This window comes from Arachis ipaensis, chromosome B7 (assembly GCF_059453495.1).
Source record: "Arachis ipaensis isolate K30076 ecotype BB chromosome B7, ASM5945349v1, whole genome shotgun sequence".
In the NCBI taxonomy this organism is placed as follows: Eukaryota; Viridiplantae; Streptophyta; class Magnoliopsida; order Fabales; family Fabaceae; genus Arachis; species Arachis ipaensis.
The window spans coordinates 41,587,344-41,659,432 of NC_142442.1; the positions used below are offsets into that span (position 1 = coordinate 41,587,344).

At 33.6% G+C, this 72,089-nt stretch overlaps 2 protein-coding genes across 2 annotated transcripts; both read left to right on the forward strand.

Annotated features, from left to right (window-relative positions):
• The first annotated feature begins 23,257 nt into the window (after nt 1-23,257).
• On the forward strand, nt 23,258-24,950 carry LOC107609984 (receptor-like cytosolic serine/threonine-protein kinase RBK2). The gene is made up of 6 exons (XM_021107778.2): nt 23,258-23,338; nt 23,472-23,551; nt 23,641-23,776; nt 23,888-23,962; nt 24,128-24,236; nt 24,892-24,950. Exons 1-6 carry the CDS (start codon nt 23,258-23,260, stop codon nt 24,948-24,950), a joined length of 540 nt encoding a protein of 179 aa, XP_020963437.2.
• Nucleotides 24,951-38,380: 13,430 nt separating this feature from the next.
• LOC107608124 (aspartyl protease AED3) lies at nt 38,381-42,262 on the forward strand. The gene is made up of 2 exons (XM_016310011.3): nt 38,381-39,532; nt 41,752-42,262. Exons 1-2 carry the CDS (start codon nt 38,381-38,383, stop codon nt 42,043-42,045), a joined length of 1,446 nt encoding a protein of 481 aa, XP_016165497.2. The 3' UTR covers nt 42,046-42,262.
• Nucleotides 42,263-72,089: the final 29,827 nt, after the last annotated feature.

The window sequence follows — 72,089 nt, forward strand, 5'->3', positions numbered from 1 at the left end:
TTGGTCGATAAGGGTCGTTTAAATAACTTAGGGGTCCTACTGAAATTTCCTTACTGTTGGGGAGAAAGGAGATCCTCACCACAATTGTTACTTGTAAATAAGTCCGGGAGCTTCTGTCTCATGTCTGCCTCTTTTTTCCATGTGTATTCTCTGGAATTGCCGCTACCCCATGCTACCTTTACCAGTCGTATCGTCTTGCTCCTTAGTTGCTTCGTACTTCTGTCTACAATCTCTATGGCTGGTAGTTCAAAAGTCAGGTCGTCCTTGGGTGTTACATCCTCTTGCTGCAACACATGGCTTGGATCGTGCTGGTATTTTCGGAGTTGGGACACATGGAACACGTCATGTAGTCTTGATAGATTTGGTGGTAGGACAAGATGGTATGCCGACTTTCCTATACGCCAGAGGATTTGGAATGGACCCAGGTACAGGGGGCTTAGTTTTTGTACCTTAAGAGCCCTCCCTACCCCGGTAGTGGGGGTGATTTTTAGGAATACGTGATCGACTTCCTGAAATTCGAGGGGTTTCCTTCGTTGATCTGCATAACTCTTTTGTCGACTTTGGGCGGTACGCATTCCTTCTCTTATCCTCTTGATATCTTCCGTGGTCTGTCTTACTAACTCCGGTCCTAAGTAGCCTTTCTCTTCTGGTCCGTACCAGCATAAAGGAGATTGGCATCTTTGCCCGTACAGTGCCTCATATGGTGCCATCCTGATGCTACCATGATAACTGTTGTTATAAGCAAACTCGATCAGTGGTAGGTGACTCTCCCACTTTCCTGGTCTGTCCAGGACACAAGCTCGTAACATGTCTTCCAACGTCTGGATGGTCCTCTTCGTTTGTCCATCTGTTTGCGGGTGGTATGATGTGCTCAGGCACAATTTTGTCCCGAATGCCTTCTGCAGTGTGTTCCAAAACCTCGAGGTAAATCTTGGGTCTCTGTCCGAGACTATGGTTGTTGTAACCTCACGATCTCTTTGATATATAGCGTGGCTAGTCTTTCCAATGAGTCGGTCACCTTGACTGGTAGAAAGTGGGCAGTCTTTGTAAGTCGGTCCACGATGACCCATATAGCGTCACGCCCTGTTTGAGTACGAGGTAGTCCCATGACGAAATCCATCAATATGTCCTCCCATTTCCACTCTGGGATGCCAAGGGGTTGCAATACCCCTGATGGTTTCTGATGTTTAATTTTTACCTTCTGACAAACCAGACATTTATTCACGACCGTAGCTAAATCCCTTTTCATCCCTGGCCACTAGAACATCATGGTACATCTTTGTCATGCCAGGATGAATGGTAAAATCTCCTTTGTGGGCTTCTTCCGCAATCTTGCTTTGAAGATCGCCTTCCTTTGGGACACATATTCGACCTTGGTATCTCCACACCTTGTCCTCTCCTTCGGTGAAGCCTTTCAATTTTCCTTCTTGACAAGGCTCAGGGTTTCTTGAAAATCGGGATCGGAATTCTGCGCCTTAGTTATTTGTTCTTTGAATTGACTTGCCACTGTTAGGTGGTTCAGACGTATGATTTTTGGAGCGAGGGTGACTTGTAGGTTCATGTCTCTGAAATTCTTTATCAACTCTGCCTCTTTTATCATTAGCCATGATGCCTTGAGTACCTTCCGACTCAGAGCGTCGGCCACCAAGTTAGCCTTTCCTGGGTGGTAATTTAGAACAAAGTCATAATCTTTAAGAAACTCCATCCACCTCCTTTGTCGCATGTTGAGTTCCTTCTGGTCGAACAGGTACTTTAAGCTCTTATGATCGGAGAATACTCAACTCCGTACAAATGATGCCTCCATGTCTTCAGCGCAAATACTATCGCGGCTAGTTCAAGGTCGTGAGTTGGATAGTTAGCTTCGTGGGTCTTCAGTTGTCTTGACACATACGCCACTACCTTTTTGCATTGCATTAGTACGCAACCCAATCCTTGTCCTGAGGCGTCGCAGTAAACTTCGAAGGCCATGTCGGGGTTAGGTAAGGCTAGTACTGGGGCGGATGTCAAGCGACACTTTAACTCTTGGAAGCTTCTTTCGCAGTCTGGCGTCCAAGCAAACGGGGTATCCTTCCTGGTTAAACGGGTTAATGGCAGGGCTAGTTGAGAAAACCCTCTTATGAACCTTCTATAGTAGCCCGTCAATCCTAAAAAAACTCCTTATTTCTGTGACTGACGTCGGCCTTTCCCAGTTTAGTACCGAGTCTATCTTACTGGGATCCACTGATATTCCGTTGCCGGAAACCATGTGTCCAAGAAATTGTACCTCCTTCATCCAAAACTCACACTTGGATAGTTTTGCGTACAACTTTTTTTTTTCTCGAAGGGTTCCCAGTATTACACGCAAGTGCTCCCGGTGTTCTTCTTCTGTCTTGGAGAAAATCAAAATATCATCTATGAATACCACCACGAAACTGTCGAGGTAAGGTCGAAAAATTCTATTCATGTAGTCCATAAAGACGGCGGGGCATTGGTCAACCCAAAAGACATTACTGTGAACTCGTAGTGTCCATATCTCGTTCGAAATGCTGTCTTTGGAATGTCTTCCTCTCTTACCCTTATTTGATGATACTCTGATCTCAGGTCGATTTTTGAGAACACTGTTGCACCTTGTAGTTGGTCCATTAAGTCATCTATTCTTGGGAGGGGATACTTATTCTTCACCGTGATTTTGTTGAGTTTGCCTATAGTCCACACAGAGACGCATGCTACCGTCCTTTTTCTTCACAAACAATACTGGAGCTCCCCAGGGAGAGACGCTTGGTCTGATGCATCCTTTTTGCAGCAGCTCCTCTAGTTGGTTCTTCAGTTCAGTGAGCTCCACTGGAGCCATCCGGTAAGGGGCTCTGGAGATTGGCCCTGTCCCAGGTATCAATTCTATGGAGAACTCAACCTCTCGTGTTGGGGGAAACGAGGGTATATCTTCGGGAAAGACATCTGAAAAGTCGTGTACTACTGGTATCTCACAGAACTCCTGATGGGAGTCTGCTTTTACCGAATTTAGCAAGGCATATTCTTGCCTCGTACTGGTGTCTTCGGAGGATCTTGGAAGGTCACGTGTGTCTCGTATGGATTGAGAAGGGAAGATGGCTTTTCTCTCAAAACAATCTAACAAGACTCGGTTTTCGTTGAGCCAGTCCATTCCTAGGATGATGTCTAATCCTACTAAAGGGAGGCACACTAGGTTAGCAAGGTATGATCTACCTGAAATGAGGATGCACACCCTCTGACAGACCTGCTGAGGGCAAAGACTCGTCCTTGACGTTGGGGGTGCATCGGCAGAGGGTGGGGGAACTGCTAGACATTCCCCTTTTTATGGATAACCATAGGAAGAGGCATCATTAGTCATATCTCCTAGGATCGACTTTGCTCTGATACCAATAATGTAACACCCTAAGTTTTATACTATCGTGGGGGGTCTTTAAAATAAGGTGCCACACTTGATTAAGCAAAGAAATGACTAAATCGTTACGCAAGGAAGGAGTAAATGCGCGTAGAGCGGAAAATGGGTAGCACTAAAACGTTGGAATTTTAATAAAAAATGAGATAGTATCTTAACCGTGAGTATGAAATACTTATAGTAAACTAAAACAAGAAAGGAAACTAATACGTCCTAAACTAATCTCGTCGAAGAGGCTCCCATACTTGCATCCTATCCCATCCTTGATCAGGACTCTTCAGTTATTTATGAATCGAGGTACCAGGGGTCTCCCTCCAACACCCTTTCGCGCAGTGAAGACCTGGTTCCGTTGCGTGGGATGAACCAAAACTCGACGGGGTTCCGAAATGGGGGAGTAGGGCACGTATTCCACCTTTGGGCCTCCACAAGGGTTCAACTTCTCCTCTGGGTCCTCCTCCATGGTGTCTTCCTTCTGGTCAGGGTTGTCGAATTTCTCTTTTTCGGTCTCGGGGTCGGACTCAAGGTGTACCACCTTGGATGACCGCTTCCTAGATGTTGAAGCGTCCCTATCTAGGAAGGTTATGACGGGCAGCTGGGGTTCTTCTTCCACGAGTTCTTGACCTAAGTAGATAGTTTGGAGCACGGTAGTAGTGGTCGCAACTACCCACGCGTGCTTCGAGGGGTCATACTCAGAAGCTACCCTCGAAGGGCACTGCGTCGTCTCTATCCGCTGTGCCATGTTCCTCTGGAGATAGTATGGGAAAAGAAAGGGAGTGAGAACCTAACGTCTCAGTAGGAGTGCTATGTAACACCTCCATATCCATCTCCAGCCCACGTGCGGGATTTTAAAAACAAGCGTATAACATGGCATGTAATATGCATCTTCTTTTTTGTAAAACATGTGTGTAAAAGAAAGGGAAAACATATAGGAAAATAGAAGGATAACATCAACATAATCATAATTAAATCTAAGGAAAACATAGAACTCAAGCTTTCATTCGTGCCTTCTTCTTTCTTAATTTATAACTTATATGGAGGGTATTGAGCTCAAACCGGTATAAGTGGGAGTCCCCTTCCCTTACCGAAGGTTCTTATCCCAAACGTTTTGGCGATCACCTTCCTTTACCGAAGGATCATCTCGATCGATCACCTTCCCTTACCGAAGGATCATATCGATATCTTGTCTTTGGGGGTCACCTTCCCTTACCGAAGGATCATTCCCTCAGTTTAATTTACAATCAAGGTTATTTAGACATACACAAGAAGGGAGTCATATAAAAAGATATATTATTATATAAAATTGATGGGATAGTCTCCTTCCCTTACCGAAGGTTCTTATCCCAAATGTTTTTCGATCACCTTCCCTTACCGAAGGATCATCTCGATCGATCACCCTCCCTTACCGAGGGATCATCTTGATATCTTGTCTTTGGGGGTCACCTTCCCTTACCGAAGGATCATTCCCTCAGTTCTTTAACAAGTACGGTTATTTAGGCATATACAAGAATGAACCATGCGAGAGGAGAGACATATATCATGATAAAATAAGCATGTTTGAATAAGATTTTATACGAAAGTAGGTACTCTCGTCCCTAGAGGGGTATAAAATAAATGTACATTATAAAAAAATAGGATATTAATTAACTGAATAAAACAATTATAAAAAAACATATACTCTTGACCCTAAGAAGATATTAATGATATAACGTAAAAAGTATAATCTAAGTGCATATAGTAAGAAGTGAGTATTTGAAATACTTGGATTAGATATTATAAAAAGTATGTACCCTTGATCTTTAAAATAAAGGAGCAATAATGATATAAGGGGTCATTTAGTTGCATATAATAAAATAGGGTTCCTTGAACAAGATATAAAAAGGAGCATGTACTCTTAATATTAAAGGAATAATAATAATGTAACGGTAGCAAAGGTCATGTAAGGGCACATAGTGAAATTAGGGAATGTTAAATAATTTAATAAAATGTTATAAAGGGGCATGTACTCTCAACATAAAAGGAATAATAATAAGGTAACGGTATCAAAGGTCATGTAAGGGCACATAGTAAAATTAGGGAATGTTAAATAATTTAATAAAACGTTATAAAGGGGCATGTACTCTCAACATAAAAGGAATAGTGATTAAAGGGTCATGTAAATGCACATAGAAAAGATATGGGATACATATTAATGGATTTCAAAAGGGTATAATTGACAAAATAGATAATCATGCTCAATGTAGATGAGAGATAAGCAAAGAATAATTCATGCCATAAAATACATGAAAGGTGATAGCCATGCATGGATGGAAGAAAACAAAATAAAGCATATTACATGCCAACATAAGTAAGAAAGGCATAATTCCCTACCTTCTCTTCTAACGCTTCTTTGAGCTTGCCTCTTGTGTTTGCCCACAGAATGTTATTTTTTTGTAGAGAGAGAAGGGAGAGGATAAGTGTTTGAGAGAAGTGATTTTCTACCTATGGGTGCTCCCCTATTTATATACATTTGGGGATGGGGTGGTTGGAATATTTTAAATTTCAAACTGAGGGTGGTTACCAGGTTCCTATCCAAAATTTCAAAATTCTAAACTTATCTCCTAACTGATTTTCAAACTTCAAATTTAATTTTGTTTCTAGAAGGGGTGGTTGTTACAAATCATCGTGAGAGAATTTGACAAGGAAGTTGATACAATTTCTATGCCAATTCCATTGCCAAATACAGGTACCTTTTGAGTAATAATAGACGTTATGAGTACTAATTTTTAATTTTTAAAAAAAATTCAAAGGACAAGTACTCTTTATCTTATTCCATTTTTACATCTAAAGTTTGTATTTTTTTTGTATAATTATAGATCGAGCACTACTACTCAAATATATTCTATAGTATTAAAATTTATCTATAAATATATTCTATATTTATTAAAATTTATCAATATTTTTTTTGCATTGTTTGATACGTATTATCAAAGTCTATGTTTATTAATTGATACGTATTATTAAAGTCTATGTTTATAATTTTCTAAACTATCTAAACTATTAATTATGTAGAGTATTAAATTTGACATTTATTTATAAAGAGTACTAAAATTGACATTTACTAATTTTTTAAATTATTGTAAAAAGATTAATTAATTTAATATTATTCATCTGTCATATGATTGGCATATAAAAGATGTAAAAAAATTTATATTTACCAATGGTAGAATGAAAAATCTCTACGTATATTTTGTTAATTTTTTTCTTTATTTTTAATATGTTCTATATTAAAAAATATTATTTTTTATTAATTATTAGATTCACATATAACACAATAAATATAATAAATATAGTGAGATACAATAAATATAGTAAGATACGAACTTTGTTAATTGATTTTTTAAATAATCTGACAACTTAAGATAAGAACTTTGTTAATTGATTTTGTTAATCTCTTTCTTATTTTTAATCTATTTTACATTGGATAATATTATTTTTTATTAATTATTAGATTGACATATAACATTTAAATGTGTTAAGATAAGAACTGTGTTATATATTTTTTGTTATTTCAACTTTCATGATTATTTCGTTCTCTTTATTTTTCTATGTCATAGACCAAGTAAGTTTTAATTTATTATTTTTCTTATATATATATATATATATATATATATATTCTATTTTAAAAATTATTTTATTTTTTTAGGTTTTCTAATATGTTTTATTGTATTTTTCTTTTACTTTAAAGATTTTTTGGTCTGAAGATCTTCTGTTAAACGATTCTAATCACATGATCAAGGAAGAAGTTCAAGATAATAAGTTTGAATTTTGGTAATTTATTGAGTCTAATTGAAATAAACACATTGAAATATAATAAACAGAATCGTTAATGCAACATTTATTAATCAATAATTACTAAAAAAAATATTATCTATACCAATGTATAATAATTGTGGTATCCAATTTTTTCTTCTTATTTTATCCATGTTTTCTTTTTATTAAAAATGGGCTTTATCATATGACAGGACTTAAAATTTAAAAATATCATCAATTCTTTTTATTTTATTTTATTTTTTTCAAAAACTGGCTTTAACCCACGACAGATTTAAAACTGATTCACTTTCAACTACGACAGAATTTAAAGTTGATTCACTTTCAATAAAAAAAACTATTAATACGTACTCAATTTAAATATCGATTCACTTTCCATAACAAAAACTTCTTCGCCTTCAATCGTACTTTATTTACTTTCGATAACAAAAACTTCTGCGCCTTCAATCGTACTTTACTCAAGAGAGTTAAATATCTGTTTCACTTTCAATCATGCTCTTGCAACCTTATGTTCTGACAAATATAATTGGAAAATTCAACGAATCAGCAATCATATTATATCAACTAATATAATTCCTATTCCAAATCCATTGTCAAGTACATAATTAACTACAATTAGACAAATGATAAGAGCCACCCATCATCATCATCATTTTGTTTCAGGTCACATAAAACTTAACATGTCTTATGATAATTTAATTTTTTTCGACTATAGATTCAATTTTTGCTTAAAATCTGTATTCTACTCTTTGAAAAATCTAGAATTGAAAGCGCATGATAATGAAATTGGTCCAAATAACAGACGTCATAGTAACATAATTGGTTGGTATTCTATAACAAAATTAATTAAATTAATATACACTATTTATATATTTCTGATGCTTATTATTTAACTTAAAAAAAATTACATATATAACAGAGCACTCCTTAATAAAAAATACAAAAAGTTACTAGAATTTGGTGTCCAATTTTTTTTAGACTTCGTATATCCTTACATAATTTATTTTATAAAATAAATTTAGTGGACAAAATAATAATTTTTTTAATATTTCATCTTTATCATATAGTATATAAATAATTAAAAAATTAAAATAAACAATATATTCATAAAACTAATAATAACAAATAGAATAAAGAGAAAAAATATTAACATATCGCTTATTTTTTTGCCATGTGTATTTTTAAATTTGAGTGATTAAATATATTTTACAGAGTAATAACTATAAAATAAAAATAAATTTTTTGCTCTAAATTATTAAAAGAAGTATTGAGTACTCTTTAACTAAAACTTTTATTATAAATTTATTACAAAAAAAATATATTTATGTTTCAAATTAATGTAGATGCTTGGGATAAAATATTAAAAATAAAAAAAAGATGCATTTGCATTCTCATATTAAAAAAATAAATAAAGTCATTTTAAATACAAAAATACTACGTTATAAGATAATTATAAAAAGTTGTCAAACATAATAATTTTATTATCAAAATAATATTTATATATTGTGTTAAATTAATGTAACATAATGATTTTTAATATACTTTAATTTAATTTTTTTAGTTTTTATTTTAATTTATATATTTTCATATTTTAAAATTTTGGTAATAATATATATTTTTTATAATTTAAAAATAAAACCAGGAGAATTCTGACTTAAATTCAAACATGATGATAGAAGAAGAATACAAGAATATTAATATTTCATCTCATGTATTTAAATACATGGCATAAATAAAAATTAATCCTTCTTATTATAAAATTATTTTTCATTTAAAAATTTAACAAATGCCAAAATTTGATCACGGTAAAATGGGTCATAATTTTATAAAAAATCTAAATACTATATTAAATATTACAAACAGTGATTGGATAAATAATTTTCAAATTCTAAAATTAAAAACATAGATAACGCTCTACATATTTATATGAGTTACTGAATCAATTTTTATTGAATAACTATCTTAAATATCAATTATAAAAAAATGCTACTATATCAGCCAATAATAATAATAATAATCATGAGACACGTAACATTATTTATTATTAAAAATATATTAATTTAATAATATTAAATATGTAATAAATTTCTAATGTGAAATATTAAAATATAAACACAAAAAATAAAGATAAATTAGAGTATAACAAATAAACTATTTTTTAAAAAATATTTCTGCAATCTTAACGGATAAAATACTCATCATATTGTTAATTTATCATAATAAATTTAAAAAATAAATTTAAAAATGTCACAAATTAATGGACGATATTCAAACTTTGAAAAAAAATCAATGAAAAAAATATAATAGAAGAATATTATTTTAAAAATATTCTCTATTTCAGAATAAAATTAAACAAATTTAAAATAATTAAAATCACCTTTATACGCGACATAAAAGTTAACTTTAATCATGATAACTAATTTTAATCTTATGAATTCAAATTATGCTTATTATCTGTATTGCTCTTTAAAAATATAGGTCTGGAATCACATTATAATAAAGTTGTTCAAGTAAAAGATGTGGTGATGTCTTAACTGGTTAGTACCCTATATATTCAAAACATGTAATAACGTCGTTTTAAGTCATTTTGCCTATACATTAAATCTTAATATAGAAGATTAACAAAATTAATTAACTTAATTTACGCGATTTGATTTGATTTTTGAGAACTAATTTTTAATTCTTTTAAGATAATCTACAACATATTAAGTTTGTATTTTTTTTGTATTAGTGTAGGTCGAGACATATACCACTGCTACTAATTCAATGCCTCAATCAATCTCTTATAATGAACCAGTTACAAATAATACTAAAAGCCATGCAAATATGAAGTTAGTACTCACTTACTCTACTTATATTTTTAATATTTTATCTTCATCGCATAATATTCATTTAAAATGTTTTTTGTATTGAATAAATTAAGAAGTTTGATATTGTGCACTATTATATAAAATGCCTAATGTTAAACAAAATTATGAAGTCTATAATAAAAAAATAAAACAAATAATTAACAAATACTATAAATTTTAAATAGGCAATACATTCGTAAGACTAATAATAACAATAACTTTGTAATAAAATTTTGGTAACAACATATATCTTTTAAAATTAAATAGTAAAATTAGAAAAGATCTACCTTAAACACAAAATAACAACTATTGTAAAATAGTACAAAAATATGTTTTTATTTTATCTCATGTATTTATTAATGTATTGTATAAATTATATAGATCCTTTTTATTATAGAATCTTTACCCAATTAAAAATTTAATAGATAGTAAAATTTGGTCATGGCAAAATGTGTTCTAATTTTTTAAAAAATATCAAAATACTATATTAAATATTATAAGTCAATAGGTAACTAAACTAAAAATCCTCAAATTAAAAATATAGATAACATTGTATATATTTTTATGAGTTATCGGACAAATTTTTATTGAATAACTAATTTAAGTACAAACTAAAAAAATGCTACTACAAATATTATTTAATGGCAATAACCGTAATACACATAACATTATTTAGTGATGAAAAATAAATCTTAATTAAATTACAGTAACTAAATAATAAGTCCTTGATGATAAAAAAATTATCAAATTAAAATTTAATAATGTATGGAATATAACATAAATACCCAAAAAAAAAACAAAATAAAGTACAATGAATAAACTAATTTTTAAAAATATTTTCGCAATTTTAGCGGACAAAAACTTCATCATATCGTTATTTTGTCATAACAAATTTAAAAAATTAAATTAAAAATATTATAAATTAATAGACGACATTCAAAACTTTTAAAGAAATACAATAGAAGCATTATCATTCTGAAAATACTTTTTGTATATTTTAGAATAGTTGAGAATAAAAATTTACTCTATCGAATATTTCACCTCATATATTACCTAGAACTTTAACTATGATGATTTTATATTATCTCTTTATTGTGTGGTTTTATAATTTAACATTTTAAAGTGTTTTATAGTAATTTTAATTTCAACAAAATATGATATAAATAAGATCACGTCAATATTAAAATAAAAAAATATTTATCTAATAAATTTGAAAAGTAAACAATATATTAACAGAAAAATAAAATTAATTTCTTAAAAACAATAGAAAAGCGGCTGAACAGGCACTAGTGCCTGTTGAGCCGCTAGTATCTATAACAATATATAACAATATATAAAGTTAATACTAGAGTTTGGTGTCCAATTTTGGTAGACATTATTTGTCCTTAAATAATTTATTTTACAAACTAAATTTATGGATAAAATAGTAAAAATACATTTTTTTTAATTAAAAAATCATTAACCCACAAAAAAGTCAAATAACTACCGCAATCGTAAGGAAATTAAATAACTGCTCCACTTACAAATATCTATCACTGTCATCGATCTTCTTTTGTGCAGATTGCTATCTTTTGGTTCTGCATTTATTAATAAAGGGAAAATTCAACATCTATACCAATATATAAAGGCAATATCAGAATTTGGTGTCCAATTTTGGTAGACATCATTTGCCCTCAAATAATTTATTTTATAAACAAAAATTATGGACAAAATAGTAAAAATACATTTTTGTTTTTAATTAAAAATCATTAACCCACAAAAAAGTCAAATAAATACCCACTAAAATGAAAACAGTTTTGTTACTTCTATTAACTTCCCACTAAAATGAAAACAGTTCTGTTACTTCTATAAATATAACAACACATCTTCCATTGCCTCCATCCACTACAGTTTGTATTTTACTTTTCTATATTTTTCTTGCTGTTTGGTTCTTCTCCTTCCTTCAACACTCTCGCCTCCATCCTCTTCCATTGCATTCATCCACTGCAGTTACAAATTTTATTCAATTACTACTTTTACGCATAACATTCACTTATATCTCTTCTTCTCTTTAGTTTACTTATCTAATCTATATTTTCAGTCATTTCTCTACTTTTTTAATTTATTCCCAACTTTTGACGTATGAAAACAGTACTGTATTTTCTTTTGTTTTTATCAATTTATTAGATTGATATATAACATTTAAATGTGGCAAGATAAGAACTATGTTATACATTTTTTATTGTTTTAATCTTTATGATTATTTTCTTCTCTTTATTTTTCTATCTCATGAGCCATGTAAGTTTTAATTTATTATTTTTCATATATATTATACGTCTAACAACAATATATAGAGTCAATATAGAGAATTGACTATGACTTTGGTGTCTAATTTTTTGGACTATATTAATCCTACAATAAACTATTTTGGAAACTAAATTATAAGGACAAAATAGACATAAAATTTATTTTGAAAAATCCAATAACTTTCTACTAAAATGACAGTTTTAAAAAATGTAAGACATCTGCAAATTGCTAATAAATAAAAAGAAAATGAACTGGTATAAATATCAATATCTTCACATTTTTTATCATCTTCATGCTTTGTTTAATTCTATGTTAGTTTTAGTTTATATCGTTTGTTCTATCAATATCTTCATGCTTTGTTTAATTCTATGTTAGTTTTAGTTTATATAGTTTGTTCTGTCAATGTCTTCGCATTCTTTATCATGTTCATATTTTGTTTAATTTTATATTAATTTTAATTTATATCCTTTTGTTTTGAGTACGTTATCCTTTCAGTAGTTTAGTTTTTACTTTTTTGTATTTTTTTTGCTGTTCTGTTATTCTCCTTTCTTCAACACTCTCGCCTTCGTCTTCTTCCATTGCTTTCATCAACTGCAGTTGTTAATTTCATTCAGTTTTACAACGGTTACTACTTTCACATATAACATCCACTTATATCTTTTCTTCTCTTTAGTTTACTTATCTCATCTATATTTTCAAGCATTCCTCTGCCTTTTTAATTTATTCTCAATTTTTGACGTATGAAAATACTACTATGTCTTTTTTTTTTAATCAATTTAATGTAGAAAGAAATATTTTTTTTTGTCTTATCAATTTGATGCAGAAAGAAAACAGTTTCTTTTTATTTGATATGTGTTTTATGTTTTTTATATGTCCTTACCTATCACTAATTGAATGAAAGAGTTCCATAAATATTTTGTTAACTTATTTTTTTAAATTACTTTGTAATAATATTTTTTAAATTTTTTAAAATATTAATTATGTAGAGTATTATGTTCAAAATTTGATTACATAAATATTTACTTTGAAAATAAATTAAATTATTAATTTTGTCTACCACAATATTATTTATTTTGCATATTGGCTAAGTTATATGATTGGCATATATATATATATATATATAGGACGCAAGAAAATTCGCACCCATCAAAGATTCGTTAAAAACATTAATATGTTAATTTCCTAAACTATCTAAGCTATTAATTATATAGAGTACTGGATTTGATATTTAATTATATAGAGTACTATGGTTGATATTTATTAATTTCCTAAATTGTATTGCAAAAAAATTAGTTAATTTTATATTATTTGTTTGTCACATAATTAACATATAACAGATATAAAAAAGCTTACACCTATCAATAAAATGAAAAATTTTCACACATATTTTGTTTACTTCTTTTTTTTTTATTTGTAATCTATTTTACATTGGATAATATTATTTTTATTAATTATTAGTTTGACATATAACACAACAAATGTAGCAATATAAAAACTTTGTTAATTGATTTTTTAAATGATCTGGTGACCTAAGATAAGAATTTTGTTAATTGATTTTGTTAATCTCTTTTTTATTTTTAATCTATTTTATATTAGATAATATTATTTTTTATTAATTATTAGATTTACATATAACATTTAAATGTGGCAAAATAAAAACTATGTTATACATTTTTTATTGTTTCAACTTTTATAATTATTTTCTTCTCTTTATGTTTCTAACTCATGAGCCATGTAAGTTTTAATTTATATATATATATATATATATATATATATATATAGTCTATTTTTTAAACCATTTTATTTTAATAGATTTTTTAATTAATTTATTTTATTGTATTTTTCTTTTACTTTAAAAACTTTAGGGGTCTAATGATCTTCCGTTTAAACAATTCCAATTATACAATCAAAAAGTAATTCAAGAGAATAGGTTTGAATTTTGGTAATTTATTAAGTCTAATTTTTATACAAAAGGTTAAAAATATTCTAAATTTAAAAAACTATTTAATAATAAAATTGAGTTTGTTCAAAATCGTAGATAGAGAAAAAAAAGTTAATTTTTTTTAACTAATTACAAAAATTCACCACCATTAAAGCCATTAAATTTGAGTATATTAAGTGAGGATTAATAAGAAGCAAACCAGAACGATAAATCTAAAAGTTTTCAAAATTATTTTATGAACAAACAAAATAACAAACAAAATAATAAAAAGATTCGCATTAGATTATGTAAGTTAATCTCATCCTTATAATACAATGGCATTATTTCAAAACATGTAAAATAAAATAATAAAGTGCACTTAAATTAATGTGCACAATAAAATAAATGTAAAACTTAGATAGTAGCAGTCAAATATGAATAGCAATGGTTGCCTTTTGTCCCAATGTACTATATTAAATTGCGACTTAAATTTATAATTATTAGTTTAAAAACTTACAATTATGTATTTTTTTATTATTTTAGTTAAAAGTAATATATGTTGATATTGTTTTTTAGGATTATTGGCATCAAATTTTGATAATTTGAAAAAAAAAATTAAATGCTTTATATCTTACTTCTTTTAACAAAAATTCAACAACTCATAAAAGTTAACAGAACAGATAGTTATAAATCAAAGTGATAGACAAGATTGAAAGTTGCGATAATAATACTTGGTGATAATTAATTACGGTCGGGTAAAGATAAGGTGGAAGGAGAAGAAAAAAATGAGAAAGGAGAACAAGGTAATATAATAATGGCGATGAGACCATGACAAGTATGTGTATAAAGAATAATAATAAGAAAAAAAAGTGTTTGATATAATAAAGGGATATAATAAAATATAAATTAATAATTTTGAAAAAATAACAAAATTAAAGATAATTTAAAAAAATTAAATATAAAATTAAAAAGAAAATTAAAATATTTTTTATCAATTAGAATTATGCATGAAGATAAATAATAGTGTTTTAAATACAAATTTTTATCTCGACTTAAAATTAAATACTATTAAAAATAAATAACTAAACTTAATAACGTTTATAAATAGTTAATTTGTAAATAATGTTTTTAAATTTTTATTTTGATTTTGTTACCTATAATAACAACATACTAAATTTGTTTAATATCTTATTTAATTTAAATTTATAAATTTTATACGTTCTAAAAGTTAATTTGATAATTTGGATAAAAATTTTAAATGCTTTATGTCTTACTTCTTTTAGCGAAACTTTAACAACTCATAAAAGTTAATATAATAGATGGTTATAAATCAAAGTGATAGACAAGATTAAAAATTACGATAATAATACTTGGTAATAATTAATTACGGTCGGGTGAAGAGAAGGTGGAAGAAGAAGGAAAAAATGAGAAAGGAAAACAAGAAAATATAATAATGGCGATCAGATAATGATAAGTATGTGTTTAGAGAAAGATAATAAGAGAAAGAATAATGTTTAATATAGTAAGGGGATATAATAAAATATAAATTAAAAATTTTAAAAATAATGAGATTAAAAAAATTTAAAAATTAAATATAAAATTTAAAAAAATAAAATATTTTTTAATAATTGGAATTATGCACGAAGATAAAGAGTCTTTTGAATATAAATTTTTATGTCGGTCTCAAATTAAATACTATTAAAAAGAAATAATTAAACTACTTAATAACGTTTATAAATATTAAATTTGTAAATAATATTTTTAAATTTATATTTTGATTTTGTTACACATAATTTTTAATTGAATAATATTGAAGTGTTTAAATAATTATTTTTATGGTCAATAAATTGACAGTTTTTCAAAACTCGAAAAGTTATTGATAAGGAGATGTATGTGAATTATGAATGATTTTTTCTAAATACATAATTTTTATACTCTCCTATTTTTTTATTAATTATTCTTACGGTTTGATATTTAAAACAAAAAAAAAAATAAGCACTCACATTTCTTCTATCTTTCACTATTTATAAAAAAATTGAAGGCCTCTTTATATTCAGATTCATATTTTGACCTACCACTTAAAATATATGAAGACAAATATGAATATTCATGACATTTAAGTAAAAATTATTTTTTGTAAATAACTAACATATATTTTGGTTTATGTATACTCTTTTTGAATTAGGATAATGTTATTATCATTTTTTAAACTATATTTTTTCTGATAATATATATACTTCTCTATTGCGAGCTTTTATAATTTAATATTTTAAAAAAAATTATAGTAATTTTAATTTTAATAAAATATGATATAAATAAGGTCACGTCAATATTAAAATAAAAAATACTTATCTAATAAATTTAAAGATGGAATAATATATTAATAAAAAAATAAAATTAATTTTTTAAAAATAATAGAAAAGCGGCTGAACAGGCACGATAGTGCCTGTTGAGCCGCTAGTATCAATAATTAAGTTGTCACTGAAGAACAAATGCAATATCATCTCGCAAGAAGACGTGCAAATCATCGCCGGATGATTTGACAAGGGAGTTGATACAACTCCAATACCAATACAGGTATCTATATTTTGCCTTTTGAAAAACACATGGATAGAAACATACAATAATGGAACTGGTCCAAATAATAGATATTATGATAATATAAGTGGTTAGTATTTTATATTCACGGTTTATTTTATTTTTGAGTACTGATTTTTAATTTTAAAAAAAATTCAAAAGAGAACTACTCTTTATTTTATTCCATCTTTACATCTAAAGTTTGTTTTTTTTATAACTGTAGATGAGTACTATTAAATATCTCAAAAAGTTTCTTATATGAACCAGCTTCAAACAATATATAAAGACAATACTATAATTTGATGTTCAACTCTTGAAGAAATTACCTGTTTTTAAACAATATATTTCACAAAATAAATTTAATGGATAAAATAGTGATAATAACTTTTTTAAATATTTTATCTTCATAATATTATATATAATATTTATTCAAAAAACTTTTGATAATGAATAAATTTAAAGATATATTTTTGCACACTGTTATATATAAAATGCCTAATAACAAATAAAATTATGAATTTCATAATAATTAATTAAAATAAATATTTAACAAATAAAAAATTTTAAAATACACAATACATTCATAATCTAAAACAATATATAAAGAGAATACAGAGAGAATGGTGTCCAATTTTCGTATAACAATCTTAACCTTATTAATAAATAGTGATTGACGTAACTGCATTTTAAAAATTGGAATAAAATGCAATTATTATTAACTTTCCTTCATTCATATTGCGGTTACTTTTTTATTTTACGCACAACTCCCACTCATTGTGTCCTCTTCTTCGTTCCACTAAACATAGTACTCTTAGGTAATCCTATTAGTCTCATATTTACAAAGTATAATTATCAAAATTAGATCTCTTACTGGAATTAATACATATTGTGTCAATAATTACATAATTTTTTTTTGTCTTTTTCTATCTCTTGGGTTATGTAAATGTTATTTTATTTTTCTAACTATGGATACAAAACCTTCTCAATATTGAAAGAGAAAGTCTACGCATATTATCCAAATCGTCATAAAATTTTAAAGTATATTCAGTTTGAATGGTATAACAATTTGAGAGAATGAATTTAAATTTAAATAACTATTCTTAATGAAGAGCATTGGGTATATATTTATTAATTTTTTTTTAAAGAAAAAAAATTGTGTATTTTATGCCATCTTTTATTTTTGTCGTGATGGACAGCAGTAGTACTCACATCATCATTTCAAAGTTCATTTTATAATTATGTCAATTCATAAAGTATTTTACAAAAATTATGTTTAACTAAATTTTTTATCTTATAATTATTTTATATTTTGGGATTTAAAATGTTATGTTTTTATTTTTATTCAAAAATATTATTTTTGTATTTTATTTTAATTCTGTTAATTTAAAAGTATCAATATTAATTTTAATTTTTTAATTTTTAGAATAAATAAAAAGATGTGATTTTTTTTATAAATTAGATTATTTAAAAATTACTCATTACAAAAGAAGTTAAGTTTAATTCTTGATATTTTCAAGATAGTTTAATTAAATAAAAAAAATTTAAAAAAATAATATGAAAATATAAGAACACATATCAGATTTTTTTTATTTCTACATTAAATTAATAAAATAAAAAAAAAGTTTTTTTTTTACATCAAATTGATAAAAAAAAAACAGAACTATTTTTTATGTGAAAAGTTAGGAATGAATTAAAAGGATAGAAGAATGATTAAAAATATAAATTAAATAAGTAAACTAAAGAGAAAAAAAAAATTGAAGTGGATGTTATGTATGAAATAATCGAATAAAATTTGCAGTCGATGAAGGTAATGAAAGACGATGGAAGCGATGCAATTGAGCGTGTTAAAGAAAGGAGAAGGGCCATAATAAGAGAAACACATAAAAGTGTGCATGAAGAACAAAATTCGTAGATTTTCCAAAAAAAAAAGACTTTAACAGAATAATTAGAGTGAAATCAAACTATTGGTGAGAGTACCAAGACGGTTTAAACAAAATATATAAACTAAAACTAAAATAAAATTAAACAAAACATAAAGATGGTGAATAATATAAAGACATTGATAAAATAAAGGATATAAACTAAAACTAACATAGAATTAAACAAAACATGAAGATGGTAAAAAATGTGAAGACATTGATGTTCGCTTAATTACAGACACTCTTTATTTTTTTTAATGGGAGATGTGTTATCATGGTTATAGGAGTAATAAAACTGTTTTTATTTTAGTGTGAAGTTGTTAGATTTTTCAAAATAAATTTTATGACTATTTTGTCTTTATAATTTACTTTATAAAATGGTTTGTTAGAGGGTAAATATAGTCCAAAAAAATTAAAAACTAAAGTCGTGACCAACTCTTTATATTGGCTTTATAGATTTTCACCTTTTGTTATATGGTATGAAGATTTTATAAAATATAATAAATGGTACATGTTCTCATATATAAGAACATGGAACTTAATATTACCCTTTCATGGAGTTTCTCTACCTTAATAAAAGAACTAATATCATTTACACTTAATATTTATTTTTGTACTTAATAAAAAAACTAATATAATTTAACTTTAATTCTTAACTTTCAAGATACATGAAAAGTTGTAACCTTTTATGCATTAGATAATTTAAAAGATACTTATTATATATAGGAAGTTAAAAATATTCTAAACTTAAAAATTAGTTTTTTAATAACAAAATTAAATTTGTTCAAAATCGTAAAGAGAGTTAAAAAGAGAAAGAGAAAGTTGAAACTTTTTAACTAATTACAAATAATTACTACCATCAAAGCTATTAAATTTGAGTATATTAAGTGAGGTTTAAGAAGCAAACTAGATAAATCTAAAAGTTTTCTGTCTCTCTTTATATAGTGTTTCACTTTAACTAACTATTTTTTATGGATAGTATTCAAATGACAAATAAAATAATAAGAAGATTCGTATTAGATTATGAAAATTAATCTCATCCTTATAATACGACGACGTTATTTCAAAACATGTAAAATGAAATAATAAAGTATAGTTTAATTGATGTGCACAATAAAATAAATATGAAAGCTATAAAGTAGCAATCAAATGTGGATAATAATGGTTGTTTTCTGTCCTAAGGTACTATAATAAACTGCAAATTAAATTTATAATTATTAGTTAAAAAATTTATAATTATGTACTATTTTTTATTATTTTGGTTGAAAATAATATATTTTGATATTGTGTTTTAGAATTACTGACATCAAATTTTGATAATTTCGAAAAATTTTAAATGCTTTATGTCTTAATTCTTTTAGCAAAACTTCAACAACTCATAAAAGTTAACACAATAGATAGTTATAAATCAAAATGATAGACAAGAGTAAAAGTTGCGATGATGATACTTGGTAATAATTAATAACGATCGGATGAAGAGGATGTGGAAGGAAAGAATAGTGTTTGATATAATAGTAACGATGAGACAATGACATGTATATGTATAAAGTAAGAGAAAGAATAGTGTTTGATATAGTGAGGCGATATAATACAAATATAAATTAATAATTTTGAAAGAATAATGCACTTAAAGATTGTTTAAAAAATTAAATATAAAATTAAAAAATATTTTTTATCAATTGAAACTATGCATGAAGATAAAGAGTGTTTTGAATATAAATTTTTATCTTTGTTTTAAATTAAATACTATTAAAAATAAAAAATAAACTTAATAACGTTTCTAAATAGTTAATTGTAAATAATGTTTCTAAATCTTTATTTTTATGCTGTTACACATAATAATAACATAATAAGTTTGTTTAATATCTTATTTACTTTAAATTTATAATGTTTATACATTCTAAAAGTTAAATAACTTATAAAATTTTTATTTTTGTTTTTAAATTTTTTTGTTCTTAATGTTTAGATTATTTTGTTAAATTTATAATTTTAAAAATAAAATTATAAAAATTAATTTATTTAAAACAATAGAAAAGCGGCTGAACAGGCACGATAGTGCTTGTTGAGCCGCTAGTACATATTAATAGTAAATATATGTTTGGGTACTAGTTAAAAATAAAGTAATGATTATTATTTATGCGAACAATAATCGGCCCAAAGAAAGTTTATTATTTGGCCAAATAATAAACATTAAACCTTATTATTTATGCATAAGATAGACTTATTGTTTGACAAAAATTTGTTGAGAATATTTGATAAGCCGTACTAAATGAATTTATGTGTAGTTTATGTGAGTACAGATCGGCCCAAAGAAAATTCTGTACTTGACCAAATTACATACGCATTTGTGGTAATAAACATGCGATACTTATTTGGTTCCATGTGAACAATAAATTTGGTCAAAGATAGACTTATTGTTTGGCAGGAATACTCTACAAGAAATAGTGTAATTATCGACGACAAAAATCGACGGCCAGAATTTTTGTCGATTTTTTTCGACGGCTTGTCATCGATAAAATAAAAAAGAAATAATTAGAAATAAAATATTAAAATCGACGACCTTGTCGTCTATTATTTTGATAACTTTTTAAGGTTCTTCCTCTTATCGTCACATTACAGACGGCGGAGAAGGCTGAAATTTTTTTTTCTTTAAAATCGACACACAGGTTGTCTATTTTAATAATTATAATATAGACAGCTTTTGTCGTCGATAATTTTAAATGATCAAGATCTCTTTACGGAATTAAATGAAGGGTATAGATTTATTAAATAAAATAGACGGCAGCGCTGTTGATTTTTATTTTAATTAAAATCGACGAATTTACCGTCAATTTTTATCAACAAAAAATTATACCCCTTTACTTTCCACGTGTCTCGTTTTACTTTTTTTCTTTAAAATCGACACATAGGTCGTCTATTTTAATAATTATAATATAGACAGCTTTGGTCGTCGATAATTTTAAACGATCGAGATCTCTTTTCGAAATTAAACGAGAGGTATAGATTTAATAAATAAAATAGACGGCAACGTTGTTGATTTTTATTTTAACTAAAATCGATTTTTATCAACAAAAAATTACTCCGTCCTTACTTCCCGTGTTCCTCGTTTCACTTTTTTTTCTTTAAAATCGACAGACAAGTCGTCTATTTAATAATTATAATATAGACATCTTTTGTCGTCGATAATTTTAAACGATCAATACCGCGTTCCTCGTTTCACTTTTTTTTCTTTAAAATCGACACACAAGTCATCTATTTTAATAATTATAAAATAGACATCTTTTGTCGTCGATAATTTTAAACGATCAATATCTCTTTTTAAAATTAAATGAAGGATATAGATTTATTAAATAAAATAGACAGCTACGGTGTTGATTTTCTATTTTAATTAAATCGACGAAGTTACCGTCGATATTTATAAACAAAAAATTACCTAAGATAAACTTTTCGCGTCTCTCGTTTCGCTCAATTCCCGCTTACATTTTACCAGAAAAAATTAACTAACCCCAATTTGGGCTTCTGCATTTCACCAACCTTCCCTCTCTGCTGCCACTGTGCCACTGTGCCATTGTGGCTCCACTACTTCCGTGCCGCCATCGCTCTGCTGCTCCTGTGCCCGTCGTCGCTCTGACACACTCGCGCCACTGTCGCTCCGTAATAAACAGCAAGGCGGTGCCGCTAACTATTAGATCTGAGATCGCGGATGAAGTGTGCTTCCTCTCTCAAAAGTACGGCAAGGTACTCAATTCCGATCCCAATCCCAGTCTAACCTACTCAAAATTGGGAATTAGAATAATGTAATGTGATGGTGTTGTTGCAAGTTCTGAGGCTGGCGGTGGTGATAGTAGGGAACAAGAAGGACTCATAGAGTTATGTGGGAATGAAGAGAAAGACATGTGCTGAATTAGGGATTAAGTCCTTCGACATTGACCTTCCGGAACAAGTTTCCGAATCCAATTTGATTAAGCAAGTTCACCAGCTCAATGTTAACCCTGATGTTCACAGTATTAGATTTATGTTACTTGTTACCATTCCAAGCTTTTATTTTTAGCTCATGTTTGAGGCAAAAAATGTATGCAATCAGGTATATTGGTTTAACTTCCATTGCCAAAGCATATCAATGAAGAGAAAATTCTCAGTGAAATCAGCCTTGATGAAGTTCTGTATCGTCAATTACTTGTTCTTTTTCTTTTCCTCTTGTTGTTACTGCTAATATTTTTTTCCAACTATAATTTGATTACTGTTTATAGAATTGAAATTGTGAGTTATGCATTATGGGGATGCTCTGGTTTAGAAAAAATTACTTAATTTTGGTTGATGCTCATTATTGAAATTTGGTGACATGAATGGTGACCCTATGATTAAGTCTTAAAATATGAAGCTTGTAATGACATTTTTGGTTTCTTACTACTTTGTTCATCGTCAGGGCCTAGAGAGAAGCTCAATTGGAGTCTCAGATTTAGGATTATTTTGGGAACTGCCGAGTGACTTTGCTATCTTCATGAAGGGATGTCAAAGAAGGATCATTCACAAGGATATCAAGGCTTCTAATATTCTTTTCTCTGAGAATTTTGAGCCTCAGGTCGAACGTCAAAAATCATCACTATGTATTTGTGTATAAATATATGTGTGTGTTTTTAACTTCAGAATTTCTTATGCTTCTAGATCACATTAGTTATATAATCTTAATTTTCTTCCTCTGATTCAATCTCCAGATATCTGATTTTGGCCTAGCAAAGTGGTTATCTGACCAATGGACTCACCATACTGTTTGCAAAGTAGAAGGCACATTCAGGTCTATACATTTATAACAAGTTTCTTAGTATATTCTTTGTAGATAGTAGTGTTCTTAATCCTTTGATTCTGATTTGTTGTCACTAACAGGTACCTTCCCCATAAATTCTTCATGCATGGAATAGTAGATGAGAAAACTAATGTATATGCTTATGGTGTGCTATTATTGGAGCTAATCACTGGAAGACAAGCTTTGGATAGCTCACAAAAAAGTCTTATCATGTGGGTATGTAATTGTCCAAATAAGTGATTATAACATTGAAAACTAGCATAGTCTTGTGCTAAGTGAAAACTCGTGCAGTTAAATGATTTGACTAAATTGTGCAGTTATTTTTAGGCAATGATAAATGATATATTGGCTCACCGCAAGCCTGCAAGGGTTTTTGGAAGTGTTTTCTATTGCATGTTACTGGCAAGTTCAAATCTATTCTTTGTTTTAATTAATCGATTGTTGGCTAATTGATTTGGTAGGCATTAATGTTCTGGTTGAATTGAAAAAGTTGTTTGAGTTGTTATGCATATCTTGTGTTTGTTCAAATTATTGAGTGAGTTGGCTTGTTGTTTCTTTACATTTTAGGCAGGTTATGCTACCTTGGCCATAGGAACTGAGTGGATTTTTTGCCCCAAGCAAGAACTGATCTCTCTGGTGCTTTGTAGTTGCGATGTTCTTCTTTTGCTGTTAACAGGTTTTTTCCTTGCAATGCTCTTGTTTCATTCTCGAAATGAAATTTTTCTGTTGGGGAAAAAATGTAGCAAAATCTCAAAATTCTTTTACATAAGAATAAATTTTTAAAAAAGTAGCATTATATGACAACCAGGGTAGAGGAGTGGGTAGTGGCCCTTTCTCTTTGAATAACTCTACCACATCTGTACCAATTAACAGTAGATGTTTAATTGAAAGAAAGAATAAATAAATCTTAAATTAATGATGGTTAATTGAACCTCAAACAGACGATGTCACAGTTAATCCTAATTCTCTAGCTGGGTTCTTTGTTCTTATTTGATATGCAACTACTAAATGTGTTTTGACTAATTACAACATATAATACAGTAGTTTTTTATAATTTGAGTGAAGCCATTAAGTGGAATACAATGAAGTTTCACACTAAGACCTTAAGGGATTGAATAATATATAGCAAAATTCCAGAACTATGCAGGGCATGAAGTATATACGAGGACATGTATTGCAGCACCATCACATATAAAATGAGGGGAAGAAAATATATAAGACTATAAGAGGTCCCATTTATGTCCACCAATATAATTTCTATATGTTGTTCCATTTCTCCATTCTACTCTTCATGTTAATTAATTAGCTTCTTCTTTCTTTCTCCATTGTAGGCACCTCCTCAAGTCTAATGTTGATTCTTCTTCGCTCCACTCTTTACATATTCTCTTAGCTTAATTCCTAGCAAGTATAGGACTAGATTTTTTACATGCTTTCCTATCAAATATTTATTTTTTTAGTTGTTCAATTATTATTCGATACATACACTACTTTGGATAATGGTACGACACTAAAGTTTCATTGAACAAGTTTTAATTTAATGTCCGTTTATTATATAATATTGAACAAATTTTTTTATGCTAGAGGATTATCTATTATTTTGATAACTTTGTAAATTTATTATCTAATATTTAGTATAAATTTTATTTTTATATTTAAAAGTTTATTTATCTTGTTTTCTAATATTCTGTGTAAATTTTATTTGCTTTACTTGTTTATTATTTTTTAAATAGAAAAAATAATAAAAAATATAGCTATTAAAATCGACGACAGCGTTGTCGCTTTTTAAATTTAAATAAACAATTAAATCGACGGCCATTGTGTCACTTTTATTGAATCAAATATTGACAAAGACGCTGTCGATTTTATATAATAATATCGACGGTAATGTTGTCGATTTTATTAAGAAGGCAAAATTCACAAACTCATATTATAGACAAAATTATTGTCGATTTTATATAATAATATCGACGGCAACGTTGTCAATTTTAGTAAAAAGGTAAAATTCTCAAACTCATATTATAGACGGAAATGTTGTCAATTTTATTAAATTATTATCGACGGCTAGGCAAGCCGTCGATTTTATTAGAATTTTATAAAATCGACAAGCTTAATAGCGACCAAGGCTGCCGTCTATTTTCCCGTCGATTTTTAATATTATCAACGGCCTAGCCGTCAATTTGGCCGTCGATTTTAACAATGTTTCTTGTAGTATATTATCAATGTTTGATTATTGTGTTAAAAACCGATTACAAATTAATATTTTTGTCCAAAGACTAAATATTAATATTGTGCTGGTATTTGTGATGGACCCATCATTATATGAATTTTATTCGTATGATATGTAACTTGTGTGAAAATATTATTTTGCTTTAAAATGATATCTACTGATGTTAGTTTATTTTTGAATATTTTTTTTTGGAAATTAAAAAAAAAGAGAGAGAGACTTTTTGTCATTTGCAACTTATATTTCATCAAATTATTATCTCATATGACCTTTCACTACAAGAAAAACGATGAATACCATCGAATTTATAGTCAAGTTTAGTATTGCAGAATAGCGGCAAATTTATTGTCAAATTTACCGGCAGTAACGACGTCAAATTCGTAAGGTTAAGTAATAATCGGTGGATTTTGGTTTTCGATTGTAAATCCGCCGGTAATATTTGGGAGAAAAAATTAAATTGGCGAATCCTTTACCGCTAGAAAAATCTAACTGTAATCCCAATTAGTGAAACGTTACATTTTAGTGACCCACAATGATTTATCGTCGAAAAAATATGACAGTAACATGGCATAAATTCAAATTGCGAACCTTTTTCTCTCTCGTTCGAGATTCACTCTCTCTCTCTCACTCAACCATCGTTTTCTCTCGTCTTCAATCCCCAACACCACCCTCTCTGTCGCCATCAACCCACCCACCGGCGACACCCCTCCCTTCTTCTTCTTCTCCTCCCTCTTCTCTTCTTGTCACTTCACCGTTCACCTTCTCCATTCTTGAAACCGCTGCACCGCACCACAGATCCACCACCACCATTGCCCAGCTTCGTCTTTCTCCCTCCTCTCGTGTCGCCGTGCCTCCCTCCACCTCTCCTCTGTCTCTGTTGGTGGTTGTTGCTGCTCATCCTTCGTCGTCCGTTCCTCTTGGTTGTGCTGCCTGCATGCTGTCGTGCGTCGTCCACCTTTTGGAATCGTCTCTACTTCTGCAACAATAGGTAACCATTTTAATTTATTTCCCAGTTATTCTAATAATTTTATATGCTATATTAATTTTAAGTAGTTGATTCATTGATGTTATTGCTGTTATTTTTATTATTAATTAGTTTACGATGCTGATTAGAATATGACAATGATTAAAATATTGAATTAGTTTATGAATTTGTTTATGAATATGCAGTGATTTTGTTGATTATGAATATGCTAAGATTTTGTTGATTGTTGAATTGGTTTTATATGAATTCATAATGTAAAGAAAAAATTGAATGGGTTCCAATTATCCAATGAAATTTTTCTTATTTTGAAAATGTGACATTTTAGGAAGAAATATTATTTTGAGTATATGTATTATTTATATTATTATAAGTGTTATGTACTATGATACACGAATACTGTCACGTACATGGGACACGACACGACATGGGACATGCTGACACACTAATTTTAAAAATTTTTTATATGTAAAATATAAAGTATTATTTACATAGATCATAATGATATTTTGATATTTTATTGATATTAAAACATAAATTAATTTTTTAATTATTTTTAATATCTCATTTTAATTATATAAAGTATTTAAAATATTTTTTGTGTTAATAAATAATAATATATACTATTTCTAAATTTATTTCAAGAATACATGTTAAGAATAAGACTGGACACACTGACACATGATGGTATTTAGGAGTATCTAAGCGTGTTTGGAGAAGAATTTTTTCTTTTTATTAAGATACATTTGGACACAACAGACACGCTTGTCAGACGAGTGTCGATGAATGTCGTGTCCAAAATGTATCCGACACACGAACACGACAACTCAGCGAAGTGTCCTTGCTTCATAGGTTATGTACATTATTGAGCTTCTTGTTGATTGTTTTCTTATTTCTAACTCACAAATGTTTTCAAATCATCTTAGGCGTACTAATTGAGTTGAGTTTGAACTTTGACAAGTGTTTCGATTATTGAACTGAATTGTTGAATATCGTTGCTTAAGTTGTTTGAAATTATCTAAATTATGGTAATTCACTGTGTTACAGCTGGTTTTGCTCTTTTCATACATGACGACAGGTAGAGTTTTGGCAGATCAGGCTGCTGGTCATGGTTGTCGTCGTGATCGGGGAAGAGGGAGGGTTTTTTCTGGTACCCCTGGAAATTTTGGATCCTCACCCTCTACTCCAACTACCCCGGTGACGTCACAGGTTGTGGGTTTAGTGGACCAGCCATTCATCATGATCGCTAACCCCAACTACGTCCCTCCATTTACAGTGACAACGCCGCCTCCAATGACTTATCAGCCTGCTGCCATAGTAATGTCGCCTCCAGCGACGAAAGCTGCGGCCCCAGAGTCCTCTCACAGAAGTGAGGTAGCTGATACGCCTCCACCACTTCCCATTGTACGGTTGACGATTTGGCTTGATGGTGGTTCAGGATAAGTATCACTTTAAGTCTTCTATATTTCCTAATTATTGAATTGCTGAAAGTATCTGATTGTTGATTTTAGTTTAGTGGATTTAGGGCTATAGGTTTGAGTGGCTGAAAATTCTTCTATATTTTCTGATTATTGAATTGGTGAAAATGTCTGATTATTGATTCTGGTTTCGTGGATTTAGGGATGTAGGTTTGAATGGCTGAAAATTCTTCTATATTTTTTAATTATTGAGTTGTTGAAAGTATCTGATTGTTAATTCTAGTTTAGTGGATTTAAGGCTGTAGGTTTGAATGGCTAAAAGTGTTGCTATATTTCCTAATTATCGAATTGCTAAAAGTGTTTGATTGTTGATTCTTGTTTAGTGGATTTAGGGCTATAGGTTTGAATGGCTGAAAATTCTTCTATATTTTCTAATTATTGAATTGTTGAAAGTATCTAATTGTTGATTATAGTTTAGTAGATTTAGGGTTGTGGGTTTAAATGGCTAAAAGTTCTTCTATATTTCCTGATTATTGAATTGCTGAAAGTGTCTGATTGTTGATTCTAGTTTAGTGGATTTAGGGCTGTAGGTTTGAATGGCTGAAAATTGTTGCTATATTTTCTAATTATTGAATTGCTGAAAATGTCTGATTGTTGATTCTAGTTTAGTGGATTTAGGACTGTAGGTTTGAATGGCTGAAAAATGTTGCTATATTTTCTTATTATTGAATTGCTAAAAGTGTCTGATTGTTGATTTTTGTTTAGTAGATTTAGGGCTGTAGGTTTGAATGGCTGAAAAGTGTTGCTATATTTCTTGATTATTGAATTGCTAAAAGTTTCTAATTGTTGATTCTAGTTTAGCGAATTTAGGGCTATAGGTTTGAATGGCTGAAAGTGTTGCTATATTTCCTGATTATTGAATTGTTGAAAGTGTTTGATTGTTGATTCTTGTTTAGTGGATTTAGGGCTGTAGATTTGAATGGCTGAAAATTCTTCCATATTTTCTGATTATTGAATTGTTAAAAGTATCTGATTGTTGATTCTAATTTAGAATTTAGGGCTGTAGGTTTGAATGTATAAAAATTCTTATATATTTTTTATTGTTGAATTGCTGAAAGTATCTGATTATTGATTCTAGTTTAGTAATTTTATGGCTATAGGTATGATTGGCCGAAAAGTGTTGCTATATTTCCTAATTATTGAATTGCGGACAGTGTTTGATTGTTGATTCTAGTTTAGTGGATTTAGGGCCGCAGGTTTAAATGGCTGAAAGTGTTGCTATATTTCCTGATTATTGAATTGCTGAAAGTGTTTGATTGTTGATTCTTGTTTAGTAGATTTTGGGCTGAATGGCTGGAAATTCTTCTATATTTCTTGATTATTGAATTGCTGAAAGTATCTAATTGTTGATTATAGTTTAGTGAATTTAGAGCTGTAGGTTTGAATGGCTGAAAATTCTCCTATGTTTTCTGATTATTGAATTGCTGAAAGTGTATGATTATTGATTCTAGTTTAGTAGATTTAGGACTATAGGTTTGATTGGCTAAAAAGTATTGCTATATTTTCTGATTCTTGAATTGTTGAAAGTGTCAAATTGTTGATTCTTGTTTAGTATATTTAGGGATGTAGATTTGAGTGGCTGAAAATTCTTCTATATTTTCTTATGATGGAATTGCTGAAAGTGTTTGATTTTTTATTCTAGTTTAGTGGATTTAGGCATGCTAGTTTGAATGGCTGAAAGTATTGCTATATTTTCTGATTATTGAATTGCTGAAAGTGTCTGATTGTTGATTCTAGTTTATTGAATTTATGGTTGTATGTTTGAATAGATAAAAATTCTTCTATATTTCATGTTTATTAAATTGTTGAAAGTATCTTATTGTTTATTCTAGTTTGGTGGATTTAGGGCTATAGGTTTGAATGGTAAAAGTGTCTGTTGTTCATTGATTGTGGCACATTCTAGTTATCGATGAAACTCTATCAAAATTTTTATAAAAATCCTTGTATATTATGGTTTTTCTGTAGATTGTTGATGGGATTGCACTGAACAACAATGCATATACTCAAGAGATGACCAACGTCTTCAAGCTGATGTACAACCCCCTGGCCCGGCTATAAGAAGATCTTCGCTGAGACCAAACATCGATAGTTTCAGAAATAGACGGTAATTAATTTGTTTTTAGTTTCAAACTTTTTTAGCTAATTTATTTCTATTTTGATTAACTAATTTTAAAGTTTTTTGTGCAACTGCATTTTATATGGGACACCTATTACGACGCCCTCATTAAGAAGATATAAGACCATCGAATGGGTCGGCGACTGCAGTTGATGTTGGAAGATGTTCGTGAGGAGCAGGACCACCTGATGACCTGGCTCCGACTGAAAATAAAAAGGGCTCTGTTAGTTCACTAGGAGATAGATGAGGGGTTCAGGCATCGGCATCTCACCAAAAGAGCTAACAGGCAATCAGCCAAGTCGTCCAAGTATACTGGCGGATCAACGACTTTCATGAAGACTAAGGTCAGACTGGTATGTAGTGTCTTTAATTTCTATATTAATTTAGTTATATTATTTTATATATTAGTAATAGGCATTCTAATCATATTGTTTCAATGCAACATGTGTAGTCGAAGACGTTGGATTGTGAAGCGACATTGGCAGAGACATTCAAGTACACCTACACGTTGAAGGAGAACAAAGCGAGATATGTTGATCAGTGGTCTCAAGATCATTATATGATTAAACATACATCTGATCTTCTGATATAAAATTAGAGATTAACTGTATAGCTATCGTACTAATCACAATAACATGTGTTACACCGGAGTTCTATACCCAGAGACTAGAGGTCGCGACTCAGTAATCTCAACAAGGGGAGGACGTCGTCGATGGATTTGCTACTTCAGTCATCAATCCTGATGCAGTTTGGCGCGAGACAGCCTCAGCGTTGTACAAGAACCGCATATACGGGCTGAGATCGTTCTTCGTAAGCAGTCTCAGCACCTCCACGTTGAGGCCATTGTCCGCTTCTACCACCAGTCTAGCTGTCGAGCCCAAGAATGGCGTGGATTTGAGGCTCAGGAGTTGAACGATTATCGGAATAGGTATCAAGAACTGCACTTCGGCATTGGTAACACATTCAACGTAAACCGTTACTGCCTCCAGCAGTTTACGCTCAACATCCAACACATATAAACCGCTACTGCCTGTAGCGGTTTTTTCCCAAACAACGTTCTACAGAAACCACTGCTGCACGTAAACTGCGGCTGCTAGTAGCGGTTTATGTTCTCCCTTAATCCGCTACTGCCAGTAGCGATTTTTATAGATTCATTAAAAAATGCATTTGCGTCTTCGTTTTCAAAAATGTATAATCAGGTAAAATTGATGTTCATTTTATTTATTTAAGAAAATTGCCCATTATATAACCCAATTTACTCATAATCCAATAACCCAATTATATAACCAAATCAATTATCAGTTCAATTTTGATAATTATGGTAAAAACTACCAAGAACATGTTCCCTTTTAGTTTGAATGGAGGACTTGAAACCTGCGCAACAAATTGAGAACCATTTTTTTTAAAGAAAGAGCTCAACACACAAGTGGAGCAGTATAGACAAACAAACCATAATAGTCGTACAACTCCTATGTCGTCTCCGGCATTGCCATCAACAATATGAGTTATTTATAACACCATTCTATGGCATATGAAAAGGATTGCTCCATGCAGTCTCTAATCCCTGTTATCTTGTTGCGAAAAATGACATCATTTCTGCGAAACCATATAGTCCATATCACTGAGAAGAAACCAACTAGCCAATACTTGCGTACCTCTTTCCTCATTGACACAGATCTCCAACTCTCAAATTGCTCTTTCACAGTACCAGGGATAATCAACTCCTGTCCAAACGCCGAGATCCAAGGACACCACACCTGCCAAGAGTACTCACAGGTAATAAACAGATATTGTATATTTTTAGCATCTTTCTTACATAACATGCACATAGTATCATTTTGTTGTAGGATTCCCAATCTACTAAGACGATCCTTTATATTGACTCGGCTTACCAATACAAACAAGGAGAACAATTCCACCCGTGGTGGAACTAGGCCTTTCCAAATTTCTTGTGTGAATCTGTAGCTCAGAAGCTCCTCATCCATAGTCTCTTCTGCAAAACCTGCACAAGTGAATTAGTTGAATAAATGCCTTCCTTGTTAGATTTCCACACCGCTCTATCTTGCACATCTGCTATCAATCTAACAGATTGCAGGACATGCAGCAACTGATTCAGTACATTTGTCTCCCATTGTCGTAGTTCCCTTCTCCATTGGAAGTGCCACACCCACTCTATCCCATCCCAGAACCCATAATCCCCAATAACTGATCATTTTTTGTTTGAAATCAAGAAGAGTCTCAAAAAATTGTCTTTCAGCTTTTCCACTTGGAGCCATGTATCCTCTCAAAATCTGGTGGATCTACCATCTCCTACTTCCATAGCAAACCCATCAATCATCTTCTGCCTGACATGTTGCTTCTTTATTTACACTTGACATATGTCTTTCTACGGTCCTCTCCACCATTAGACGAAGAATTTTTTTATAATTATCTCTAATGCTTTTTTTTCTATCTTTAATATATAACATATCCAAAATTAAATTATATTTGCAAAAATTATATATATTAATTATAATTTAATTGATTCAATTGGTTAAACTATTAATTTAATAACTTAATATTTTGATTGAATCGATATAAATTTAAGTTTAATAATTATGAGGTGTCTCTATCTGATTCTCATATTTAAAATTAAAAAAAATAATTATTAAATGACTAGGACAATAGATTTAAATTATTATGATAATTTTTTTTCAAAAATATATATTATTAACAAAAAATAAAAATTCACCATCAAAATTAATAATGTACAATAAAATATAATTATATACACTCCACTATATATCACTCCTTCTGAACAGGGTTGATTATTGCCGAACTGCTAACCAATCAGCTGCAATGCATATCATTAGGACCATTACTTCAATGCCTTTATCAGTTCCACCCTCTTATCTACACTAATATATACAAGACAAAGTTATGCAGTAACCAACGCCATTATTCCTAGAAAATACTAATAAGTGCCAACCACAAAGTCCTCAAGATTATCATATGCAGCGCAGCACCACAATTATACCATCACCATCATTATATATTTATTTTCTATTTTATAAAATTAAATCTATATATACTGCATGCTCAAAATGGATTAATTTTTTTCCTTATTTATAATATCTCCTAACTCAATAAATCTTTAATCAATAAATTATTAGATGTACAAAATAAAATTTAAACTTTAGATATTTATTTAAAGATAAATAATATGATCATTCGATTAATCAAAGTTAGATAAAAAATTATCAAAATAATAAACAATATCAATAAATAAATTAATCATTCAACCAATCCAAATTAATTAAAAATAAATTTTATTTATTAGTTTTATTCAAGATATGCATATTTTATTCGAGATATGCATATGCCTATATATTTTTATATAAAAAAAGTTTAGTAAACCAATTTTACACGCAGTTAAGTAGTTACTTTTAAAAAAAATTCTTATTTTAAAATTTTTAAAATTAAACATGCGCCATTCTATTTCCTTCACCTCTTTTTCTTACTTCTTTATTTTTATCTTTTTCTTCTTTTATTCACGCCTCTCTCCGTACTGCCTTTTCTTCCACATTTCTTTTTTTTTTTGGGATTATCTCTAAAAATTTTTGTACAATAATTTTAGATTTTATTTATTATTTTTTGAAATTTTTTGTTAAATTTTAAATATTATTTTTTTTACAATGGCTAGTTTAGGATGTTTGTTTTTTTCTTAGTTTTGAATGTTTTATTTTTTAAATAAAAAAATATCCAAAAAAATCAAAAAAGAAGGAGAGGTTGATCAAGTTGGATATTTCTTTTTTTTTTGTTTTGAATGTTTCTTTTCTTTTTGTTTTGAATGTTTCTTTTTAAGAAGCGTGACAAAGAGGCTAACCAAGTTGGAGAGAGATACATGTAAGAACAATGGTGCGACTATGGAAAGCAAGGATGCGGCTGAGGGAATCGAATGCACAACGGAAAGAAGCAAGAGCGCGATGGAAGAAAAAACGTACACAATGAAAGGAAACACATGTACGGTGGAGGAAAGCACTTCAGAAGGAGACTTAGCATTTTATTTAGAAAGAAAGATGAAAAAAATGGAAACGAAGTGATTAGGGTTTTAGATGAATTTTTGTTTTTTATTATGGTAATAAATTAAAATTGACTTTTTAGAGTGAATTATATGTTATTTTTTATATTATCAAAATTTTTTTTGCTATTCAACTAATAATTAATTGTAATTAATTGATATCCTAATTGATTATCTAACAGAATTGTTATATATTATATATTCTACATTATTCATAATATAGTAATATAAATATTAAATAATTAATATTAAAGGTAGCTATTGATTAGTTATTGTAATTTGAAATTCTACTCAAGTTTAACTTGTTTAATTAGTAGTGTGAGGTTAATTTCACACGTCCTATACGCTATAGAAAATTATAGGATTTTTTTGAAATAATAAAATAAATATATTAATTACGGAAATATGTATTTATGAGTATTTTTATCGAAAAGTATAATATCACTTATCTTGTTTACAGTATAAACGAAATAAGTAAATACTATCTCGTTTATACTGTAAACAAGATAAGACTGAAAAAGACGTGGTCGTATCACGTTTATATGTTGTGTAACAACCTTATCTCGTTTACCATATAAAAAAAATACGTGTTTACTTATTTCGTTTACACTTTAAACGAGATAAGAGGAACAGTGGCCTATATATATGTCTCGTCCACAGTGAGGATTTTAACCCTTTGACTTTCTTTTTTTGGCTATTTCTCCCTCTTTTAACCCTTTCTAATCATATTTCTGAGTTATTCGAAGAATATGGTGTGCGTTGATAACTACGATGGAGACATTAATAGACTCAACGCGACTTAACACATTGCAGGGTAGACAACTTTGAGGTTGGTATTGTTTTCTGCTTTATTTTTATGTTAAAGCATAGATGTAATTCCCTAATTAGGGTAATTTTACTTAGGTAGTATGCAGTACATGTTAGGATAAGCTTAAATATTAGGATATGTTGTTATTGATTTAGTTATTAATTAAGGTTATTAACTAAGGATAGGATTTGTTTAAATGCTAGGATATGTTAAGTTTAAATGCTAGTATGCTAAGTTATTGTTAAGCATATGTATGTTAATTTAGTTATTAATTTAGGTATTAACAATTTGTAATAAACCTAATTATAAAGCAAAATGTTTATGTTTGTATTTATTAAATATCCAAGTAAATTGTTTTTTATTAAGTTTTTTTAAGTAAACGTTTTCACTTAATCTACCATATATAGGAGTTGCGAAATGAATTTCGTTATTCACTATTTTCACTAAATAAATTTATTTAAATTAATTAAAATACAAAGTGTAGTTATTAATTATCTTAGGAGATATTTTCATTTGTAATAAAATAGATGTTAAAGTTAATTATTCAACTAAGCATTTCCATTATTCAAGTAAATTTTTTAATGTAAATAAATTTATAATTTGATGTAAATAAATTTGTAATTTAAGTGTTTGTGCTTATTTGCTTAAATAGTTTACTTATAAGCCAAATTAATTCCTAATTCGGTATTCTTATTGTTTACCAGAGACCTCGTTTACTTCTTCCGGAAAAAGTGAGTCACACACTTCCACCACCAGACTCCATTGTCCCGTACCTAAAGGAGGCCGGGTTCAAAGATGTGTTATCGCTCAGGGATTTTGTCTTCGACAACTCCCTTATCACAACATTCGTTGCGCGTTGGCGCTCAGAGACCCACACCTTCCACATGCCGTCGGGTGAGTGCACGATCACCCTCTAGGATGTCGCATATAGTTTCGGGACAACAACTCTGCAGCGCTTGCAGCTGTAAGGTCCCACATCGGTTGGGGAGGGGAACGAAGCATGCCTTATAAGGGTGTGGATATCTCTCCCTAGCATGACGCATTTTGACGAGTGAGTGTGAGGGGCTTCGGCTATCATCCCTATCGTCAAAGGAAAAATCGTGAGGCCTTGTGTGCCAAAGTGGACAATATCGTGCTAGTGGGTGGTCTGGGCTGTTACAGATGGTATCAAAGGCGGAGCCCGGATTGATGTGCCAGCGAGGGCGCTGGGCTCCCTTAGGGGGTGGATTGTAAGGTCCCACATCGATTGGGGAGGAGAACGAAGCATGCCTTAGCTTATAAGGGTGTGGATACCTCTCCCTAGCATGACGCGTTTTGACAAGTGAGTGTGGGGGGCTTCGGCTATCATCCCTATCGTCAAAGGCAAAACCGTGAGACCTTGTGTGCCAAAGCGGACAATATCGTGCTAGCGGGTGGTTTGGGCTGTTACAGCAGCAACCTCGACACCTTGTTGTAAGACTCCTCTCAGTCATCGTATATCCGTGCAATTGCCTTTTGTTTTGCCATTCAGACCTTCCTGTACGAGGGTTTGAAGTGATAGCTCTGCCTAACTGCACCTTGTAGCACTCAGATGCTGACGGACAAGTTTGATTGTATCAACGAAAAGATGACACAACAGATGAGACTGTGGTAGTCCTGCGACATTGTGGGTGCTAAACACGTGTGCACTCTTCCCTTACACACCTCCCTAGCAAAATAGAACAATAATGGTAAACATGTTCAACAAGCATAACAACGACAACTGAGAACATTGAATACAATGAATCCTTAACGTACCAGTATCCGAGATTTTTTCAAAGAGTCACACGGAGACTCCAAGGAAAACTTGCTGCATGTTGTCGGCAACTCACATGGTACTTCAACCGATCAGACTCCACCACTCGATATTTAGCACTTTTGTGAATGCTGTAATTCACACCCTATATTACTACGTTTCTGTTTTTGAATCTGTGGCCAACCTTAAAGTCCACCCCACCTTCCAAGTTGTAATCTTTCTCATCCATGTTGCCTAATGGGTTCTTCTCGTGCATCACGTCCAGATCTAACGTACCATAGTGACTGGGTACAAATGACAAGTTCGGAATTGGACATGGGGGAGGTAGAAGATACCTACGTGATGTCTCAACTAGGGTCTCTGGTACAAACTCTTCCTCATCATCATCCTCGGAGGAGCCGCTCTCGTTGCTATCCGCAACATACTCCTCATCGGACTCCTCACCGTCGACCTCTATGTCTTCCACTAGACTGACAACATGAATCGGTGGTGGTGCGAGAGGTGGGTCATCTTGGATGAAGTCTGACAACTCAGATCCACTACCACCGACGTCGCCAACCTCCGCAGAAAGCTCCATCACTTGCTCCGCCATGATTCTCCTATGGATGTCAAACATCAGGCGCACATGCTCGTCACCATGGAGCCAAAACAGACAGAACCGAAATATTCCGTTTCTCATCAGTGCTAGCAACCTATACTCTACCCTTTCAATCTCTTTTCTCCCATTCCCACCGGGCTACCTAATATCAGACTCTTCAATTCTGCCAATGAGCTTACTAGCAGGGTATGCAACAGAATGGGATTCTGATACTCAAATATTACTCCATTATCACTATTTCTCATACGGCAATTTGGATACACACTTACAACTAAGAAATTACTACTACTAGACATTTGGGCTTATTTTCAGAAGGAATAAATAGCAAAGAAGTAGTGAAATATTTGTGGAGAATACAAATGGTTGTACATCTTTTTATAACCGCTGAAAAGTTCTCTTAACGTATCTCGTTTACATTTTACACATTATAATTACCCACTTATCTCGTTTACACTATAAACAAAATTTACGTTGCATTGATTCTGCTTTATCTCGTTTACCATGTAAACGAGCTACATGTTTACTTATTTCGTTTACACTGTAAACGAGATAAGTGATGTGATGTTTTTCGGTGAAAATGTCCGTAAATGCTTATTTACGTAATTAATATATTTATTTTATTTATTTAAAAAAATTCCAAAATTATATGATCCAATTATTGTTTACATTAAAAGAATATTAGATTTTAATCAATAATAATTATTTTTTAAAAAACTAAAGGTGCTAGTTCTTAATTTTTTTCTTAAAAAGGAATCCAATAATTCAAGGATAGATACGTAAATGATCAACCACATTCCTGCCATTTGCATGTATTTAAGAACTCAACCCGCCATGCATGCACACCACCACATTCCAAGCTTCACCACTTCAACCATGGGAACTAAGTGCAAAACTATCTTATTTGAAAAAGTCCTCTTCGCAATAATAATTTACTTCATATTCTCCACAACAAACACAACCAAAGCCCTTGACACATCATGTGCTTCTCAACCCGACCTCACCATCATTCCCATCTACGGCAAATGCTCCCCATTCAAACCCACACCAGGCCCATGGCCCGACACAATCATCAACATGGCCTCCAAAGACCCAGCCCGCCTCAACTACCTCGCCTCCCTCGTGGCCCGAAAAAAGCCCATATCGTCAGCACCCATAGCTTCGGGCCAGGCCTTCAACATTGGTGGCTACGTGGTCCGGGCCCGTCTCGGCACACCTGGCCAACTCATGTTCATGGTTTTCGACACCAGCACTGACGAGGCCTGGGTCCCATGCACCGGCTGCACCAGTTGCCCGTCCACCTCCTCTCCTTTCTCCCCCACTGCCTCCGCCACCTACGGCGGCTCCATCACCTGCTCCGCCACAAAATGCTATCAGGCTCGTGGCGCACAAACATGCCCCAGAGACCCCGGCGCCACCTCCGCCTGCACCTTCAATCAGTCGTACGGCGGAGCGATGGTCTCCGCTACGCTCGTCCAGGACTCAATCTCTTTGGCAAGGGAAACAATCTCGAATTACGCTTTCGGATGCGTTAATTCTGTTTCTGGCGGGTCGATTCCAGCCCAAGGGCTTTTGGGATTGGGTCGTGGGCCCTTGTCTTTTATTTCACAGTCCCTGTCGCTCTATAAGGGCGTGTTCTCATACTGTCTTCCGAGTTTCCGATCCTACTATTTTTCCGGGTCGTTGAAACTCGGGCGTTCGGGTCAGCCCAGGAGGATCCAAACGACGCCGCTTTTGCGTAACCCACGCCGGCCCTCGCTTTACTACGTAAATCTCACCGGAGTGAGCGTGGGCCGGGTAAGGGTCCCTGTGCCACGGGAGTTTCTGGTGTTTAACCAGTACACGGGTTCGGGTACAATAATTGATTCGGGTACGGTTATAACCCGGTTCGTGCAGCCGGTTTACAATGCTATCAGGGACGAGTTTAGAAGACAGGTGAAGTAACTATCGTCCTCACACTATGAATTATTGGATATGAATCCTGGTAGAGAGCCAATAAAAATAGTTAAAATAATAAATGTTTTATACTTTAAGTTAGGAATTTTAGATTTAAAATCTTAAAAATGATAAAATCTATTTTTATGAATTTTAGATAATAAAAAATATTTTAAAAAAATATATACTAAACTTTTCTTATATTTTTATTATATAAAGTAAATGACAAATAGTCAATATCTTCAACTGCTTGTTCTCCAATTTCTCTCACATGATTTTACTTTTATTTTCTGCCTTCATTCTCCCAAAAAATATATGCCTTTGGCCTTAAAATTAAAACGTCTTAGAAAAATAAATGTCTAATATTGTTTTTAAGTGATTAAATGTGCGTTACAATTACCATTGAGTTAGGATCAAATTATATATTGATTTGACATTTGAATAATAATAATAATAATAATAATCCATATTAAAATGACACCACGAAAAAAATCCATATTGAAAAATCCTTTTTACTAAATTCCACGAAAATCTGACATTAATAAACATGTATTTGAATAAATTTATTTTTGTATATTTAAAATTTTAAATTAATATATTATATTGATTTTCATTTATCTCAAAAGTACGTCAAAACATTTTATTGATATAAAATTATAAAAATAATCTATAAGATATAGTATAAAATTGTAATCCACTAATAGATTTTGTAAAATAATTATGCGTACAAAAAATGTATTTAATGATGAGATAATTTTAACTTAAAGTTACATCTTATTTGATCCTAATATAAGATATAATATAAAATTGTAATCCACTAATAGATTTTGTAAAATAATTATGCGGACAAAAAATGTATTTAATGATGAGATAATTTTAACTTAAAAGTTACATCTTATTTGATCCTAATTTTATTATTACTTTTTTCAAGTTTTATAGTTTAACCAATATAAAATAGTTGTAGTCTAATCACGTAACTAATTACTTTTAGGCAATTACTAAAAAATCACTATAAAGATAAATGACTTTTTTTTTTGAAGCAATATTATTACATTATAAGTTTTATTGTGTATATATTTAACATATGAAATAAATTCCAATGAACATTTTAATTAATTCTGAATTACTGAATCTGTGTGAAATAAACATAAACTAATTAACTTTTCACGTTATTTCTATATATAGAAATATAGAACTTAAAAAATACTAAAATATCTTTACTATTTGCGAAATATATTGTAGTGTTTTTTTTGTGTGACTGAGAATATATTGTAGTGTAATAAGTGTTTTAAAATTTTATTTTATTTTAATTTTTTTAACTGCGGCTAGTTTAGCTTAATTAAAGTTGTGGAAAGAATATCATTACAAAAGATTATTGATAGAGATATAATTATTTATGATTTTTTTTTGGTTAGCAGTAATATCATGATATGGTATCAGAGTTTTATGTTCAAGAAGTCTAAAGTTCAAACTTCGATAGTAAATTCTAAAAAATAAAAAAATAAAATAAGATAAATAAAAAAAATGTCTATATAAAAAATTAAGCAAGTAAATCCAAAAAAAAAAAAAAATTATTACTTAAGAGATATATTAAAAGGGTAATGCTAGGTAGCTAATGATTTTTTTGAACATGATCAACCACCAATAAAATAAAAACACATTACACCTCTAAATTATCCACCTAAATCTTAATATTAAAATAATCATCTACACATCTAATGAAATGAACATCCGATATATCTATTGTTCACATTATTCACCAATATTGTTAGTTACCTATACTTTTTCATATTAAAGATATAACCATTCATATTGTTTCTTTCTCAATCAGCTTAAGGCTTTAAGAGAAATGATATTATTATAATAACAATTTATCATCTAATTTATAAAAAATTTCATGATAATTGCGCTTACATGTTGTTTCTCCTCTATCAGTTTAAGGCTTTTGAAGAAATGATATTATGATAACAATTTATCATTTATAAGGAATTTCATGATAATTGCGCTTATATACACGCATACGCACACAAACACACACACATGCTAATATTGTGTTGCACTTCTAATTCTTGCCAAATTAGTCATTAACACTGCACGTGCTTAAAGGTTTGTACATTGGGAGTGATAGATTGATACAGTAGAAAAGTTAACTATAATTATTTTTAATATAAAATTAAAGTGAAAACAATCTGAAAATAAGACACCATTTTTTTTTCCAGGTAAAAGGGCCATTTTCAAGTTTAGGTGCATTCGACACTTGTTTTCAAAAGACCTACGAAAAATTGGCACCAATCATCAAACTCCATTTTGAAGGCATGGACCTAAAGTTGCCATATGAGAACAGCCTCATACACAGTAGTTCTGGATCGTTGGCTTGTCTGGCGATGGCGGCTGCACCCAACAACGTGAACTCAATGTTGAATGTGATCGCCAACTTGCAGCAACAGAATCTTAGAATTCTGTTTGATATAGTTAATAATAAGGTTGGCATAGCCCGTGAGCTTTGTAACTAGCTGGAAGGTAGATCTTCATTTATGTGATTTTAAGATGTAATTTTCTTGTACTAAGTTTCTCTTGTATTAGTTGATTAACTACTCATGTTTTTCACATCTTATTGCATGTCTCAACATGTGGAAGCAGTAAAAGAACACGTTTTAAGGTTTATTTATGTATTACTGTGCTGTATAAATTTATCTATTCTATATAAAGTATTATGAGGGCGGTTTAATATATAGAATGGATATTACCACTATTTTGATAATGGTATTTTTGTTTCTATAAATTCATGTAAATATGCAATGCAATGCAAAAAAAAAAAAAAAATTATGTATAGCGTCTCATTCTCCACAATAGAGCGATATTATCATTTCCCTTAATATATAACAAAGATGAAATAACATTGGTAGGTTAATTTTAAATAAAAGTTATATCATGTGTATTTAATTTGGTGAATTTGTGCTTCACAGGGGTGGATCTCCAGTATTTCAGGAGATCGATATTATAACACCTTTGCTTATCCCTGTCACCCTATCAATCATCTTACCGGGTGAGATTTTAATGGGTCCGAGCAAAACTTGGTATTATAAGATCGAGTCCTTTTTCCATTATGAGAAATTTCCGTAGATCCTGTCCATGTCATATTCTGATGAGCAGGATCTTCTGTAGAACAGAGGTAAGTCCAGAGCATACTTAATGACACTGGATAAGGAAGAAGAAAATAACACTAGCTAAGCTTTCAGAGAGAAAAAGAAATTTAGAATGTAATACCCTAATTACCCTAATCCTTACCTCTAGCCGTAAGGCAAAGGTTAATCAGAGGTTATGACAGTTCTAAGGCTTATACATATAATATATATAGAAAGAATAGTATAATCTAAAAGCCCGATGAAAAATATAGCTCAAAGCAGGATTTCAAAAGCGCAAAACGTACTAACGAAGCTACTCGTTTAAGGCACAAGAAACAGAGATAAGATAACATAGATAAATATATAATAATCATAAGAAACTAGCCACGACTCGCAGAGTTTAAGCCGGCTAGCCATATACAGACGACCAGAAACTGACAAAATAACCCAAAATCACTAAAAAAGAAGTCCGGATCCTCCGCTTTTGTCACCAACCAGACAACTCACCGAGGTGGGTTGCGACCTGCATCTGAAAAACACAACAGAAATATGGTATGAGAATCGGAGGTTCTCAGTATGGTAACAGTGCCCAGTGATGTAGGATATAAGACCCCGGGATGCCAAAGGCAATCCTAAGCTCCATATCCATCACAAGATTCCATCTTAAAGCATACTAAAACAAATAAGCATAAATATATCAATCTTAACATAACTAAACCGGGTAATCTATCTTAGGAGATTTCTAATCTAATCAAACACCGCTGTCCTACAGCCTTCACCAACCGATCCTCCATGCGATCCCATCACCACCGCCTTCCGAACCTCCTCAATCCCAGTAGAAAACACAGGTAATATACAATGCAAGTAAAACATAAGTAGAAGCATATAAGGCAATAATTCAAATAGCAAATAGGCATGTTATACAAATAGGCAAACCCTTTCAAATAGTCAAAGCATGCAAACATATAGGAAATGCATATGATGAATGCCTGCCCTACTGACTGTGATATCACATTGTCGGTTCAACTGCCAACCCGACACATCTCCATGGAGACGTCGCCCTTCGGAATTCTCATATGGGAACCCTCGAGATATAGTGCTCGAATCACTGTCAAGGTACCGGCGCCTGCACGCTCTATAGATCTAAAGGGATGCGAGCGGGATCTATTGCCACCGACCTCACATCTAAGCGCAAGCAGGACGAACCACCGCCCTTACGCCGCCGCCGCTACCTCGAACAGGCGGGATCCAACCTCAGCCCCTGCCCGGGCGCATAGCGTCTCTTAGTTTCAATAAAAAGTAGTATAGTGGTTTTCAAAACATTTTCAATATATCATGGATCCTTCATCTCATTCAGAGTCCTCGACTCATCTCAACCACTGTTAATTCAACATTTCCATTCCTCATTCTCACTCTACCGATCCATCCTCAATACACCAGAAACCTAAGCCTCCGTTCTCTAATATTTCATAATAATCATCGACTAAAACCCTTAACCTATTTCCCATATTCCCATACTCAAAATTAAGTTAAAAAGCCTTAAAATGGTGTTATAGAAGCTTACAACCTTGTTGGGAAGGTGAAATAGTTGAAAACAAAGTTAAATTTGTGAAACAGGGCGTGTGTGTCTGCACAGGGGTGTGCGTGCGCACGCCCAGGAAGATTTTGGAAGTGTGCGTACGCATAGGGGTGTGCGTATGCACAGGTACTAAAATTTACAAGCCTGTTCACTCGCACAAGTTGTGTGAGCGCCCCAAACAGACGACCCTTCCCGACTTGTGCGTGCGCACAGGGCTATGCGTCCGCACAGGCCGCAATTCTTCATTGATGTGCGCGCACAAGCTATGCTAACGCTGCAAGCAGAGAGCCTTTTCCTGCCTGTGCGTCCGCACAAAATAAGGATTTTGCAGGATTGTGCATTTGCACAAGGCTGTGCGTGCGCACATATCAGAAATCCTGAAATTCTGTAACTCTGCAGAATTTCAGATTTTTAACACCAACTTTGAATGATCATAACTTCCTCTACAAAATTCCAAATCTTGCAAACTTTATATTGGTTTAAAGAGTTTTCAATGAACTTTAATTCTAAATAAATTTCAACCAATTTTGAGAACTGAGGCAAAAGTTATGATCAGACAAAATTCACAAAAAACCAACTTTTACACAAAATCACAATTTTCACAATTTTATTGTAAAACCCAACCAAAACCAAACCAACCCAATCCAAACTCCACTTTTCATCAAAATTAACCCTCTATACCATATTACACCAAGCTTACCACCTTTTTTCTTCAATTTTCCTCATCCACAACATCAACATCCATATCATATATTTATATATCAACACAAATCACTTCTCAACTTCACAAATCATTCATCATTAACTCAACCGTGCTTCATATTATTAATAAAAAATATTCAATCATCCAAATCCATCATATCTCAACATCATCATTTAACCATATCAACAATACCAATTTATTGTACACCATCAACTAACCAATCATCAACAACATATAAAATTTCAAACCTATCCTATGGGTCACTAGCCTAAGTGTCCATAAATATTATATACTACATAGAGGAAACCGAAACCATACTTTGGCCGATCCCCAATATGCACCAAAACCCCAAATTGAGCCCAAGACAAGCGTTCAAGCACAATCTAAGCCACCAAGAATCTTCAACAAGCATCAACAAGCTCCAAACTCACCATAAACAAGTTATGTACATAAACCATCATAAATCAACCTAGGGCTCATTATAATTGAAATTTGACAAGAGTTTCAATGCCTCTTACCTTGCTCAACAGTTTTGGAAGCCAAAACCAACATCAATCAAAGGCTAGAGTGTACCTAAACATCCAAAAATCACAAAACCTCACTTAGCCAAAACCCTAGAAACTTGAAACTTTGAGGAGAAGAACAAAAAAGATTTCATGGTTACCTCTCCAGTTTCTTGCATGAGTTTTGTAGAGCTCTTCACAAGGAACGCGTGACCATAAACGGTGTGGCGATCGGAACTCTGTAGCTCAAGATATGAGCTTGTGAAGATGGTGATGAATAGTGACCATGGGGTTTCTCTTCTTCTTCTTCTCAGCTGGTGTGGCTGTTGTGTTTATGTGTGTTATGGCTGATTGGGTTCATTAATGAACCCTTATATATGTTGGGCTTGGGCCCAACTTGGGTCCGGTCCAACCCGTTAGCATTTTTTGCCTGTTCGGCCCAACTTTGGGCCAAACCTTTAACACTAATACCCGGTTTTTCATTTCTAATATTTTTCTAAGGTCTTGGACTGTTTCCACTTTTTCTCGCATAGCACCGGGAAGACTTGAACCGGTTCAACTGCCGGTTCGTAGTTTTTCACGATTTTCGCAAAAAACACATTTTCTGACTCAGAAAGACCCCTTGAGTCTGAAAATCACCTTTAAATCCTCTAATTCTCACTCTAACTTTTTGGAATCTAATTTGGGCATTATAATCACTTAATTAACCGGTTGATTAGCTGCGGTTCTTATATAGAACATGTCATGAAGTAGGAAAAGTGGATATATTATAATGTTTGTTAAGATCTGATTACAACTGGGATGAGCTCCTCCTTTATAGAGGTCTCTAGACAACAACAATATCTTACATAATTTAAACAAGCCTATCATACAATACCAGCTGGAGGATAAGGATAAGCCTTATCTCTTTCTGACTTTACCTAGACAAGTCACAGAGATCACTTTATTTTTGTGCACTCAATAATTATACATAGTAGGGACATTGTCTTATTAAATGGACGGCTTAAAATAGTCTTCTGGAAGGGTCCCGTCACCATCTGAGAAGGATGATATATCATCAGAGGCCAAATTGACAGATCTAAGATCCATATTCGGGTCTTGTAAATAGGTAAACGGAACTTCAGTGTTTCCTTCATTAGGATCTTGGGCATCTTGTAGATATGAGTCATATGGATTTGAATATGGGTCTTCAGTGTCATTGGGTATCATTGCATCAATTTTGGTTGGGCTTGGTGGTAAGGTATATACTCTTCCACTTAGATCTTCATCAGAATTTTTGTTTGTTGTTGGGATACGCTTGGACGTGCTAGGCTGATCTCTTGGAGCATAAAAAAAGTATTGTCCAAATTGATTAATTATTCCTGAGGTTATGAATCCGTAATGGAACTCTTGGAGTGTTATTGGCGAAACATCTGTTTGGAATGGGAGTCCTTCGACTGCATCTCTTTCTCCATACATTCTAGGTTGCCAAAGTTGACAGAGGTATTTGGCTAAGGCATTCAAGACTGTCTTTTCATCTGTGGGCCACATGGTAGAGTATTCAACAATATTAATCCTGTTCATGGTGTGTGGGTTTCCCCTAGTAAAATAATTCCTTTGTAAAGTGACAAAACAACAGAATTTCTATTTTGCCTGAGAACGTTTATCTCACAGTTGATGCTGGTCGATCATGTTATATAACATTCCTCTCCATGCATCAAGTGGGGCATACATAGAGAATAACCAGACTAAATGGGATTGTGCCTGAGTGCTGTTACACAAGATATGGTATAAAGGGAAGATCGGCACTATGATGGCACATGTATATATGGAAGACAGAGCCTAGATATACCACATCATTTCTTCTGGTATAGGTCCTTGGATTATTGGCATGGTGCAAAAAGAGGTATCCATGTTGAAGTACCTTGGGTTCGGATGGATTTGGGTTATGATAAAAAGCTGGTGTAGCCAGTAGAACAAGGTTTGTTTGGCTAGGCAATCTATTTGAAACTCTGTCTGGGATCTTGATTTGAGAGGAAATGGACCAATCTTTCTTCTGTATGGGCTCTTATGAAGCAGGAAATCAAGAAATAAAATTGTGTATGAAGGATTGTGTGTACTCATAGTGCAAATGTAATGGATTAGTTTTGGGATTGGTTCCTTGGTAGGCCTAGACATGAAATTAGAAAGTGTGTTTTGGTGTCCCTTTATGTGTTTCACTTCAAATTTATAACGGGAAAACCAGTCTTTCCATCGCAAGAGCTGAGAGTCTGTCAAAATCTTTTTCTTGATTTCTAGCATTGATGGGAAAGAGGTGTTATCCATCTCCACAGTGAAATGAAAAGAACTGAGATGGAAGTTGAATTTTTCTATCCCACGTTTGACAGCAAGTATTTCTTTGTAAGTGGCAGGGTAGTGTTTTTCTGATTCTTTGAACTTTCCACTAGCATGCACACAGTAGTGTCTTGTCCCATCAATTTCTTCCAGTAACACAGCTCCCCAGAATTCATCACTAGCATCTGTCTGCAATATCCTTTTTCCTGTGCTAAGAATCTTTAAAGGAGGGTGTGATGACAAGTCATCTTAGCCTAGTTTCACTAGCCTTTTTCTTTAGTTTTCAATTGAATTATGCACTTTCTTGAGCCATAAGCAAGCCAATTGGATAGATTTTCATGCTTCCTTTGATTTAATCAACCATGTATGAATTCATGCTATTTCATGAGGTTTTATGCTATAATTGTCACATATTATGAAAGAATGAATATCTCATGGTTTTGAGCATAGCTTTGATGTGTTTGGTTGATTAATGATAGGTGAAGAAAGCTTGGAGAAAGGTTAAAGCAAGGAGGAATGGCTAGGAGGAAGAGAGGACAAAAAGTTTGAGCAAAAGTTTGCCTCAAACTTTAGCTCAAACTTTTGGAATAAATGAAAATGAACCAGGGAGCAAAAAGCTGGACCAAAAGTTTGCCTCAAACTTTTGTGCAAACTTTTGTGCAAAAAGCTGGACCAAAAGTTTGCCTTAAACTTTTGTGCAAACTTTTAGGCAAAAAGCTGGAGCAAAAGTTTGCCTCAAACTTTTTGGCAAACTTTTGGCATCATAAATCAACACCCTGGAGAGCAAAAGTTTGCGCCAACGTTAGCCTCAAACTTTTTGGCAAACGTTGGCGCATGAACAACACACCCTGGAGAGCAAAAGTTTGCGCCAACGTTTGCCTCTAACGTTTTGGCAAACGTTGGCGCCATGAGTGTGCAAGGGGAGGCCAACGTTGGAGCAAAAGTTTGACCCCAAACTTTTACCCCAACGTTGGTATCAACAAAAGAGGGTGGCTGATGTGAAAAGTTGGAGTAAAAGTTTGCCTCAAACTTTTACTCAAACTTTTACTCAAGCTTTTATGATTCCAAACCCGGTTCAATTCGGTTCTTCTCCAAACTCCAAGAGCAATCAACCAAGGCTTCTATCAACCCAATTCCATCAAGAGCAAAGGCCCAATTGAAGGCTTGAAGACCATTTGAAGAAAGTGTATAAATAGCATAGGATTTAAGTTTTTCGGAGAGCTTTCCCTTTTAGTTTTCATAGAGAGTTTTCGGAGAGCTTTTGGTATTGAGTGAATTTTAATTTCTAAGTCTCGGGGAAGGAGAATTGAATTCCCTTCCTCTTAGTTTTCTTGCTTTCAATTTCAATTACAATTGTCTTGGATCTTGGGTTGGAGAATTGAAGGAATTCTGTTTCAACCTCACCTTGGGATCTTGTTTAATTCACTGCTTAATTGAATTTCAGTTTCGGTCCATTGCTTCTTCATCTACTTTCTTTGCAATTTACATTTCCTTTGCAATTGTTCTTGTTGGATCTAGGAAGGCATTGAGATCTAGACTTGGTTATCTAGTCTCTTGGGTCCTGAGATCTAAATTCCAATTTTAAATCCTCTGTTTAATGCTTTTCATGCTCATTTACAATTCTGTTTTTAGATCCGGTTCGATCCAAGTTATCTTCTACTCCTCTGCTTGTTGAATTTTACTTTTTCTTGTTTAATTTCTGCAAATCCAATTCCCAATTTCCTTTACAATTCAAGCCATTGACATTTCTTGCAATTTAAGATTCTGTAATTTACATTTCTTGCGTTCTAAGTTTCTGCCGTTTAATTTCTTGTTCTTTAAGATTCAGCACTTTAAATTTCAGTTCTCTTTACTTTCATGCAATTCACCCACTCCCTTTACTTTCTCTGCAAATTAAATTCTGCAAATCACAATTCACTCAACCAAAACTTGATTCGCTTGACTAAATCAACCACTAAACTAAAATTGCTCAATCCTTCAATCCCTGTGGGATCGACCTCACTCCCGTGAGTTATTATTACTTGATGCGACTCGGTGCACTTGCCGGTTAGTTTTGAGTGTTTTGGAGAAATTCGTTTTTTCCACAAAAATACTCATCAAGTTTTTGGCGCCGTTGCCAGGGATTGATTAGATTGACAATGATTAAGTAAAGTGGAGATCTAGATCAAGCATTTTTTTCTTTTCTGTTCTCTAACTTTTGACTAACCCACTAACTGTTTGAATTTTTTCCTAAACTAACACTAACTTTGCTCTCTCAGTAGAGTACATTGCTTTTCTGGTTCTGTGTCTGTTTCTTGTTGTTCTGTACAACAAAAGCAATTTTCTTCTAATTTTCTCTCAAAGCCTATTAACTGTTTGACACATTGTGTCAACTAATCCTCTGACTACATTCTGGCATGAGAATATCCAATTTTCATTTGGATTGTTTGTGATTGTGCAGGTCATGGAGGAAAGGAATCCTACAACAAGAGGAGAAAAACTGAGGCATTATGATTTCCAGCCTCCATGATCAAAGAATGGAGGATGTCAAGCTAGTGACAATAAAAGAGCGCTTGTTGGGAGGCAACCCAACCTGAGGTAGTTTTCTTTTCATAGCTATTTTAATAAAAAGGTTAATTAGTTTTATCTATATTACAAGAAGCTAAGTTTGGTGTTGCACACCAAAACAATATAAGGGAGAATGAAGGATTCTAAGTTTGGTGTTCCACCAAAATCTCATTTAAAATATATTCTCACCTTCTGCATAATGCTGGCTTCAAGCATGTTGGATGAACTGGTTAACTATTTTGCTATTCTTTAGTTTTCAGTTTTGTCACTTTTGAAAAAGAAAAAGAGTTTTACACATGGTTAATCTGATGCACAAGAACCATTAGCAAGGTACTAAGTTTGGTGTTCCCACACCAAAGTAAGTTCAAAAGCCCACCAATAAATCATGCAAGCTAACCATTTCTTCTTTCAAGTGCTTGGGGAACAAGCAACTTTCAATATCACTGCAGAGCACCATACAAACTTTTGGAAAGATTAAGCATCATCAACCAAAGAGATGAAAGATGAACGGGAAGGCCAGCACTAAGGATGATGAGAAGAAGGAAAGCAAGCGAACTCCAAAAGGTTGTATTGTTAAGTGATTGTTTTACATCAAACACTGCTATGATTGAAAGTGATATAATACCCCTGCCTGTCTGCATAGTATAGTTCTCTATAATTCAATAAGCAAGATGCTTGATCATTCACAACATTTTTCTCTTCAAAACTTGTTTGCACTCAATATTCAAAAAAATGCATCACATGAAAGTTCTTTGAAAAGAAGGATTGAGGAATTAAACAATTTTGAGGCAAGCAAAAGATTAGGAGAAGTGGTGGTTCTAGTTGTATGATTATGTATTGAGGTTGCATGCTTGTGAAAACTTGCATGGGAGCTCATAGGCAGGACATGAAGTTCAAAAAAGTATTGTGGAGATTCTCAAAAAGCTATTGATCCAAGAAGCAGCAAACAAAACAAAAGAAAAGAAAGAAAATACAAAAACAAAAAGAACATGGCCCAAGGCTCTGAGCATCAATTACTAGGCAGAAAGAGAAAGAAGAAACAAAACTCAAAGAGTTGTTAGCCTAGTAAATGCTTGTGGTTGAGTTGTGTCAAGGAAAGAGGCTTGAGCAAGTAAATCCTTAGGGGTGCTTCAACACCTAATACCTTAAAACCAACTGGTTTAGGAGTATTGATTGAAAGCTTATCTAAAAAGCCGCTTTGAGACATGACACTTAGAGTCAAGGCCAAAGCAAAGAAACTATAAGCTGCTTCAAGGTGACTACATATAAAGAGATCTCCATGATACCATTTGGATGAAAATCCTAAGACCTAAGACTCCCAATATGTGAGGACTAGTGAGCACTGAAGCCCTTGTATGAGCATATAATTTAGAGTTCACCCCACTGTTACTTGATCACTTCACTCACAGAACTTTACAAGTTGTTCTTCAATCCATCTTAAATGAAAGAACCATTGAGCATAATTCATTCCTTGCTTGGGGACAAGCAAGCTTTAAGTTTGGTGTTGTGATGACAAGTCATCTTAGCCTAGTTTCACTAGCCTTTTTCTTTAGTTTTCAATTGAATTATGCACTTTCTTGAGCCATAAGCAAGCCAATTGGATAGATTTTCATGCTTCCTTTGATTTAATCAACCATGTATGAATTCATGCTATTTCATGAGGTTTTATGCTATAATTGTCACATATTATGAAAGAATGAATATCTCATGGTTTTGAGCATAGCTTTGATGTGTTTGGTTGATTAATGATAGGTGAAGAAAGCTTGGAGAAAGGTTGAAGCAAGGAGGAATGGCTAGGAGGAAGAGAGGACAAAAAGTTTGAGCAAAAGTTTGCCTCAAACTTTAGCTCAAACTTTTGGAATAAGTGAAAATGAACCAGGGAGCAAAAAGCTGGACCAAAAGTTTGCCTCAAACTTTTGTGCAAACTTTTGGGCAAAAAGCTGGAGCAAAAGTTTGCCTCAAACTTTTTGGCAAACTTTTGGCATCACAAATCAACACCCTGGAGAGCAAAAGTTTGCGCCAACGTTAGCCTCAAACTTTTTGGCAAACGTTGGCGCATGAACAACACACCCTGGAGAGCAAAAGTTTGCGCCAACGTTTGCCTCTAACTTTTTGGCAAACGTTGGCGCCATGAGTGTGCAAGGGGAGGCCAACGTTGGAGCAAAAGTTTGACCCCAAACTTTTGCCCCAACGTTGGTATCAGCAAAAGAGGGTGGCTGATGTGAAAAGTTGGAGTAAAAGTTTGCCTCAAACTTTTACTCAAACTTTTACTCAAGCTTTCATGATTCCAAACCCGGTTTAATTCGGTTCTTCTCCAAACTCCAAGAGCAATCAACCAAGGCCTCTATCAACCCAATTCCATCAAGAGCAAAGGCCCAATTGAAGGCTTGAAGACCATTTGAAGAAAGTGTATAAATAGCATAGGATTTAAGTTTTTCGGAGAGCTTTCCCTTTTAGTTTTCATAGAGAGTTTTCGGAGAGCTTTTGGTATTGAGTGAATTTTAATTTCTAAGTCTCAGGGAAGGAGAATTGAATTCCCTTCCTCTTAGTTTTCTTGCTTTCAATTTCAATTACAATTGTCTTGGATCTTGGGTTGGAGAATTGAAGGAATTCTGTTTCAACCTCACCTTGGGATCTTGTTTAATTCACTGCTTAATTGAATTTCAGTTTCGGTCAATTGCTTCTTCATCTACTTTCTTTGCAATTTACATTTCCTTTGCAATTGTTCTTGTTGGATCTAGGAAGGCATTGAGATCTAGACTTGGTTATCTAGTCTCTTGGGTCCTGAGATCTAAATTCCAATTTTACATCCTCTGTTTAATGCTTTTCATGCTCATTTACAATTCTGTTTTTAGATCCGGTTCAATCCAAGTTATCTTCTACTCCTCTGCTTGTTGAATTTTACTTTTCCTTGTTTAATTTCTACAAATCCAATTCCCAATTCCCTTTACAATTCAAGCCATTTACATTTCTTGCAATTTAAGATTCTGCAATTTACATTTCTTGCGTTCTAAGTTTCTGCCATTTAATTTCTTGTTCTTTAAGATTCAGCACTTTAAATTTCAGTTCTCTTTACTTTCATGCAATTCACCCACTCCCTTTACTTTCTCTGCAAATTAAATTCTGCAAATCACAATTCACTCAACCAAAACTTGATTCGCTTGACTAAATCAACCACTAAACTAAAATTGCTCAATCCTTCAATCCCTGTGGGATCGACCTCACTCCCGTGAGTTATTATTACTTGATGCGACCCGGTGCACTTGCCGGTTAGTTTTGGGTGTTTTGGAGAAATTCGTTTTTTCCACAAAAATACTCATCAGGGGGGTCTTGTGCTATCTTCTTCAGGGTTTTGATAGTTGTGGTTTGCTCAAGTCCCCATGGTGGGCGTTTCTTTTTTAAGAGTTTTGACAACTGGCTGGTGTATCTGGTCACATCTGGAATAAAGTCTCTAATGTAGTTTACAATTTTCAAGAATTGTTGAACTTGTTTGACTATCATGTTTTCATCAGGGAAATGGATTAACTCCTTAGCAATATAATCCCCTGGCTGAAAAAATCCATCTTCGAAAACCATCCCGAGGAACTCAATTTATGTTTTAGCAAGGGAGCTCTTTTTTATGATAGCATGATTCCCTGATCTTTGATGATTTGAGTGAATTGGGCCAGGAGCGTCTTATGGGCTTCATCATCCTTTGAGAACAGTAGGATGTCATCAATATAAATAAGTGTGGAATGTAGAATGGGCTCAAAGATTTTGGTCATTGCCTTCTGAAAGAGAGATGGGGCTACTTTGAGTCCGAACGGCATTACCATCCACTGATATTGGGCCTCAGGGATACAGAATATTGTTTTGTATCTATCTTCAGGATGGAGCCCTATTTGCCAAAAATCATCCTTTAAGTCAAACTTGCTGAATATTTTTGCTCCACTTAGCTTCTGTGTAATAAATGAGATTCTTGGTAGAAGAAATTTATCATCTTGCAAAAAGACATTGAGTGGCTTATAATCAATAACAAGCCTCTTTTTTCCTCTATTTTGCTCGGCCCTTTTTTCAACATAAAAGGTTTGACATGCCCAGTTAGAATTGATTGGTTCAATGAGTCATTGAATAAGAAGGGTTGCACATTCAGCTCTTGCCAACCTGAGATCTTCAGGATTCATCCCCGAGTGTATGACCTTTGCTGGGTTGATGTCTTCATTCTTTTTAAAAGGAAGGCGAACATAAAAATTTGGATTTTTCCACAAAGGTGTAGGATGGCTGAATTGATCATGACTGTCACAACAGGCATTAAGGAGTTGTTGCTGGACCTCTTTATATTCTTTTGGAGCTTCTTGAATTTCAAGGATGCTTTGTATTCCTGTAAAAGGCAAGAACTTCCCTTTGTAACTTAGGCCAGCGGGTTTGATATGTAGTCCATGGGTTCGGAAAAAAGCATCAAATTTAAACAGGACATCTTTGTCTGAGAGATAACTTCCTAGTACCCTGAGCCAAGTGGTCTGACCTGCAAATATTTTCAATCCAATAGGTTTTTTGGAAATGAGATTGATGGTGAAGACTTCATTGTTAGCTGCCACAAATCTCTTAGAAAAAGGTGCCCACATTTCATTTGGTAAGACATGTGGTTTTAGGACAGTGGCACAAGATCCAGTGTCCATTAGTGCAACAATTGTTATTGGTTTGTCATAGATGTACGTCTTGATCTTTAAATCAAAATGAGGTCAGGGAGTGCCATCAATTTGTTTTATTCCCAAGGATCCAAGATATCCAAGTTCTTCTTTTGGGGGTCTGATCATTTGGGAATTCTTTTGCTGATGGAAGCGATGGAAGCTATGGTAAAAATTGACCTATTTGGTGGGAGGTCTTCTTCTGAACTGCTTCCTTCAGAATCTTGGAAAACATATTGGGTCTCATTATCTTAGTTTTCTTGTTCTTCAAGTACTGATTCAAGATCTTCTTCATCTTCTATAGAGGTTGCATCCATTAAAGACTGAAGCATTTTTATCTTCTTCTTTGTCTTATGAGGACATGATTCAGCAAAGTGACCCTATTTTTCACAAATGAAGCATTTGTTTGACTTTTTGGTATGGGGTTTTCTCCTTTTGAAATAACGGAAAGATCTTTGCTTTCTTCTACCCCTTCTGAATGTCTTCTGTTGGAATGTTCTAGATTGTGGCTGCCAATGTGTCTTCTTCTTTGGCTTACATTCACATATGCCTGGTTCTTTGCATTTGATCTTCAAGTAGGATTTACTGCATGCTCCTTTGAGTTTGCGTGAATTTTGATTAAGCCATTTGAACATTTGTTGTTGTTCACATAGTTTATCCAGAGCAGCTAGAGGCAACTGATATATTTCTCCAATAGTGGTGGTTGCTACTTCTTTGTGAAGAGTCATCATCATCCATTGTAATTCTGGCTGAAGCTCATCTGGCAAGGATGCCATGAAGACTTGTTTGAGTGGTGGATTATTATTTCCTCCAAGAGGATAATATTTAGCAGCCATCCTCTTATAATATTTTTCCAAGTTCTTTTTGTTGAGTGAGCAGCACTTCATTTCAAAATATTCTTGGAAATTTCTTTTCTGGATAATTGTAATATCTCCCAAGAATTCCTGGTGTAGTATTCCCAAAAACTGAGAAGGAGTACTATTAATGAGCTGGAGTTTTTGATACTCAGAAAGGTTGTTAACCCATTCTCAGAGATTGCCAGTCATCCGATTTATGAAATCTGCAAGGACTTGTCTGCTTGAAAGATTTGGATTGGCCATGGTAGTTTCAATCCAAGCACCAAATTCATTTACTCTTTCTCTGTATCTTGATGGTGGGATATAATCAAAGGTGAACCATTTGTTAGAAGTTTTTACTTCAAAAGATCTTGTCTGTGGAGGATTAACTGAAGCTGCTGGTTCATCCCTTTCAGAGGTTATTTCTTCCTCTTCTTCTTCTACAGGGTTAACCATGGCTATTGTTGAAAGGTCTGCTTCATAGTCTTCTTCGGACCATTCAGCAGTTTCTTCAGTAGATTCAGAAGTTTCGTCACCAGACTCATCAGTGATTTTTTCACTGTGTGATTGATTATCCAGAGTAAGGGTATTAATTGTTCGGCCTGGAACAGGTGACCCTTCTTTGATGCCCTTATCTTTTGTAGGGGCATTAAAGGATGTATCTTCTCTGAAAAAATTTCCCGTCTTTCAAGGAGGACAAGGTCTGGGTTGGAGTGGTAGCTGTGGCTAAGATGAAAAATGTTGTCCTTGAGGAGAGACAGATTTTTTGGTGTTGGCTTGTCTTGCTAAATGATAAGAAAGTTTGAAAATGGATTCATAATTTGGGGTTTCAGGTGGTGAATATGTTGAGAGAAATAAAACAGGTGAATATGATGGATATGGTTTAGGGTACATGGATAATAGGTCGATAGCCAAAGCCTGAGGTGTAGCTATTTTATCTCTGTCCATCTCAATCTGACGAAGTTGGGCTTTAACTTGATCTAGTTCTCTACTTTTCTTGTGGAACTCTGGGCCAAAGTACCTATTGTCAATATAGGTTTTGAGTTTTTGGTCAACTTGAAAAGCCTGTATAGAGAGCCAGTTTCTGAGTTCAGCAACTTGTTCTGCCATAGAATCTAATTGTCCTGAAAGGCCTTCAGTTTTTTTCACAAGAGCATCAAGAGTGTGATCTATATGGAGTAATGCTTTATTTTGACTGATTGCATTATCCGTGTGCCAATTAAGGACTTCCTCTTAAAGAGTTGTTGCTTGATGTCCATGTGGAGTAATCCCTTAGGGAATTACATAAAGTCTTCTAGTAATTTTCTTTTCATCAGTCTGAGTCACTAAAGGTGAAAATTCTTCTTCATAAGATCTAAGGGTTGCAATGCATGGAATTGTTTTGACTGACTGATAAGAATAATCTATAGAGCCTTTTTGGGACAATCTCTTCTTCCTGGTGTCATTTCTGCATCATTAGAGGGCTTAGGTCTCTTATATGAGCAAGGAGCTTGCTATAGCCTTTTTTTCTTTTTCTTGTTTCTTCGTTGCATATCATATTCTTCATCATCAATGTCATTCCATTGGTCAGCGCAGTCACAGTTGAAATCACACATAGAGGGATCAACATCTCAGATGAAGTGGCCATTTATATGAGAAATATAAACAGGTTTTTCATTTTCATAGAAATGTATAGGTGGATCATCTTGATCACGAGTTGTTTGCACCTGAATAGGAGAGATCATATTAATCCTCTGATGAGCGGATATTTTATACACTTTTTGGGGTTAATTTCATATAGTTTTTAGTGTGTTTTAGTTAGTTTTTAGTTTATTTTCAGTAGTTTCTAGGAAAAATTCATATTTCTGGACTTTACTATGAGTTTGTGTATTTTTCTGTGATTTCAGGTATTTTCTGGCTGAAATTGAGGGAGCTGAGCAAAAATCTGATTCAGGCTGAAAAAGGACTGCTGATGTTGTTGGATTCTGACCTCCCTGCACTCAAAGTGGATTTTCTGGAGCTACAAAACTCCAAATGGCATGCTTCCAATTGCGTTGGAAAGTAGACATCTAGGGCTTTCCAGAAATATATAATAGTCCATACTTTGCTCAAGGATAGATGACGTAAACTGGCGTTCAACGCCAGTTTCATGTTGCAGTCTGGCGTCCAGCGCCAGAAACAAGTTACAAGTTGGAGTTCAACGCCAGAAACAGGTTACAACCTGGCGTTGAACGCCCAAAACAGCCCAGGCACGTGAGAAGCTTAAGTCTCAGTCCCAGCACACACCAAGTGGGCCCCAGAAGTGGATTTCTGCGCTATCTATCATAGTTTACTCATTTTCTATAAACCTAGGTCACTAGTTTAGTATTTAAACAACTTTTAGAGATTTATTTTGGATCTCATGACATTTTAGATCTGAACTTTGTACCTTTTGACGGCATGAGTCTCTAAACTCCATTGTTGGGGGTGAGGAGCTCTGCTGTGTCTCGATGAATTAATGCAAGTATTTCTGTTTTCCATTCAAACATGCGTGTTCCTATCTAAGATATCCATTTGCACTTCAATATGAATGTGATGAACGTGACAATCATCATCATTCCTCCACGAACGCGTGCCTGACAACCACTTACGTTCCACCGTAGAATGAATGAATATCTCTTAGATCTCTTAATCAGAATCTTCGTGGTATAAGCTAGATTGATGGCAGCATTCAAGAGAATCCGGAAAGTCTAAACCTTGTCTGTGGTATTCCGAGTAGGATTCAGGGATTGAATGACTGTGACGAGCTTCAAACTCGCGAGTGCTAGGCGTAGTGACAGACGCAAAAGAATAGTAAATCCTATTCCAGTACGATTGAGAACCTGTAGATGATTAGCTGTGCGGTGACAGCGCATCTGGACCCTTTTCACTGGAAGGATGGATGGTAGCCATTGACAACGGTGATCCACCAACACACAGCTTGCTATAGGAGGACGTGCGTGCGTGAATCAGAAAACAGAAGAAAGTAGAATTTCAGAAGACAAAGCATCTCCAAAACTCCAACATATTCTCCATCATTGCATATAAGTATAATTTGTGTTCTGCCCTTTTATTCCTTGCAATCAAATTTGATAAGTGAATTATTTTATTACTTTCCTGACTAAGAGTTACAAGATAACCATAGATTGCTTCAAGCCAACAATCTCCGTGGGATCGACCCTTACTCACGTAAGGTATTACTTGGACGACCCAGTGCACTTGCTGGTTAGTGGTACGAGTTGTAAAAAGTGTGATTTACAATTCGTGCACCAAGTTTTTGGCGCCATTGCCGGGGATTGTTTGAGTTTGGACAACTGACGGTTTATTTTTTTGCTTAGATTAGAAAAAATTTTTCTTTTTGGTTTAGAGTCTTTTATTATTTATACCTTGTTAAAACACTTTAAATTTATAGCTCAATTAGTTAGAGCGTGGTGCTTATGTTCTTAGTAATTGGCTATCCTATTTTCAAAATCTTTTTCAAAAATAATTTTTCTTTGAATAAATCTTGTGCCAAACTTTAAGTTTGGTGTTTTCTTGTTGATTTTTTTTGTTTTTCGAAAATTTTAGTTTGGTTTTCTAAAAAATTTTAAGTTTGGTGTTCTTTCTTCATGTTCTTGTGTTCTTGTGAGTCTTCAAAGTGTTCTTGAGTTTCCTTGTGTCTTGATCTTAAAATTTTTATGTTTGGTGTTCCTTGGTGTTTTCCCTCCAAAATTTTCGAAAACAAGGAGCATTAGATCTAAAAATTTTTAAGCTTGTACTATCTTATTATTTTTCTCTCTCCTCTTTAAATCCAAAAATATCTTTTCTATCTATTTTAAAGCAAATTTTCGAAATTTACCTTTAAAATTCAGATTTTTATTTCAAAATTTAAAACCTTTTTCAAAAATCATCATATCCTTTTCAAAACTTCCTAACCACTTTCTCTCTCCTCATTTTTTTCGAAAATCTTCACCTATTTTTATTTATTTTATTTTAATTTATTTTGTTTTCGAAATAAATAAATAATTAAATAAATAAAAATATTTTCTTCTATTTTACATCATCTCCCTTTCTCCATCATGGACCTAAGCGGAAATGAACAGTCCATGAGGACTCTGGGGTCATATGCTAACCCCTCTACTGCTTCATATGGGAGTAGTGTCTGCATACCCTCCATTGGAGTCAGTAGCTTTGAGTTGAATCCTCAGCTCATTATCATGGTGCAGCAAAGCTGCCAGTATTCCGATCTTACACAGGAAGAACCTACAGAGTTTCTGGCACAGTTTTTACAAATTGCTGACACAGTACATGATAAGGAAGTAGATCAGGATATCTACAGATTATTACTATTTTCATTTGCTGTAAAAGACCAAGCCAAGAGGTGGTTAAATAACCAACCTAAGGCTAGCATAAGGACATGGAAACAGCTGACAGAAAAATTCCTGAATCAATACTTTCCTCCAAAACGGATGACACAGCTAAGGCTGGACATCCAAGGCTTTAAACAAGGAGATAATGAATCTCTTTATGATGCCTGGGAGAGATACAGAGAGATGCTATAAAAATGCCCCTCTGAAATGTTTTTAGAGTGGGTTCAGTTAGACATCTTCTATTATGGGCTTACAGAAAGAGCTCAGATCTCTCTAGATTACTCAGCTGGTGGATCTATCCACATGAGAAAGACAATTGAAGAAGTTCAAGAGCTCATTGATACAGTTGCTAGAAATCAGCATCTGTACCTAAGCAGTGACCCTTCCATGAAAGAAGAGACTAAAACAGTAACTGCTGAACTCAGTCCTGCAGAGCAAGCTGCTGAATTCAATCAGCAATTGGATTTTCTAACAAAGCAGTTAGCTGAATTCAAGGATAAACTACAAGAGACAAAAATGGCTAATATAAACATGGAAGTACAATTAAAGCAAACAAAGCAGCAGCTGTCAAAACAAATAACAGAAGAATGCCAAGCAGTTCAATTAAGAAGTGGGAAAGCACTAAATACCCCACTTCAAGGCAGCAGGAAACCAAGAAATGAGCAAACCACCCAAAATCCATCTGAGGACAGTAAGAGCCCAAGGAAAAATAATTCTGGCGCTAAAACGCCAGAAGTTGGGTGGAAGGCTGGCGCTGAACGCCCAGACCATGCTCAGGACTGGCGTTCAACGCCAGAAACAAGCAAGGATCTGGCGTTGAACGCCCAAAAGAAGCACAGTTCTGGCGTTCAAATGCCAGGAACAGCTGAGGAGCTGGCGTCTAACGTCACTCCAGCTTCTAACTCTGGCACTCAATTGCCAGTGAGGGATCAGACACACACAAGTGCTGATAACAACCCATCCAAAAAGGCTTCTTCAACCACTTCTGTAGGAAATAAACTTACAGCAACTAAGGTTGAGGAATATAAAGCCAAGATACCTTATCCTCAAAAACTCCGCCAAGAGGAGCAGGATAAGCAATTTGCTCGCTTTGCAGATTATCTCAGGACTCTTGAAATAAAGATTCTATTTGCAGAGGCACTTGAGCAAATACCTTCTTATGCCAAGTTCATGAAAGAGATCTTGAGTCATAAGAAGGATTGGAGAGAAACTGAAAGAGTTATCCTCACTGAAGAATGCAGTGCAGTCATTCTGAAAAGCTTTTCTGAAAAGCTTAAAGACCCTGGGAGTTTTCTGATACCATGCACATTAGAAGGTAATTGCACCAAGACAGCTTTATGTGATCTTGGGGCAAGCATCAACCTAATACCTGCATCCACTATCAGAAAGCTTGGTTTAACTGAAGAAGTTAAACCAACCCGGATATGTCTCCAACTTACTGATGGCTCCATTAAATACCCATCAGGCGTGATTGAAGACATGATTGTCAGAGTTGGGCCATTCGCCTTTCCCACTGACTTTGTAGTGCTGGAAATGGAGGAGCACAAGAGTGCTACTCTCATTCTAGGAAGACCCTTCCTAGCAACTGGACGAACTCTCATTGATGTCCAACAGGGGGAAATAACCCTGAGAGTCAATGATGATGAGTTTAAGTTGAATGCTGTCAAAGCCATGCAGCATCCAGACACATCAAAAGACTGCATGAAAGTTGATCTTATTGACTCTTTGGTAGAAGAGATCAACATGGCTGTGAGTCTCGAATCAGAGTTGGAAGACATCTTTAAATATGTTCAGCCTGATTTGGAGGATTCAGAAGAAATGAAAGAGCCTCTGAAATTTCCTCTGGAAGAGGAAAAACCTCCTAAACCCGAGCTCAAACCATTACCACCATCCCTGAAATATGCATTTCTGGGAGAAGGTGACACTTTTCCAGTGATCATAAGCTCTGCTTTAAATCCACAGGAAGAGGAAGCACTTATTCAAGTGCTAAGGACACACAAAACAGCTCTTGGGTGGTCCATAGGTGACCTTAAGGGCATAAGCCCAACTAGATGCATGCACAAAATCTTATTGGAGGATAATGCTAAACCAGTGGTTCAACCACAGAGGCGGCTAAATCCAGCCATGAAGGAAGTGGTGCAGAAAGAGGTCACCAAATTACTGGAGGCTGGGATTATTTATCCTATTTCTGACAGCCCCTGGGTGAGCCCTGTCCAAGTTTTCCCCAAAAAGGGAGGCATGACAGTGGTTCATAATGAAAAGAATGAACTGGTTCCTACAAGAACAGTTATAGGGTGGCGCATGTGTATTGACTACAGAAGGCTCAATACAGCCACCAGAAAGGATCATTTTCCTTTACCATTCATAGACCAGATGCTATAAAGACTGGCAGGTCATGATTATTACTGCTTTTTGGATGGCTACTCAGGCTATAACCAGATTGCAGTAGATCTCAGGATCAAGAGAAAACAACATTCACATCTCCATCTGGAGTGTTTGCTTATAGAAGGATGCCATTTGGGCTGTGTAATGCGCCTGCAACCTTCCAGAGATGCATGCTCTCTATTTTCTCTCATATGGTGGAAAAATTTCTGGAAGTCTTCATGGATGACTTCTCAGTATATGGAGACTCATTCAGCTCCTGTCTTGATCACCTGAAACTGGTTCTGAAAAGATGCCAAGAGACCAACCTGGTTTTAAACTGGAAAAAATGTCACTTTATGGTGACTGAAGGGATTGTCCTTGGGCATAAAATTTCAAACAAGGGAATAGAGGTAGATCAAGCAAAAATAGAGGTAATTGAAAAATTACCACCACCTGCCAATGTTAAGGCAATTAGAAGCTTTCTGGGGCATGCAGGATTCTATAGGAGGTTTATAAAGGATTTTTCAAAAATCGCAAAACCTCTGAGCAATCTGCTAGCTGCTGACACACCATTTGTGTTTGACACAGAGTGTCTGCAGGCGTTTGAAATGCTGAAAGCCAAGCTGGTCACAGCACCAGTTATTTCTGCACCAGACTGGACATTACCAATTGAGCTAATGTGTGATGCCAGTGATCACGCCATTGGTGCAGTACTGGGGCAGAAGCATGACAAGCTTCTGCATGTCATTTATTATGCTAGCCGTGTTTTGAATGAGGCACAGAAAAATTACACAACCACAAAAAAAGAATTGCTTGCAGTGGTTTATGCCATTGACAAGTTTAGATCATACTTAGTAGGATCAAAAGTGATTGTGTACACAGATCATGCTGCTCTTAAATATCTACTCACAAAGCAGGATTCAAAACCCAGACTCATAAGATGGGTGTTGCTTCTGCAAGAGTTTGATATAGAAATAAGAGATAGAAAAGGGACAGAGAACCAAGTGGCTGACCATCTGTCTCGGATAGAGCCAATAGAAGGAACGTCATTCCCCTCTCTTGAAATCTCTGAGACCTTTCCTGATGAGCATTTGTTTGCCATTCAGGAAACACCATGGTTTGCAGATATTGCAAATTACAAAGCTGCAAGGTTTATTCCCAAGGAGTACAGCAGGCAACAAAAGAAAAAATTAATTACTGATGCAAAGTACTACTTGTGGGATGAACCCTATCTCTTTAAGAGATGTGCAGATGGCATAATCCGTATGTGTGTGCCTAAAGAAGAAGCACAAAGGATCTTATGGCATTGCCATGGGTCACAATATGGAGGTCATTTCGGAGGTGAGCGAACAGCCACCAAGGTCCTTCAATGTGGCTTCTACTGGCCTACACTCTACAGAGATTCCCGAGAGTTTGTACGTAACTGTGACAGTTGCCAGAGAGCTGGTAGTTTGCCTCACAGTTACGCCATGCCTCAACAAGGAATCTTGGAGATTGAGTTGTTTGATGTATGGGGTATTGATTTCACGGGGCCTTTTCCACCATCATACTCAAACACTTATATTCTGGTGGCAGTTGACTATGTATCAAAATGGGTTGAGGCCATTGCCACACCCACCAATGATACTAAAACAGTGCTGAAGTTCTTCCAGAAACATATATTCAGCAGGTTTGGTGTTCCCAGGGTACTAATCAGTGATGGGGGCACTCACTTCTACAACAAACAGCTTTACTCTGCCATGGTCCGGTATGGGATTCGCCACAAGGTGGCGACTCCATATCATCCACAGACAAATGGGCAAGCTGAAGTCTCTAACAGAGAACTAAAAAGAATCCTGGAACGGACTGTAAATACCCGTAGAAAGGATTGGGCACGAAGCTTGGATGATGCTCTGTGGGCTTACAGAACAGCATTCAAGACTCCTATAGGGACCTCTCTATACCAACTTGTGTATGGTAAGGCATGCCAGCTGCCCATGGAACTGGAACATAAAGCCTACTGGGCAACCAGATTCCTAAATTTTGATGCCAAATTAGCTGGAGAAAAAAGATTGCTCCAGCTAAATGAGCTAGAGGAATTTAGATTCACTGCTTTCGAAAATGCCAAGCTTTATAAAGAGAAATAAAAAAAGTGGCATGACAGAAAGCTGTCATCTAGAATCTTTGAACCAGGACAAAAGGTTCTGTTGTTTAACTCTAGGCTCAGGCTATTCCCCAGGAAACTGAAGTCCCGGTGGAGGGGACCATATGTGATTACAAGTGTATCACCATATGGTTATGTGGAGCTTCAAGATATTGATTCTGACAAGAAGTTCATTGTTAATGGACAGAGAATCAAGCACTATCTTGAAGGCAATGTTGAGCAAGAGTGCTCAAGGCTGAAGCTAGATTAAAAGCTTAGCAAGGTCCAGCTAAAGACAATAAAGAAGCGCTTGTTGGGAGGCAACCCAGCCCTATTCTTGATTTTATTTGTTTATATAAAGTTCACTGATACTAAGGTAAAGAGTCAATTGTATAAGTTCACAGGGTTACAGAAGAATTCTGCACACAAAACAGAGAAAAAGAGCTCACTGGCAAGAAAACGCCAATAAGGATAGCCATCTGGGCGTTAAACGCCAGACAGAAGCATCTTCTGGGCGTTGAACGCCAGAAAGAAGTTCCTTCTGGGCGTTTAACGCCAGATTTACAGCGTCTTGGGCGTTCAGAAAAATGCCCAGTGACAAAGGAGTTCCTGGCGTTCAACGCCAGAAAGAAGCAACAGCTGGGCGTTGAACGCCCAGGAGAGGCAGCATTTGGGCGTTGAACGCCCAAAACATGCAGCATTTGGGCGTTCAAACGCCAGGATGGTGGGGAGGAGGTGAATTCGTTTTTACTTCAATTTTTCATTCTAAATTTAATTTTCATGTTTCAATTCATGATTTCTTGCATAAACATGTTAAGAACCTTGATTTCTAAAATCCCTAATTTCTAAAAACCCTATTTTAAAAATATCAAATGTATCTTAATCCATAAGCACAAATCTTTTTTTTTACCCAATTCAACTCTTTTTCAAATTTTCAAAACAAATCTATCTCTTTTCATTCAAAAATCTTTTCAACTAATCAATATCTTTTTCAAATCTCCATACTATCTTTTTCAAAAATCCAAATCTATCTTTTTCAAATATCTTTCATATCTTTTCAATCTTAAATCATATATTCTATCTTATCTTTCTTTGTATTTTCGAAATAACCCACCCCCTCTCCCTTTAAATATGGCTTCGGCCTCCCTCCCCTCCCATCCACAATTGCACCTAGCTCTCCTTCTCTCCCTCTCCTTTCTTTTCTTTTTGCTTGAGGACAAGCAAACCTCTAAGTTTGGCGTGCCTATCCGTGATCACTAAGATCATGGCTCCTAAAGGAAAACAACACACTCCAAGAGGCAAGAAAGAGAGCATTCCAAAATCACTTTGGAGTCAAGGAAAGTTCTTAACTAAAGAACATTCAGACCATTATTACAAAACAATGGGTCTAAGATCAGTGATCCCGGAAGTTAGATTCGATCTGAAAGAAGACGAATATCTGGAGATCCAGGAGCAAATTCGAATTAGGAACTGGGAGATCCTAGCTAATCCTGAAACGAAAGTGGGAAGGAATATGGTCCCGGAGTTCTATGCTAATATGTGGCAAACAGACAAGCAAAGACTATCTGGATCTGCTCTCTATGACTATCGGACCTTGGTCAGAGGAAAGATTGTTCATACCCACCCTGACAAGATCAGGGAGATCTTAAAGCTACCTCAGCTGAAAGATGATCCAGACTCCTTCAATAGGAGAATGATGAGAACAGACAAGGGTCTGGATAAGATTCTAGAGGATATATGTATCCCTGGAGCCAGGTGGACCACCAGCACAAAGGGTGTCCCAAATCAACTCAAAAGAGAAGATCTCAAACCGGTCACCAGAGGATGGCTGGACTTCATTGGGCATTCTCTGCTGCCCACTAGCAACCGTTCTGAAGTCACTATTAGAAGAGCAGTGATGATCCATTGCATCATGATGGGAAAAGAAGTGGAAGTTCATCAACTGATTTCAACTGAATTTTACAAAATTGCAAACAAAAATTCCAAAGATGACAGCTTGGCTTATCCAAGCTTGATTTCTATGCTCTGCAAGGACGCTGGAGTAAGGATGGGAATAACTGAGTATATCTCAGTTGAGCGACCAATCACCAAAGCATCAATGGAAAAACAACAAGCATAGGATGACTCCATCAAGAAGAGAACACAGGAATTTCTCCCAGAAATCCTTCAATCTGAATACTGGGAGTATCTTGAAACATCTATTACCAAGATGCAAGAAGCTATGGAATAAATAAAGAAAGAACAGAAGGAACAAAGTAGCATTCTTTGCTATTTGCTTAAAGAACAGGAGGAGCAAGGGCGTGATTTAAGGGAATTGAAGTGCCAGAAATTATCTCTTGAAGGACCAAGCACCCCGCAGATTAGAGGAACATCCACTTCCCAGAACAAAGGTTGTTAAATTCCAATCTTAGCCTTAACTCTGTGATAACTGTTTTTATTTTAGTTTTACCTTAGGAGTCATATAGTAGTAATTAATATCTATATTTTTGATTTTATCTCCAATTAAACTATAATTTAATTTTATCATCATCATTAAACATGAATAAAATAGAAGAATTCCTTTAGAATAAGAGGCAATATTTTTCGAGTTTTTAATAAGATAAATTCTAATTATTTACATGTGGTGGCAATGCTTTTTGTCTTCTGAATGAATGCTTGAACAGTGCATATGTATTTTGAATTTGATGCTTAAGACTGTTAAATATGTTGGCTCTTGAAAGAATGATGAACATGAGACATGTTATTGATAATCTGAAAAATCATAAAAATGATTCTTGAAGCAAGAAAAAGCAGTGAATACAAAAGCTTGCAGAAAAAAAGAAAAAAAAAATAGAGAAAGAAAAAGAAAAAGCAAGCAGAAAAAGCCAAAGCTCTTAAAACCAAAAGGCAAGAGTAATAAAAAGGACCCCAAGGCTTTGAGCATCAGTGGATAGGAGGGCCTAAAGGAATAAAATCCTGGCCTAAGCGGCTAAACCAAGCTGTCCCTAACCATGTGCTTGTGGCGTGAAGGTGTCAAGTGAAAACTTGAGACTGAGCGGTTAAAGTCAAGGTCCAAAGCAAAAAGAAGAGTGTGCTTAAGAACCCTGGACACCTCTAATTGGGGACTTTAGCAAAGTTGAGTCACAATCTGAAAAGGTTCACCCAATTATGTGTCTGTGGCATTTATGTATCCGGTGGTAATACTGGAAAACAAAGTGCTTAGGGCCACGGCCAAGACTCATAAAGTAGCTGTTTTCAAGAATCAACATACTGAACTAGGAGATTCAATATCACTATCTGAATTCTGAGTTCCTATAGATGCCAATCACTCTGAGCTTCAATGGATAAAGCGAGATGCCAAAACTGTTCAGAAGCAAAAAGCTACTAGTCCCGCTCATCTAATTAGAATCTGAGCTTCACTCAAAAACTCTGAGATATTATTGCTTCTTAAAATTATTTGTATTCTATTTTATTTATCTAGTTGCTTGAGGACAAGCAACAGTTTAAATTTGGTGTTGTGATGAGCGGATATTTTATACGCTTTTTGGGGTTAATTTCATATAGTTTTTAGTGTTTTTTAGTTAGTCTTTAGTTTATTTTCAGTAGTTTCTAGGCAAAATTCATATTTCTGGACTTTACTATGAGTTTGTGTGTTTTTCTGTGATTTCAGGTATTTTCTGGCTGAAATTGAGGGAGTTGAGAAAAAATCTGATTCAGGCTGAAAAAGGACTGCTGATGCTGTTGGATTCTGACCTCCCTGCACTCAAAGTGGATTTTATGGAGCTACAGAACTCCAAATGGCGCGCTTCTAATTGCGTTGGAAAGTAGACATCAAGGACTTTCCAGCAATATATAATAGTCTATACTTTGCTCAAGGATAGATGACGTAAACTGGCGTTCAACGCCAGTTTCATGTTGCAGTCTGGCGTCCAGCGCCAGAAACAAGTTACAAGTTGGAGTTCAACGCCAGAAACAGGTTATAACCTGGCGTTGAACGCCCAAAACAGCCCAGGCACGTGAGAAGCTTAAGTTTCAGCCCCAGCACACACCAAGTGGGCCCCAGAAGTGGATTTCTGCGCTATCTATCATAGTTTACTCATTTTCTGTAAACCTAGGTTACTAGTTTAGTATTTAGACAACTTTTAGAGATTTATTTTGGATCTCATGACATTTTAGATCTGAACTTTGTACCTTTTGACGGCATGAGTCAATAAACTCCATTGTTGGGGGTGAGGAGCTCTGCTGTGTCTCGATGAATTAATGCAAGTATTTCTGTTTTCCATTCAAACATGCGTGTTCCTATCTAAGATATCCATTTGCACTTCAATATGAATGTGATGAACGTGACAATCATCATCATTCCTCCACGAATGCGTGCCTGACAACCACTTATGTTCCACCGTAGAATGAATGAATATCTCTTAGATCTCTTAATCAGAATCTTCGTGGTATAAGCTAGATTGATGGCAGCATTCAAGAGAATCCGAAAAGTCTAAACCTTGTCTGTGGTATTCCGAGTAGGATTCAGGGATTGAATGACTGTGACGAGCTTCAAACTCGCGAGTGCTAGGCGTAGTGACAGACGCAAAAGGATAGTAAATCCTATTTCGGTACGATTGAGAACCTGCAGATGATTAGCCGTGCGGTGACAGCGCATCTGGACCCTTTTCACTGGAAGGATGGATGGTAGCCATTGACAACGGTGATTCACCAACACACAGCTTGCCATAGGAGGACGTGCGTGCGTGAATCAGAAAATAGAGGAAAGCAGAATTTCAGAAGACAAAGCATCTCCAAAACTCCAACATATTCTCCATCATTGCATACAAGTATAATTTGTGTTCTATCCTTTTATTCCTTGCAATCAAATTTGATAAGTGAATTATTTTATTGCTTTCCTGACTAAGAGTTACAAGATAACCATAGATTGCTTCAAGCCAACAATCTCCGTGGGATCGACCCTTACTCACGTAAGGTATTACTTGGACGACCCAGTGCACTTGCTGGTTAGTGGTACGAGTTGTAAAAAGTGTGATTTACAATTCGTGCACCATCCTCCTAAAAGGAATATGGTTGTACACTCATATTGATGGCTCGTTGTGTCTAATGACATTGCTTGTGGTTTTATATTTACCGGTAACTAGTAATTTTAAAAATTAATGTGTAAATATTTTTAATTTTTTAGTTTAACTACTGTACCAACATTCAGACCATTTGTAACAATTAAATTATTAATTTAAAAATTAATTTAATAAATATGTTACTAACAATCTTAGTGTCAGTATCAAAATTAATTTATTTCATTTTTTAAATTTTAATTACTACACCAATGATTTATGTAAGAACTGAAAAATTATTAGCCGTTTAATTAGAATAAAATAATAATTTAAATATTCGAAATAGGTTGAAAAATTTAGAAATGTTAATTTAAAAATTTAAAGCTGAGAATTGGATTCAGCAAATTTTTCGAGTGGAAAAATGTAATTTTCTGTGAAAAAATACGTAAAAATGCATACCGATAATTTAGTCGACAGTATTGGCTTAAGCCTGTATGGTACTGCGTATGAGAAAATAAAACTGCAGAAATACTTATAAAAATATTCGGAATAGAAAATCAGACACTTATTCTAAAGGTTTTGGTCCGAAGTTAGGCCAAACAAACCAAAAACGCAAACCGGGTGGACTAAACCAAAGTTGGGCCCAAGCCCAATACATATAAGTTCACTAAAGAGGCAACTCAACCTCATTTCATCACTTTGAGAGAAAGAGTGCAACTGAGATTTGAGAGAGGGTTTCACTATTCACTTCAATACTAAATCGATCATAACTTGCGTTCTAGAATTTCGATTGGTGTGCCGTTTGCAGCCACGCAAAGTCTCGTTGAGCTCTTTGATTTCATCTAAATAAAGTGGTAAGAAACTTTCAATTTCTTGTCCAGTTCTCTCTTCCATATATTTTTGTGTTTTTGGCTATGGTGATTGAGTAGATTTTGTGATTTTGGTTGTTTAGATGTAATCTAGTATTGAGTTATTGTTGGATTTTATCCACAGTGGGTAAGGTAAAAAAACTCTATACCCTTGTGGTTTGTCATATATGTGAACCCTAGTGTTGATTTTAGTAATTTGTGTGAAACTAGCTTGAATTCTTGTTGATTGAAGTTGATTTGGGGGATTGGAGTATGTGTATTAAGCTTGGTGACTGCATTTTGGTGTTTCAAGCTTGGAAAAAATTGGCCAAGGTATAATTTCGATTTTCTTTAGTTAATATATAATATTGCGTCAGACTTAGGCTACTTGCCTTAAGATAGGTTGAATTTGCATGAATTATTGAATTGTTGATGAGATTTGCAAATATGTATGATGTGTGATTATTGAATGAGTTCGTATGATGGAAGTTGTTGTGATGATACGAAACGAATAATAATTTATGATTTTGATGATGATACAGATTGATGATGATTATTGATGAGCATTGAATGATAAATATTGGTGTTGATGAGAATTGATAGAAATTGAGGATTATTGATGTGATATTAGGTTGAATTGTGAAAATTATTGAATGGTTTAAGTGTTAGAATGCTTGAGAAATGATTGAGGATTGTTTTGGTATTGATTTGGGTATGGTTGGTTTGGTTTTGGTTTGAGGGTTTTGAAAACTAGAGGATTTTGCAAGTTTTGGTAAAATCCTATTTTGATAAACTTCAATGGGTCATAACTTGGTTTTCGGACCCTCAAATTTTATGGAACTTGTTTTGAACGAAAATTGGGTTCGTGTAGTTTATGCCATTCGAAGAAAGGTGAAAAAGGATTTTTAACGAAGGAGTTATGTGTGTTTGAAGTTTGGTGTAAAAATCTGAATTATGCATCAAAACAGCTTTTTTGAAAAATTTGGAAGCATGCGTACGTGAAACAAGTGTGCGTACGTGAAAATGCCCATTTTACACTCATGTGTACACGACCGATAACGTGCGTACGCAGGACCCCAATTCTGTTTCAAGTGCTCGCATACGCGGATGTATGTGACATTGTTGTTTTCACACTCATGCGTATGCGAAAACAGGAATGCATACACATGACCCCTGTTTTGTTGAAATTGTAATTTTTGAATTTTAAAGTACTCCTCTAGCTTTATAAACCTATGTAATTACTATTTAGGCTCCCTAGCTAGTATTTAGGTTTTAGGTTTTCAGACAAGGGAGAGTACAATTAGTGGACTTAATTAGATATTTTCTGTTATGAGATTAGAGACGGTGACTTAGGCTTAGAAAGTTCTGTGGATGGAATAACTAAAGCAAATTGTCAGAGTGTTGCGTTGATAATGAATTAAGAAAAATGAAAGATTGAGGTTGTTAAAATTGACGAGAATGAGAAGTGATCACTGAAATGGATATATATTCTGATATACTATGATTGGTAAGTCGCTATGCGCCTAGCAAAGACGGTGGTTAGTTTTGCTTATCGAGGTTGCGGCACT

What these genes read in the sequence shown, in the direction of transcription:
- LOC107608124 (XM_016310011.3), top strand. Translation starts at nt 38,381, where the DNA reads ATGATCAACCACATTCCTGCCATTTGCATGTATTTAAGAACTCAACCC. An exon ending in GGGACGAGTTTAGAAGACAG is followed by an intron (nt 39,533 to 41,751) that starts GTGAAGTAACTA and finishes TTTTTTTTCCAG; the next exon opens with GTAAAAGGGCCATTTTCAAG.
- LOC107609984 (XM_021107778.2), top strand. Translation starts at nt 23,258, where the DNA reads ATGAAGGGATGTCAAAGAAGGATCATTCACAAGGATATCAAGGCTTCT. An exon ending in AAAAAAGTCTTATCATGTGG is followed by an intron (nt 23,777 to 23,887) that starts GTATGTAATTGT and finishes AGTTATTTTTAG; the next exon opens with GCAATGATAAATGATATATT. An exon ending in TCTTCTTTTGCTGTTAACAG is followed by an intron (nt 24,237 to 24,891) that starts GTTTTTTCCTTG and finishes TCTCCATTGTAG; the next exon opens with GCACCTCCTCAAGTCTAATG.